This window comes from Crocuta crocuta, unplaced genomic scaffold (genome assembly GCF_008692635.1).
Source record: "Crocuta crocuta isolate KB4526 unplaced genomic scaffold, BGI_CrCroc_1.0 scaffold24, whole genome shotgun sequence".
Taxonomy (NCBI): Eukaryota; Metazoa; Chordata; class Mammalia; order Carnivora; family Hyaenidae; genus Crocuta; species Crocuta crocuta.
The window spans coordinates 1592163-1648875 of record NW_027530974.1 but is presented as its reverse complement, the minus strand read 5'-3'; the positions used below and the strand labels follow the sequence as shown (position 1 = coordinate 1648875).

Here is a 56713-nt window from a genome sequence, read left to right as displayed (position 1 = left end):
GCCCTGGTAGCAACTACTCTACTCTCTGTTTCTATGAGTTGAGCTTTTTTAGATTCCGAATACAAGCAATGTACAGTATTTGTCTATCTGACTTATTTCACTTAACCCAATGCCCTCAAGTTCAACCCATGTTGTCTTAAATGGCAGGATGTCCTTCTTTCTCATGGATGAGTAATATCTCATAGTATGTGTACACACACACACACACACACACACACACACACACACACACCACGTTTTCTTTATCCATTCATCTTTTGACTGACACTTAGGCTGTTTCCTTATCTTGGCTATTGGAAATAATGCTACAATAAACATTGGAGTGCAGATATCTCTTTGAGATCTTGTTTTCACTTCCTTTGGATATATACTCAGAAGTGGGATTGCTGGATCGTAGGGTAGTTCTATTTAAGGAAACTCCATACTGTTTTTCATAGTAGAACCAGTTTACATTCCCACTAACCATGCACAAGGATTTTTTTTCCCTCTCCACATCCTTCCCAACACTTGTTATCTTTTGTCTTTTTGATGACAGCCACTCTAACAGGTGTGAGGTGATTATCTCATTGTGGCTTTGATTTGCATTTCCCTGATGATTAAGTGATGTAGAATACCTTCTCATGTATCTATTGGCCTTTTATATGTCTTCTTTGGGAAAAATGTCTATTCAGTTCCTCTGCCCATTTTTAAATCAGATTGCTTGTTTTTTGCTATTGAAATGGATTTTTTCAATGTTTGTAATTTTTTTGTTTTAATGATCTTAAATGGGATCAGTTTCTCTTTATTTTTTTAAATACAATTTATTGTCAAATTGGCTATCATACAGTGTGTAAAGTGTGCTCTTGGTTTTTGGGGTAGATTTCCGTGGTTCATCGCTTATATACAACACCCAGTGCTCATCCCAGCAGTGCCCTCCTCAATGCCCATCACCCATATTCCCCTCTCCCCCATCAACTTTCAGATTGTTCTCTTTATTTAAGAGTTTCTTATGATTTGCTTCCCTCCCTCTGTTTGTAACTATTTTCCCCCTTCCTTTCTCCCATAGTCTTTTGTTAAGTTTCTCGAGATCCACATATGAGTGAAAACATATGATATCTGTCTTTCTCTGACTTACTTCACTTAGCATAACACCTTCCAGTTCCATCCACTTTGCTACAAATGGCATATTCTTTCTCATTGCAAGTAGTATTCCATTGTATATATAAACCACATCTTCTTTATCCATTCATCAGCTGATGGACATTTAGGCTCTTTACGTAACTGGGCTATTGTTGAAAGCACTGCTATAAACATCAGGGTAGATGTGTCTGTATGAATCAGCACTCCTGTATCCTTTGGGTAAATTCCTAGTAGTGTTACAACTGGGTTGTAAGGTATTTCTATTTTTAATTTTTTGAGGACCCTTCACAGTATTTTCCAGAGCGACTGCACCAGTTTGGGTTCCCACCAACAGAGCAAGAAGGTTCCCATTTCTCCACAGCCTTGCCAACATCTCTTGTTTGTTAATTTTAGTCAGTCTGACCAGTGTGAGGTGGTATCTCAGTGGTTTTGAGTTGTATTTCCCTGATGATGAGTGATGTTAAGCATCTTTTCATGTGTCTGTTGGCCATCTGGATGTCGTCTTTGGAAAAGTGTCTATTCATGTCTTCTGCCCATTTCTTCACTGGATTATTTGTTTTTGGGGTACACAGTTTGGTAAGGTCTTTATAGATTTTGGATACTAACCCTTTATCCGACATGTCATTTGCAAATATCTTTTCCCATTCCATCGGTTGCCTTTTAGTTTTGTTGATTGTTTCCTTTGTAGTGCAGAAACTTTTTGTCTTGATGAGGTCCCAACAGTTCATTTTTGGTTTTAATTCCCTAGACTTTGGAGATGTGTCAAGCAAGAAATTGCTGTGGCTGAGGTCAAAGTGGTTGTTGCCTGCTTTCTCCTCTAGGGTTTTGATGGTTTTCTGTCTCACATTTAGATTGTTCCTCCATTTTGAGTTTGTTTTTGTGTATGATGTAAGAAAGTGGTCTAGTGTCATTCAGCATGTTGCTGTCCAGTTCTCCCAGCACCATTTGATAAAGAGACTATCTTTTTTCTATTATATACTCTTTCTTGCTTTGTCAAAGATTAGTTGGCTATACATTTGTGGGTCCAATTCTGGGTTCCATTGGTCTATGTGTCTGTTTTTGTGCCAATACCATACTGTCTTGATGATTATAGTTTTGTAGTAGAGGCTAAAGTCTGGGATGATAATGCTTCCCACTTTGGTTTTCTTCTTCCATATTTCTTTGGCTATTCGGGATCTCTTATGGTTCCATACAAATGTCAGGATTGTTTGTTCTAGCTTTGAGAAGAATGCTGGTGCAATTTTGATTGGGATTGCATTGAATGTGTAGATGGCTCTGGGTGGTATTGACATTTTAACAATATTTGTTCTTCCAATCCATGAGCATGGAAGGTTTTTCCATTTCTTTGTGTCTTCTTCAATTTCCTTCATAAGTTTTCTATAGTTTTCAACATACAGATCTTTTATATCTTTGGTTAGTTTTATTCCTGGGTATTTTACGGTTCTTGGTGCAATTGTAAATGGGATCGATTCTTGATTTCTCTTTCTGTTGCTTCATTATTGGTGTAAAGAAATGCAACTAACTTCTGTACATTGATTTTGTATCTTGCAGTTTTGCTAAATTCATGTATCAGTTCTAGCAGCCTTTTGATAGTGTCTTTGGGTTTCCATGTAGAGTATCATGTCATCTACAAAAAGTGAAAGTTTGACTTCTTATTTGCCATTTTTGATGCTTTTTATTTCGTTTTATTTTCTGATTGCTGATACTAGGACTTCCAACACTATGTTAAACAACAGTGGTAAGAGTGGACATCCCTGTCGTGTTCCTGATCTCAGGGGTAAAGCTCTCAGTTTTTCCCCGTTGAGGATGATAGTAGCTGTGGGATTTTCATATATGGCATTTATGATATTTAAGTATGTTCCTTCTATCCCGAATTTCTTGAGTTTTTTTTAAATTAAGAAATGATGCTATATTTTATCAAATGCTTTTTCTGCATCTATTGACAGGATGATATGGTTTGTATCCTTTCTTTTATTAATGTGATGTATCACATTGATTTACTTGTGAATATTGAACCAACCCCATAGCCCAGGAATAAATCCCATTTGATCATGGTGAATAATTCTTCTCATATGCTGTTGAATTTGAGTTGCTAGTATCTTGTTGAAAATTTTTACATCCATGTTCATCAGGGATATTGGCTTGTCATTCTCCTTTTTCATGGGGTCTCTGGTTTGGGAATCAAGATAATGCTGGCTTCATAGAATGAGTCCAGAAGCTTTCCTCCCATTCCTATTTTGTGGAACAGCTTGAGAAGGATAGGTGTTAACTCTGCTTTAAATTTGTGGTAGAATTCTCTTGAGAAGCCATCTGGCCTATGACTCTTATTTGTTGGGAGATTTTGGATAACTGATTCAATTTTTTCACTAGTTATGGACCTATTCAAATTTTTTATTTCTTCCCCGTCGAGTTTTGGTACCATGTGGGTGTCTAGGAATTTGTCCATTTCTCCCAGGTTTTCCAAGGTTGTTGGCATATAATTTTTATAGTATTCTCTGATAATTGCTTGTATTTTGAGGGATCAGTTGTGATAAATCCATATTCATTCGTGATTTTATCTATTTGGGTCTTCTCCTTCTTTTTGAAGAGTCTGCTAGGGGTTTATCAATTTTATTTATTTTTTCAAAAAGTCACTCTTAGTTTCATTGATCTGCTCTACTGTTTTTTTGGGGGAGGAGTTTATACTGTTTATTTCTGCTCTGATCTTTATTATTTCTCTTCTTCTGCTGGCCTTGGGTTTTATTTATTGTTCTGCCTCTAGTTCCTTTAGATGTGCTGTTAGATTTTATATTTGGGATTTTTTTTGTGTGTCTTAAAATATGCCTGGATTGCAAAGTATTTTCCTCTTAGGACTGCCTTTGCTGCATCCCAAAGGGTTGGGACTGTTGTATTTTCGTTTTTATTTGTTTCCATATATTTTTAAATTTCGTCTTTAATTGCCTGATTGACCCATTCATTCTTTAAGAGGATGTTCTTTAACCTCCATGCATTTGGAAATTTTCCAAACTTTTTCCTGTGGTTGATTTCAAGTTTCATAGCATTGTGATCTGAAAGTGTGCATGTGTATGCTATTAATTCTTTTATGTTTATTGAGGGCTGTTTTATATTTATTGGGTATGTGATCTGTCCTGGAGAATGCTTCATATGCATTCAAGAAGAATGTGTATTCTGCTGCTTTAAGATGAAACGTTCTGAAAGTATTGGTCAAGTCCATCTGGTCTAGTGTATCATATCTAGGGCCATTGTTTCTTTATTGATTTTCTGTCTAGATGATCGTCCATCGATGTAAGCGGAGTATTAAAGTCCCCTGCAATCACCACATTATTACCAATAAGATTGCTTATGTTTGTGATTAATCGTTTTATATATTTTAGTGGTACAAATTGGGTTCATAAACATTTATAGTTGTTAGCTGTTCTTGATGGATAGATCCCATCATTATGATATAATGCCTTTCTTCATCTCTTATTACAATCTTTAGTTTAAATTCTAGTTTATCTGATAGAAGTATTGTTACTCCAGCTTTCTTTTAACTTCCAGTAGCATGATAGATGATTTTCCATTCCCTCACTTTCAGTCGGAAGGTGTCCTCAGGTCTAAAATGGGTCTCTTGTAGACAGCAAATAGATGAGTCTTGTTGTTGTTTTTTTAATCAATTCTGATACCCTATGTCTTTTTATTGGAGCATTAAGTCCATTTACATTCAATGTTATTATTGAAAGATATGGATTCAGTGTCATTGTGTTATCTGTAGTTTTCATGCTTGTAGTGATGTCTCTGATCCTTTGTGGTCTTTGCAACATTCCTCTCACAGAGTCCCCCTTAGGATCTCTTGTAGGGCTGGTTTAGTGGTGATGAACTCCTTCAGTTTTTGTTTGTCTGGGAAAAACTTTATCTCTCCCTCTATTCTGAATGACAGGCTTATTGGATAAAAAATTCCTGGCTGCATATTTTTCCTGTTCATCACATTGAAAATTTCCTGCCACTGCTTTCTGGCCTGCCAAGTTTCAGTAAATAGGTCTGCTACTACCCTTATGTGTCTACGCTTGTAGGTTAAGGCCTTTTTATTCCTAGCTGCTTTCAGAATTCTCTCTTTATCTTTGTTTTGCCAGCTTCACTATGACATGTCGTGCAGATTGATTCAAGGTATGTCTGAAGAGAGTCCTCTGTACCTCCTGGATTGCAATGTCTGTTTCCTTCCCAAAATTGGGGAACTTCTCAGCTATGATTTATTCATGTATATCTTCCACCCCTTTCTCTCTCTTCTTCTTCTGGAACTCCTATGATACAGATATTATTCTGTTTGGTTGAATCACTTAGTTCTCTAATTCTCCCCTCATGGTCCAGAATTTTTTTTATCTCTTTTTCTCAACTTCATCTTTTCCCATAATTTTATCTTCTATTTCACCTATTCTCCCCCTGCCTCTTCAGTTCTCACTGTCACTGTCTCTAGTTTATTTTGCACCTCATTACAGCATTTTAAAATTCATCATGACTTTTTTAGTTTCCTTGATCTTTGCAGCAATAGATTCTCTGCTGTCTTCTATGCTTTTTTCAAGCCCAGTGATTAATCTTATGACTATTATTGTAAATTCTTGTTCAGTTATATTGTTTATATCTGTTTTGAGCAATTCTTTGGCTGTCATTTCTTCCTAGAATTTCTTTTCAGAAGAATTCTTCCTTTTCATCATTTTGGCTAGTTTTCTGTCCCTTACGTGTTTTAAAACTTTGTTATGTGTCCTGCACCTGTGAGCACTACTATATCAAAGAGGGTCATACACTCTCCATCGCCTGGACCTTCAGGAGCTGTTTTTTGGAGTGTGTTACTTGTTCTTTGTTGTTGTGACTCTGGTTGCTTTATCTCCTTACTCATAGTGATGTTTTGGACCCTCCACCAGATTTGCTTTGATTTGTTCACTGAAGTAGTCCTGGAAAAGAAAACAAACAAACAAACAAGCAAAAAACAGAAGAAAAAAAAAAACACGAAAACACCAGCTACAGCAAAACAATGGGGTGTGGGCAGTGTTGATGGAAGAGGCCTTATCCTATACAAGGAGAGAGATGACAGGGGCAGGGAAAAAGAAAAGAAAAGAAAATCGACCAGACAGAGTAACTATATGGCTTTTTCAGAGAGAGAGGAAAATAAAGGAGACGTAGAACAGGTATAAAGAGAATAGATTAAGTATATCTGCTTAAACAAACCAACAACCAGAGTAACCAGACTAGAGGAGGGAAGAGATAAGAAGGAGAAAAAGAAGGAAGAATATATCTATATAATAAGAATTGTCCGAGAATTGAACCAGGCAATGCAATAGCGCTGGTCTGGAGGAGGGACTGTCTGGTTCATCAACGTCTATCCCTCTCCTATAGATTGGCAGTTACCAGGCGTGGGGTGTGTGGTTTGGTGTAGGAAGGTCCGGCTTCCACTGTGGGCGCTGTCCATTCCCTGAAGCCCCACCTTATTGGTGATGGGGAAAAAATGGCAACCCCCCAGTCTCTCCTCCACAGACCGTGTGTCCCAAAGCACTCTGTTCAGGCCTTCCTCATAGTGTCGCAGGTATGTACGAGGCAGTTTGTCCCACTCTGCCGACTCCCATGCCTCCCTGGCACTCATCTGGGATTTAAACCCTGATGTTTTGAAGGATCCCACTCCATGCTCCCAGTTCTGCCTAGTTCCGTTGAAGTGCCGCTCTGTACCTCCGATATATGGTCTCTGGCTGGCAGGCTCAGGCAGTCTTTGTTCTTTGAAAAGCTATATATTTTCTTCCTGTAGCACTCCGGGGAGGGGATTGCTTTCTCCCACCACAGAGCATCTCTGAACTAGTTACCGAATCTGGGGCTGTCTCCCCACTTCCCCAGTCCGGAGAAAGCCCCGCAGTTAGAGATTGGATCTTTCTCCATCCAGGTCTGTGGTTTTTCTCTTGTCCAGATACAGTCCTATGCTTCCCCAGACTCTCTTTCTTTTCCCTTTGTCTCTCCACAGAAGATGATCCCTCCCCTCCATGCCTACGGCAGCCCATTTTATCTTTCCCAGTTGGCGATCAATCATCTATGCCTGCCAGATTGTCTTCGTGGGTCCCTGGAGACATCTCTGCCATTCTTCAGCCCAGACTCTTGGAATTCAAAGTTCTATGGCCTCAACACTGCTGTGTTTGAGGGAACTTTGGGTCCCCTACTTCTCTGGCATGTTGGATCTCCTCTATATTTTTGGATATTAACTGCTTATCAGATATATGATTTTTCAAACATTTTCTTCCACTCTCTAGATTGCCTTTCATTTTGTTGTTTCTTTTGCTGGGCAGAAGTTTTCTACTTGAGTGTAGACCAAGGTCTTGCTGCCTGTTACTTAACTAACAGGTGGGCCACATTGATATACTCAACAACATGGATGAGTCTCAAAATGACTACATTGAATTAAAGTAGCCAGACCAAGATAAAAGTACATAGTGCATGATTCCATTTATTTAACATTCTAGTAATTGTAAACTGATCTAAAGTGACAGAAAGCAGACCAGTGGTTGTGTGGGGACAGGACTGGGGGTAGGGAGAGAGAGAGATTGCAAAAGAGAATGAGGAAATTTGGGGGGCTAATGGATATATTCACTATCTAGATGGTAATAGGGATTTCCTGGGTGTATATGTATGTCAAACTCAGCAAATTATATGCTTTAAACATGTGCAGTTTATTTTATGCCAATATAGCTCAAGAAAGCTGCTTAAAATCCCTCTCCCACAGCCATTCCTTCTTTTCCATCCCCACGAACACCATCTATGTTCAGGCCCTTATTATATTTTGTCTGCTCAACAGTTACCCCTTTAGAGTTCTCCCTGCTTAATAGTCCCCAATCAACACATTCTTTGATGCCAAAAGATTAAGAAGAATCCAGCTAAGAACACACCAATCCTGCTCCAAAATCTTCAACAATTCTTACAATCCGCTGGCTTAAGGAACAATAATAACTGTATGTGCCGAAGACTTTAGGTACATTATTTAATCTCTACAATAATTTTTTAAGCATTATTACCTTCATTCCTACTTTCAAACAAGTTGAAGTACATGACCCAGTTCAAACAGCAGCACAGGACAAAAACTGTGTATGTACATATGTGTGTGTCTACATGTGTATCTATATTCTATACCAGGGTTCTCAACTGAGGCGATTTTGCCTTCCAACCCCAAAGATGTGCGGCAATATCTGGACACATTCTTGGTTGTCGTTACTGGGGGGAGGTGCTACTGGCATCTAGACGGTGGAGGCCAGGGAGGCTGCTAAACATCCCATAATGCCCAGGACACTCCCCACAATGAAGAATTATCTGACCCCAAATGTCAGTAGCACTGTGGTTGAGAAATTTTTTTCTACACTGAAGTAGAATTGGGTGTGCCCTTTCCTCTTTATGGAATGTGGATTTCTACCCTCTGCACCTGTTGAAAAATGACTTAGTCATCAAGACCCCTGTCACCTCCACCTCTTCCACCTGAATCTCTTCCCTATGTCAGTGTTCTTGCTTGTATCCTTGACCCTCTGTTGCTTTTTGCACAGACCTCCTTTAACACTTACCAGATACTTCTTTGAATGATCACTGGTGTCTGTCTTAAAGTTGCTAATAGACTGTAAACTCCTTGAGAGCAAAGACCCACTTCTTACTTATTTTTTTACCTTCGTCATATCATAGTAATTTAACTAAAAGAGAAAACAGTGCTATTGTATCAAAGATGCTGTACCAGTCTTGTTTGACTGTAAAGAAGAGAAAGATGAATTCTGATTGAGAGGTTTTGAGGAAATGGCATCAAACCAAACATGCCTGTTACTAGCAAATTTACTGTCTGAAATGAAGTACCAACTCTTTTGCAATGATATGTGAAAGTAATTTAATTATGTGTGTATTTATTCTGCCATCTTTTTTTTAATGTTTATTCTTGAGAGAAAGAGAGGGAGACAGAGTGTGAGCAGGGAGAGAGAGGGGCAGAGAGTTATGGAGACAAAATCTAAAGCAGGCTCCAGGCTCTGAGCTGTCAGCACAGAGCCCAACGTGGGGCTTGAACTAACAAACCATGGGATTATAACCTGAGCTGAAGTCAGATGCTTAACCAACTGAGCCACCCAGGTACCCCTATTCTGCCATCTTAACTTGGAAGTTCTCTTGCTGATTTTTATATTCCCAACATGGAATCTTTGTTAAATGAGTGAGGGAGGAAATGAATGAATGAGTGAGTGAATGAATGAATGAATGCATACAATTAGGTAACCATGTCCAATGACCAGATAGGGATTTATATTGAGATAATAGGGGCTCCTGGGTGGCTCAGTAGGTTGAGAGTCCAACTCTTGATTTCAGCTTAGGTTGTGACCCCAGGGTCATGAGATCAAGTCCAGCATTTGACTTCATGCTGAGCACAGAGCCTGCTTGGAATTCTCTCTCTCTCTCTCTCTCTCTCCCTCTGTCCCTCTCCCCAGCTCACATGTGCATATTCTCTCTCCCTCAAGAAATGAAATAAAATAAATTGAGATGCTGCGCTGTCATGTCAGGTGGAGATTCTGAAATGGCATGCTGATCTCCTACTTCTTCCTTTTACATTCAATTTAAAGGAAACCTTTGTAGACCATTCTCCAGAATACCTGGAATATCCCGAGCCACTGAGGGAACTACATTAGGTCATGGGCATTTGTTTAAGTGCACAGAGCCAGTAGGGGAGTTAACTTTGCTTATTAATCACATATTCACTGAGAGAAATCAGATCTCAAGTAAAACTCTCCCAAGTAAAAGGTCTCTAGTAAAAGCCTACTCTTATTATTTTTTTAATGTGCTATATTTTGTTTGCAGGCACAACTGTTATCAAGATGATTAATGTGGAATGGTGTTTACTAGGTTTACTAATGGAAAAGTTATGACTGAACAAATGATCTGTCAAAATAACTGTGATTTTGATCTTTTCTTTTACTACCATAGTCAAGTGTCACATGGGCAGTGGGTGATACCGTAGGGTCTGGATCAAATGACTCAGAAGTTCCTTAACAGTCCTATGATGCTATATGAGACAGCATTGATTATCTATAAGGGATCTATTCTTAGGGTTGAAATAAAGACCGCTAGCCAGCTCTGTTTATTTGTTTTAACAACACAAGGGAAATGATCCCCAGAAGTAAATCACAGAAGGAATGTCTATCAACCTGGCTTCACAGGTTGAGGGGAAAATTGTATCTGGATGATCCCAGCACATGGAAACAGTATTGCCCACTATTGAAAATACCCAGGATCAGAAAACAAATCTTTACTTTCAGGAAGGGTTATTACATAGGAGTCTTTAAGGATTGATAAGAAAACACCTTCTATATGCCAGGCATCTTATAGTCATTATTTTGACTTCTCTCTGGCCCTGTAAGTATGTGTCATTAGCTCAATTACACCAGTGAAGAGACCGAGGCCCAAAGTGTAGCTCTAATGAGCCATGATTTGAACCATGCTTGACCCCACACCCCATGCTCTCCTCACCACCCTTCTGTACCTCTTGGTGAACAATTTTGGTATCAGGGCATGTGGTAGGGACAGACAGATAGTCCTGGAGGGAAGAGAGACAGGTGTAAGAGGGAGAGGGTAGCAACAGACACTCTGGCTGCTTTTGATCTAAAACAGTTATAGGGAAGAAAGATGTTTCTACCAGACTTTTGTAGTTCTTGGAGACAAAGACCTTCTCCATTGCCCCCATTTCAAAATAAAGTTGGAGCTTTTTCAATAGGAAATCTGCAATACCAGTAAAAATGGGTGTGAGATTTCGAGAGCCACCCTCGACCTGCGGGCTATCCACTGCTTTCTGACAGTGCCTGAGTCACAGTTGAGTAATGGTCTCCACTCCCTGCTACATTCTCCCCATCCCAGCTCTTGAGCTCATGCTGTTCATTAGTCAACAGGTTACAGAAGCCCAATATGATGAACTGGATTTAAAAAAAAGGGGGAGAGATTACTGGAAACTCAAAACTTCCACAGAAACTGCCAGGGGTGTGTCTGCCCTCGGAACGTATTCACTGAGGCCTCTAAGGCTCCCAGGCTTCTCTCTGCTCGTGTCTTTCCCTGTGTCAGTCTTATTTCCTCATACTGGCTTTCTTCACAAAGCAGGAAACTCATTTTCACATCTGAGTGTCATGACCAAGGAAGAACTGGGGTGTGCCTCTCAGGTTTCTGGAAGGAACTGGGGCCTGAAGATCAGGCACCCAACAAAGCCAAATTCATGGAGCTTGGCTCCCCAGGTTGGGGTTCGGGCTTGCTGGGCCTACAGAAGGCACAACTTCCCTTCAAATTACATGCTCAGAGTGGGAAAGCATAATGTCCCCAAAGAGAGGGATGGTTGGTCTGTGTCCACAAAATTTTAAGTGTCCACCATCACCTCCCAACAAAATCTCTGTAAGTGCATTCCTGGCCAATGCCAGGGAGTAGGACATGTGGAAATTCAGCCAGTGGCTATCTGTGTTGTGACATGTTATACTCAAGGATTAAAATCCAATAGAGGATTTTACATGAATTTTATGTTAAAAATATTATTTACTTATTCATTGTCTCACAAGTGTATCTTTAAATCTTAACATGTATTTTATTTAAAAGTATCATTTTGATGCTGAAGGAAGTTGACTATGGCCTTTAAACAAATCTGGATGCAGAGAAGGGAAGCATTTGAAGAAAGTGGGACTCATGAGCTTGCCATCACAGTGGAATCTGATATTAAAGTGGAAAATGGCTCCCTCTGCGTTTCCTCCCAGAATCGCTTAAAGCAATTTGGGGAAGGACTAGAAGACAACATCCAACCTTTGATGAATCCAGGTGAAGACTGAATCATGCACCATTCCTTCAGGTTGATGGCTTCTTTGTATAAATCTGAGTGAATCCATCCCTGATCCCTTGTGCTTCCATTGTCCCCTGCTTCCCATGCACGCTGGGGACTGAATACAGAGAGGTTGCTTGGGAGCACCCTCTGCCTCGGCCTGTGTGCTGCTTGGGGTGGGGAGGACAGAGTGCAAAGGATGGAAGGGAAGATTGGAGAACACATTCCATCTTGGACCTAACATAAGGTTCTGGGGACACGTTTTGGCTCACTCCGTCACTGAGGGCTACTCCCTCTCTCCCACCCTAACCAGCATAGGGAGCTTCAGGGGCTCTCTCACCTAGAATCTGAACTCATGGGTGGGGGGGCCAGGGTGAAACCAGGGTGAATTCTGCAGAGTTGCAGGAATGGGTTTAGCATTGGGCTTCTAGGCCTTAGAATCCCAGAGTCACACTTGGCTCGCTTCCTTTCACCTCCTTTATTTTCCTCTGAGGGCCTGTTTCTCAATTCACAAATACCACTAATGGCTCAGACTCAGCTCGTTCTGTGTGCTGGGTCCTATAGACACACCAGCTCCATGCCAGCACTGTGGGGCCCAGCATGCACTGCCAGGGCCCCCTAGTGTCTTTCCCCCCCCAATTAAGAAGGAATGGATTATTACAGTAAGTAATAGTGTGGGCTTTGGACATATCAATATCTGAGTAAGAGTCTTCACTATTGAGGAACATCCAGACTTGGTGTGGCCTAGACATTTCTTTCTAGGAAGAGATTTGGAATTGAGGAAAAGAAGGGATGAGACAGGAGTGGATATACCAGGTTTCTGGCTGGTGATTGGAGATGGGTGTCGGGTAGGGGATGGAGCCATCTGTTTTCTCCTCCTCCCTGCACTTCAGGACATCCAGAGCTTCCCTGCAAACTTTCTGGGACTGTGGGAAGATGAGCAAGATCTCTGGGTTCTAGGTAGATGGAAAGGGAAGTCCTAGTAAGGCTACTGAGAAGACAGAGAAGCATCTGGAGAACCTGATCAGCTATTTGATATTCTCTGACTGTTACTGAACTACAATCCATTTTCCTCGTATTATGGGACCAAGATGTCCAGGAAGAACTTAGAACATTGTTTCTTAAAATTTAGTGGGCACAGGGGTCCCTGGGTGGCTCAGTTGGTTAAGCATCCGACTTCGGCTCAAGTCATGATCTCATGGTCCCTGGGTTCGAGCCCCGCATTGGTCTCTGTGCTGACAGCTCAGAGCCTGACACCTGCTTCAGATTCTGTGTCTCCCTCTCTCTCTGCCCCTCTCCTGCTCACTCTCTTTGTCTCTCAAAATAAAATAAAGACCTAAAAAACTTTTTTAAAAAAATTCAGTGGGCACAGAAATCACTTGAGACTTTGTTAAAACAGCCTCCTGGACCTTAGCCCTTAGCTTCACCCTGCAGTCCTCACAAGTTCTGAGGCTGCTGCTGGGTAAACCCCAGTTTGGGTAATGGTGACTGAGAAGACAGAGCTGACTGTCCTGTAGAATCCCACAAAATTTATTGTCCACACTGGAGTCAGATGACACTCCCAGTTCAAGCATGACTTGGGAAAATGTTTGCAAAGATTTCCCAAGCCTCAGTGTTATAACACCTTCTCTGGTGCCTTCCCTGTTCTGTCTTCTGTGCTACTCTGACACCCATATGACAATAGAAACTAGAAAAGAGGTTCCTGATGTGAACTGGCCTGAGGTCTCCTCTCCTTTGATCTTTCATGATTTCCACACCATCAGTAGGTTCCTATTCTGGGAATGGGAAGGTGGAGGCAGATAGACAATGGAAGATTTGGCTAACGCCACCAAGGAGGGCAAACAGCAGAAATTCATTCCAGTCTTAGGCTGCTCCAGGGCCATTAGTGGAGGAAGTAGTTAGGACTGCAGGGTGATGCCAAGACAGGGAGATGGGAGTAGAGGCCATATGTATCAATGCTCTGGAGTGTCTTCCATTCCTGTATGACTTTTAAGGAAGCTGATGAGACAAATCTGACTTCCATGGCATTAGACCTCTGAAACTTGCTGATATTTCTTAACACTTTCACCTATAAATGACCAAAATAAAAAAAAAACCAGTCCCTTATTTTTAGATTATGCTGACAGTCGATGAAGTACCTGTTACCTGTGTTATCTTACTTGACTTTCATTAAGAAACTTCCAAAGTCAAAGTGAGCCCGGAAGCCACTGTTATCCTCGTTCTAAAGCTGAGAAGACTGAGGCCTGAGGAATTTCTGTGACTTGCCAGAGATTGGAAAATGGCTTTGTCTCAAAATCTTATTTTCCCAACACTGAAGAATGCTAGAAGGATCTATGATGTGCACTTTAATTGAATGACTCATCATCGAAAGAGGGACTTTCCTTTAAGTGGTTTTATGATGTGAATAATAAGCATGTATCTTCAAACTGCATGAGTTTTTAGGGATGATTATAATCTACCCTCTTTCAAGACATAAGGAGGCAGAGGTTTAGAGGATGCTAATTAATATTCTGTGATTCCAGAAGTTGTCCAAATCTCTTTTGTGACTTCTCACCTTAATCATGCTAACTATATATAGTTTTTATTGTACTGCATTAAAACAGCATGGAAAGGTAAAGAAACACTGACATTGCAATCAGGTTATTGTTTAAATATAGATATTGCAAAAGGGACATGGATCCTGTGATTTTTTAAAAACTCTTTAGTGCAGAAGTACAAAATTCATACCTTATCTTAAACTACACCATTATTCTCAGTCATTCTACAGGAGCCCAGCAAGCCAGACCAGAAACACCAGCTCAGGACGTGACTGACCCATTGACCTGAGCCAGGGAAAGCTCACACTTGCACCAACTGAGAAAAGGAAGACGTTTACTCTTGAATGTCACCACCTTCTCTATAAGTAATATCAACTAAACATATGCTTGCTGAAAACCTACTAAGAGCCAGACCTTGTGAAGTTAAAATGATTATTGCTATCACTCCCTCAGAAGGCTTGTCATCTGTATCCCAAAAGACAGAATTGTATGCAATGCTGGCTTCCCGGTGTGATGTAAGCAGAGAAAGGAGCAATTTATTCCAACTGGTTGGTTCAAGGAAGACTTCACATTTTTGTTTGATCTTGGTGCAAGATTTCAAAAAATTGATAATGGAAGAAATGCTTTCTGCTTCAGAAAATATGTGTGTCACAAGGCGGCTGGTTATATAACTTCCACTTACAATAAAGAAATACCAGACCTATAACTTTGCAGATTGCCCAAGCAGATGGCCGTATGGACTCTGGCTTCCTCAAAGCTGGTTTTAACTGGGGCACAGCTCCTCTTGAAAAACAAGGAACTTTCCTTGCATGCACACTTGTGACTCAAGCTTCCTATATCCACAGTCAGGTCTGACTTTCTCTACACTCTCCACCCACTGAGAGACTCTCTGTGATCATGATACCTGTTTCTTCTCATTGTAATAGTAAGGAGGTGGCCATCCAGGTGTAGAATTTGCTGGTTGTAAGAAAGATGAGGTCCATATATCTCATCTCTCAGTAAGGAGTCACGTCAGGGAAAAGCTGCCTTTTCAGTAGAAGCTAAAAGTTCACCGGGATAGGCAAGACACAAAGAAATCATCTTGCCGCCAAATCTATCTTCCCTTGGGACCCACCAGCCCATGTGGTGTCTCCATGAGAATCAGAAAGAGAGACCCTTCCCTCTGGGTTTCAGCTGACCTGCCCTTGGGTGCGCGTGGCTGACACATGCGCAGCAGCTCTGGTTTCCCTCTCATGTAGCCATTTCAAATACAGATGACTTAAACCAGCTGCACTCGGATAACACTAGCAGCAACTATTTGAAGGGGCTGAAGGAAAAGTGGAGAGAGAAGTGGAGGGAAAATTGGCATGGGGACTTTGGACAGTCCTCCTCACAGCTTCATAAGTCATTGACTGTAGCAATAAAGGAAAGATAAATGAGTATACAGGTTGGCAATTTTACCTTTGGTCTGAAAAGAGTCTGTTGGCCACTGAAAACCTTTTTCTAGAGCATTAATGGCAGGTAGCATAGTGTAGTGCAGTGATTCCCAAAGTGTGGTCCATATGGACCAGCAGCGACAGCATCATCTGGGAACTTATTAGAAACACAAATTCTAAGGGTCTATAGCAGACTGACAGAATTAGAAATTCTGGGGTTTATACAAGAACTTCAGGTGCTTCTGAAGCACAGGAGAGTCAAGAATCTCTGGGAAAATGGCCGAGCAGGGCAGACCACATGGGTTTCAAGCCTGGTTCTGTCATCATAGGACAATCACTTAACCTCCCTAAGAGCCAGAGTCCTTTTCTATATTTAAAATAGACATAATAACAATAGTAGCTCAGATAGTTATTTTGGAAATTGAGATCTTAGGTGTACAACACTTTGAATAGTGCCCAACATGTAGCAGTCAGTACACATATGTTTGCAACTATTGACACCAGCCAAAATTAAGTGTCAACTGTCCCTGGAAAACTGCAACCCTCCACCTCCCCAGGCTGGCCTCCCGTTTCAGTGTGGCCCCTCAGGGAAGGAAATGAAAGAGGATGTGGGCTGGCACTAGCACAGTCCAGAGGAACAGAGCAACATCCAGCCAACACGCTGCAGCCCTGGAAAATCGCAGGTGCCCACAGAGCTGCGAGCAAAAGCACAGGGGCTGTGGGAGCATGTGCTGGACTTAAGTTGGCCTGATGGGTCTGAGAAGGCTTTCCTAAGAAAGTGATATTACAGGTGAGGTCAGAATGAGTGACAGTCATACCTAACTCTTGATGAGTACTTACTATGTTCCAGGCATTACTCTCAGCAATATGTATTTTAAATCAGGTAATCCCCATCCTGATTAGATACTATTTTGATTGCTTATTCTACAGATGAAAGTGAAAAAGGTGATAACCAAGGTCACATAGTACATATGTGTCACAGATAGAATTTGAACTCAAGCAGACAGATCCCTGGGCCCACGCTCTTCACTCTCCATAAATTGGTGAAGGGCTGAAAGACCTAGGGGCAGAGGGTGCTGGAGGGCAGGAGTATGGAGTGAAGTGATCAGAATCTGATCATGGGCTTATTTTTTTACTGAGAGCAGAGAAACATCATGTAAGGATTTTAAGCAGCAGGTAGGAAGGGCTGATGGTTGGAGATCAGACAGCTCTCCTTTATGCCTGGCTGGACCGTGCAGGCTGGAGGGCAGGCAGAAGGAGTGTGGAAAGGTCCAGTTAAGGAAAGAGGGCTGTAAGTCCAGGGGGCTGGCAAAGGAGAAGAAGGAAGTGGTCCGAGACACAGAATATGCCTTCTCTGTTTCTCTGATGGTTATTGAATCCACTTCTTCAGTGTGCACCATGTCACACCCTGTGTGAATGGCCCAGCTGGTGTCGTGCAACACACAAAATGTGTGGCCCCCTGGTGGCTCTGTATGCAGCCATTAAATGTCATATTGCTAAGAGACTAATTTCAGGATGTGAAAAATCATGTGGTGAGGTGAGAAAAAGCAAGCTGTAAAGCAGATGACACCTGCTTCCAATTTTCACACACACACACACACACACACACACACTCATGCACGCACCCACACACGCACATTGGAAAAATACCCAAAGAACATATACTGAAATGTCAACAGTAGACATCATTGAGAAGAAATATCAAAGTTGATTTTTATTATTTTTCTGTGTGTGCATGTTTGTTTGCTTTTGCCGTACCCTCTCCTGTAAGTTTTTTGGCAATGATCACATGCTTTTGTAATCAAATAAGTTATTTTAAAATCTGTTTATTCGTGTATGAGGTTAATCTCAAATAGTGAACTTGGCTAAGTGTGGCCACCTGTGCCAGCTGGGAACTCTGACGAGATACTTAAGCATGGCCTCATCGGTTATGGCTGAAGCCTGACTCCTGGTGGACAGAAGTGTCAAGGACAGACCTCTATTTGGAGACCTCTACATAAATAGCTCGGTGAAGTTTATTTATTCACTCATTTTATCATTCAACAAGTATCTACTGATCACATTCTAAACGTGAAGCAAGATGGGAATATAAAAACAAGTTTAAGTAGTGTTTACAAGTTATGTTTATAATAAAATTATGTTAAGGAATATGACTTGCTTTTCCTTTTGTTGGAGTTTTCTTTATGTCACATTAGTATGGCAGTTTCTTCACCCTGGTCCTGTTCCTCAGAGACTATGGTCTATTTCCAGGCTGTTACTAAGAATGGGATATTTTTCTTGGTATATTTTCTGTTTATAATTAGTAGTCCTGAATCTATCAATTTTCATGTATTAACATCAGACCATTTTCCTGAATGATACTATTAGTTTTTCAGACTTTTCCCTCTGGTTCTCAAGGTATATAGTCATGCAGAATTTTCTAGAATATAGTAGTTGTACCTCTGCTTTGAAGACCTGTCCATTCTAGTATTCACCACTTGTTCCTTTAAATCCACTTCCCACCCTTCTCATGTTCCTTTTCAATCAGGGAAATTCCTGGTAGCCTCTGCCAATGGGAGGTACCAAGCAAGAGATTAGAGGGCAGGAGAGAAGTCAGGCTATTCATTTCCTTTCCCCAACTTTTGCTCTCCATTTCGTTTTTTAAAATATTTAAAAAAGAAATGTTTATTTTTGAAAGAGAGAGAGTGAGCACGCATGAGCATGGGGAGGGGCAGAGAGAGGGAAACACAGAATTCAAAGTAGATTCCAGGCTCTGAGCTGTCAGCACAGAGTCCAATGTGGGGCTCAAACCCACGAACTGTGAGATCATGACCTGAGCCCAAATTGGACATTTAACCAACTGAACCACCCAGGTGCCCTTTTAATGCTTATTTATTTTTGAGAGAGAGACAGACAGAGTTTGAGCGGGGGAGGGGCAGAGAGCGAGGGAGACAGAATTGAAAGCAGGCTCCAGGCTGAGCTGTCAGTACAGAGCCTGACGCTGGGCTCCAACGCCTAGACTGTGACATCATAATCTGAGGTGAAGTCAGATGCTCCACTGTGGTACCCAGATGCCCCTTTGCCCCCCTACTTCTGCCAAGATGTGCAGTAGTTCCTGAGCTCTCCCACTTCTTCTTTTTTTTTTAATGTTTTATTTATTTCTAGGAAAGAGAGAGAGAGAGAGAGAGACAGAGTGAGCAGGGGAGGGTCAGAGAGAGAGGGAGTCACAGACTGAAACAGGTTCCAGGCTCTGAGCTGGCAGTCAGCACAGAGCCCGACGCGGGGCTCGAACCCACGAACCGCGAGATCATGACCTAAGCGAAAGTCGGATGCTTAACCGACTAAGCCACCCAGGCGCCCCTGAGCTCTCCCACTTCTATTTATAGTCCCAGTCCTCGTCAGAAGGCAGTCCCAAGGTTTCCTCTCAGCTCCCTCCCCTTGCCTCCTCAGGTCTTGGGTTGGGATTGTTTCATGTGGCTGGGAGCTATAAATATTTTCATTAAATTAAATATCCTAAATATCCATAAAGATGATGGATTGAAACCACATCTAATTTTTTTCTCTTAAGCACCCCACCCCACAAAGAACCATAGAAAGGAATCTTTAAAAGCCATCAACCCTTGATATGGAGAGAACAAGTGATAATGGCGCCATAACGTTGGAGGATGGGAAGACGGCAGATATGTGATAACGGATTCAGCAGATCCCAGTGGGGAAAGCCAAGAACTCACCTGATCTATGTGGCAGTGTCTCAAAGGCTTGGACAGTGATGAGTATGCTCTCCTATTTCAGGCGACTGGAGAATCCCTAACTACGCCCTGGATAGAGTTGGGGCTACTGTTTCATACTCAGAGGTCAGGGGGACATAGGCATACGAATTGCTGTGCAATGACTACAAACACAGCACTGACAACATGTGGAGCCAGACCTTCACCTACTCAGCAAGAGGAAAGAAGAGTTTCTCAGGGGCCCTAACAGTCCAAGAAGAGCTTAAATACAGACTTCCAGGATTTCCAACAGATGGCTCAGCAGGGATCAGAGTCCACTCCTACCACAGGCTCAGAGCTTCCAGTCTGAAAGACCAAGACCAAAACAGAAGAAAAAAAAAAAGGAAGGAAAGAGACTATATAGCGAGAAAATTAAAACCAAATTTAATATCCTTTAGAGAGAAAGGAGTCATCAAACAAATGAGTCAGCAAGTAAACACAGGCTATCCAAACAAAAAGGGAACATTAAAAGTGAGCTCTTGGAAATTTAAAACATGATGATGGTAAAATGAAGGGATGAAAATAAAATTGAGGAATTTCCCAAAAGGTAGAGCAGAAAGACAAAAGGATGGGAAATAAGGAGGGAAGACAGAGACAGGAACCAGTTCAAGAGGGCAACCAACTTCCTAGGAGTTTCTGACACACCTGAGAAAACGGAGGGGAGAAAATGCAGACTCACCCTTCAAATATATTCCTAATGAAACCACTTCTTACCATGTCCACCACCAGCAATCATCTACCATCATCTCTACTAGAGTACTGCAAATTCTGATTTCCACTCTCCTCTCTTTGCCTTGCCTCCCACCAACAGTGCAGCAAAGGTGACCCTGAAGAAGTTTAAGTCCCATTGTGACACTTCTTTGCTAGAAACCTTTCCCCATGACCAGTTTCCACCTCTCCAAACCCCATCATCTCCTGTTCTCAACTTCTGCTTCCTTTCCTCCCCTCGAATCAGACTGACCTCCTCACTGGCACTGAGTCTGCTCAGGCATCTTTCTTCCAGGGCCTTTGTACTTGCTGTTCCCTTTGCCTGGAATGATCTCTCACATACATGAATGGCATAATCTTTTCCTCTCATTCCTTTTTAATTTTTAACTTTGAGTGAAGGACAGGCAGAGAGAGGGAGACACAGAATTCGAAGCAGGCGCCAGGCTGAGCTGTTGACACAGAGCCTGATGCAGGGCTCGAACTCCCGAGCCTGTGAGATCATGACTTGAGCTAAAGTCAGACACTTAACTAACTTACTGAGCCACCCAGTCACTCTTCACTTCCTCTCATTCCTGACTCAAATATTTCCTTCTTGATGAGGTCTACCTTGGCTACTCCAAATAAAATCATGAGTACATGTCCCCACCCTTTGTTCCCTATTTTCTCCATAGCACTTATCATTAACTGACATCTTAAAATATAAGAAATTTTCCCAGAACTGAACTCAAAATGAGTTTCCAGACTGAAAGGTCCACCAAACACCCAGTTAAAATCACTGTGAACTTTCCAAGCACTAGGAATAAAGATTCTTTCAACTTGCTGAGGTCACAAAGCAGAACGTTTTCAAATTTCTCAATAGTAACATGGTCAAGAGCAAGACAATGGACAAATAATTTCCAACCTAAAATTTATTCCCCAACTGACACACAAATCTGAAGGTGGAATAAAAGCATTTTCTGGTTCCTAAGATCTAAGGATAATTTGCCTCTCATGCATCCTTGCTCCATAAAGCTACTAAAGCATGTGGATCACTGAAGCAGAAAAAGGAAAGCATAGAATCCTGCAACCAGAACATGTGAGGCAGGTACAAAGGAGATGTCCAGGGTCACAAGAAAGGGAGATTCTGGGAGGACAGCTGTGCACTAAAGCACAATCAGCCCAGTCTAAGGGGTTTCGCATACCAGGCCTGCCCAGTGGAATCGCAGTCTCTGTAGCCAGGTAGAACTAGCAACGGACGTGTTGTGCAGAAATGATGGAATAAACTGAGAAGGCAGGGTATACTATAGAGGAAACAGGAATTCTCAATTAGAAGGCAGAGGAAGTGCCAGGACACGAGCCGTTCAGCCTTCCAGACAGAGAGCAGTGGCACTGCCCTGGAGGGATCACACCTAGGTGGAGCTGGGGGAGATGGGAACAGACTTACAGACTGGTTGATGGCTCATCCTTGTGGATGGCTAGTAAGTAGTTTGGAAAGAATGAGCAGTAGGTACAAAGGCAACTAAGCTGTGTGTGTGTGTGGTATTTAAGTTTAGGAAACACAAAAGTAAAACAGGAATGTATCTTTTATAAACATGGAGCTTTGAGAAGAAACTGGAGGCATGAACAGACTATTACATTCTTTTATAAGCATTTAAAGTTCTATGTATTCTTTTAAAAATTAAAATTGATTTTCAAAAAGATACACTGACTTCTCACTAAGCTTTCCAACCTTCTGACCTATGGGAATTTTCCTTTCACAGTATTTACCTCCCAAAATGTGATGGTAACAGATGTTGGTAGCTAGGATCCCAGGGGGCAAAGACACAAAAGAACTGAAGAGTACTTTGAAATAGTTTTATTGGCTCATAAGACCTTTGCATATAAAAAAAATACCCAAAACACTATGCAGTATTAAATCACAATTACGTTTTTTTACCAATTCAAACTACCCTGAATATACATCTTTTAAAGGAAAAAAATCCTACAGAACTGAATTCTGAAATGACATTATGACTTAAATACTATGACAAAATAGATAATTCCTTATAACATTAATTCATTGCACAAAGCTGCCAGATATTTTCATAAGCATAACCATTGCACAGAGTGCAAATGAACACAATTTCAATGTTACACATTTAGTTGAAGTACATGTGCCTCCACCTAAGAACTCTGACATTTCTGGCACAAAATGTTGGTCTCTTTGAACTTCACCAGGCAACCAACTTCACAATCCAGTTACTCTTTCTCTCCCTAAAAAACAGACCCATCCTTCTGCTGTCAAAACCTACAAGAGTCAGCATCGCCTTTGCTTAAAGAAATCGACTCCTCTCAATTCTTCCGGCAGGTACTCCTGATCCACAGGCTCGCTGTACATGGGGTTGTACTTGTAGCCCTTGCCGTAGCCCAAATCCTTCATCAGCCTGGTGGGCGCGTTCCTCAGGTGCAGCGGCACGGGGGGCAGAGGCCCCTGGTGGTTTCGCAGGCATGCTTTGACATTGTTGTAGGCGCTGTACACCTCGATGGACTTTGGGGCTCTGGCAAAATAGACTACACACTGGGCCAGAAGCACCTAGGACAAAAAGGAAACATTTTACTATGAAGGTGCCAGAAAGTTTCTGTCTTGTGGAATATTTGATGACATCTCTAGTTAATTCTGAAAAGATTCCCACCATGCTTTTATTACCCCCTTTTGTGCCTACAGCCTCCATAACCACTTGTGATGGGAAGAAGAAATTCCTACAGGAGGCAAGGGGGCGAACTAGACCAATGACTTACATTTTTTGTTAAACAGAACTTTCTACCAAGTGATTTTTTCCCCCTAAAATCCCAACATAGAAAACAGGTAAGTATGAAGCTGCTGTTTGTGGGTGAACTTATAGAAACTTCCTGTTCAGCAGTTTCGACATTTCTGGCCCCAGGAAAGCCTGAGCACTTCCTCCGAAACCAGGACTACTAAAAAGTTAAAACATGATCTTGCTGTTGACACCTAAGGTCTCCTCTCTCTAGAGTCTAAGATTCTAAAATGAGAGTTAAAAAGCCAAGCAGCTTCTTCGCTGGCCCCGCACATTAAAGCTGATGGTAGGATAGATGTTCAAATCCAAGAAGAACCAGCACAAGAAAAAGGAACTGATTAACAAAGAAGTGAGCTGATTACTTTACCTCACATTCGGGCATGCCTATAAAATGACAGCCTTGGTAAGCAGCAACTGCTTGTGTTAGCGCAGATGGGTCTGCCAGACCTGTCACACACACAGAAAGACACAGGAACGTTTTAGTCACAGTGCACACTCCCACCCAGGCCTGTCAACAAGCTGCTGCTACTAGAGACCATCACTGCCTGTGGACTTCAGTTGACCAAAAAAATCCCATTTAGCAAACTGGATAGACTTTTCTCTGATCTCATTAGCTTATTCAAGAAATATTTACCGAGTGGTAAATTGTTTCCTCATGGATAAAAACTACCTCTGGTAAGAAAAGTAAGAGAGTATAAACGACAAACATGAGAAACAAAGGCCATACAGTCACAAGGACAGACACATGAAAAACAAAACATCTATTAACACCAAAGAAAAGTTTTTCTAATCTTCTTTAGTGTCTAGAATCTTCCATTTCTATTTCAGGAGCTGTCCCACTGAAAACCTGAACCCATGACTGCAAAGCATTTAAAATATTTTATTTCAATACTCACGTTAGGAAAATCACTACTGAAGAGTAAACAGTGATGACTTTAGGAACACAGACACTCAAAAGTACACATTCAATGCCAAAAAATAAACCAGTGAGTCTACACTTGTCTTATCTTCTCCTTACCTGTCCACATGCCACCAAGAAATTCTTAGGCCAAAAAGCAGCAGCATTCCTGCCCCCAACACCACGCAACCCCATCCTCCGTGAACACCAAGGTTCGGTCCTTCCGAGAACACTCACCTATGTCTTCACTGGCAAACCTCACAAGCCTCCTTGCCACGTACAGCGGGTCCTCTCCTCCTTCAAGCATGCGTGCAAGCCAGTAGAGAGAGGCACTCTGGTCTGAGCCCCTCATTGACTTATGAAGTGCGGAGATGCAGTTGTAATGCTCTTCTCCTAGACACCACAAAAAGTACTTGCTCAACTGTGGGTCAGAAGTGGGAACACACAAAGCTCACAGGAGGGTCATCCGAGCCATAGGTTTGCTTCACTTGGTTGATTTTAAGGAGGCTTAGATAAGGGACCCAGGAAAGCCTGGGGAGAGTGGGGTCTAACAGCTGTCCTCAGCTGCTCAGCGGGAGGGCACAATGCCATGAGCGTGAAGCAGACCTATGCAGTTCCCCATGCGGCCCGTGGGGGTGTCTGGTAACCTGGTTCCCTTCAGAGAAGGAGGCTGCCGCAGAACCTGTGCTGCCCATGCGGCGAATGAGCACAGACCAGATGAGGAGAAGCAGTTCTCTGGGGCCCCGCTGGACTGCCATAGCCAAGTGAGGAAGGAGAGGGATTCTGATGTTCAGGTTCTACTGTATGCCCCCCTGAGGAAAACTGACCCTGGGTCTGGTTGTAGCCATTAGGATGGAGAGTCAAGTGGCAAGGACAGTTGTTATAGCCCCTCTGTTCCTCAGTGTCCTTTCCAGCTGCCTTTCTGGTATCTCAAGGCTGTGGTCACTTAAATCTGGTGTAGGACACCCACGTGGCCGGATCCGAGAAGGGCAGACACATGGACTGACAGCTCTCACAAGGAAAGCACTGTAGCCCCTCGCCCTCACCACTTGGTCTCCTCCCACTTTCCACCCAGGATTCACATGTAAAAAAATCAGTGAAATGTGCTTTTAAAAAACATATAAGAAGAGAAAATTATAACTAAACATTTGTATTTGCACACATTTCACGATTTTCTGACCATCCTATCTTCCTTACGTTCTAGGAGAGGGCAGCCTCTTCCTGAGCCAAGAGCAGGGGAGCTATTCATATTAGTATTAGTCCTTCCATGCAAGCACCAATGTGGACAGTGAGACCATGACCTGCTCTGCATACCATTTGGGCTCTGGGAACAAGTCCCAGCAGCTGACAATGCTGGTAAGACAATACTTGGCCTTCATGGGACAAGATGCTGGCCTGCCAAGGAGGAAAGACCCAGGAGGCTAACTGCAGGGACCTGAGCATCTCCTGCTCAGGAAGAAGGGAGATCAATGGCTTCAGCTCAGCCACCAGATTTCTGTGGACAAGTGGAGTTGTCCTCTAGTTCACGGCTTCCTAAGCTAAGTCACAAGGTCACGGAGGCTGGCTAGGAGAGTGTTCTGGGTGAACTCCACAAGGTTCTGGCACACCCCATATTCACAGGCCTGGCCATGAAAGAAGCCACCTCTGCCTCTCTTTCTGTCAAATATAAATGAGAAGATGGCAATGAATCTCCCTGACACAAGCATTACTCACTTTCTCATACCTTTACTGCAGGTCAACGTTGAAAGTAAATACGGTTAAGAACATGAGCTCTTAAGCCAGGCAGTCTGGGTTTGAGTGCCACACTTACTAGCCATGACCATGAGCAAGTTACTATCATCTCTATGCCTTGGGCTTCTCAGTTGTAATGTGGGGATTAGAAGACTACATGGCTCACTGGACTGAGTCTTAATGTGTGCCTGGTATGTGCTAAATTGGTGTTTACCCTAAAAATGTACTTAAGTTCATACACCTTGTTTGCAAATTTCTAAATGTTATCTGTAGTAATAGTAATCAATGGCATTTATGCCTAGAAATTCTGTGAAAAGATTGAGGTTTATTATTGATTTAATCCTAGCTCTTGATGTAGCTATATTTATATTTCTCAAACATTTATGGAGACATGGACTTTTCAAATGTTTACAAGGGTTATCTATGGCTATCTCCACTTTACAGGTAGAAAAACAGAGGCTCCTCTATGGATTTAATATGATTTGTGGGGCATCTGGGTGGCTTAGCTGGTTAAGCAGATCAGGTCTCATGGTTTGTGAGACTGAGCCCCATATTGAGCACCACCCTGATAGCACAGAGCCTGCTTGGGATTCTCTGTCTCTGTCTCTCTCTGCTCCTCTGCTCAAGGGTTCCCTCTCTCTCTCAAAATAATAAATAAACTTAAAAATAATAGGATCTGTAAACTCTGAAAAAAAAAATGTATGCCTGGTATGGAGTAAGCACTATAGAAACATATAAGCATTAGATATTACTCTATGCTAGCTTTCAGTTTTGCTTCATCATATACCACTTTTTAACCTAAAATTTCACATTATTTATGTAGAATCCTGACCTTAATGCAAGGCAGAGAATTTGTTCTCATTTAGAAATGTCTTTACTCTGATGCAGAAATATCTGAGCTAGTTACTGGAACCTACAAGTGAGTAGCTATACACTAGATAACATTAAAAGAAATAATTAAAATTGTGGGGGTGGGGATTTTTGTCTCACCAGAGTTATAAAAAGGCCTAAGAGTATAAGCTAGCAGGTTTCCAGGGCAATGCTTCGATCATCCCTATTTATGGAACACAGCTTGGAAGAGGACAATTCTCTAGGATCCGAACTATATTCATGAGCGTCTACAGATCGACGGTTGTGCTGCTACTCTACAGTGGGGTATGCTGGAGACGGCGGGGGTGGGGTGGGGGGGTCACATTAAGTGTAAGACTTGTAGAATGTGTGGTTTCTCGAGATCTGACCCCAGGCAGCCTCCTATTGTCCCCAGACCTTCCGGGGGCAACACAAGAGCCACAGAGAAAGTTGTCCCCATTGTGTATGGCTCCCCTGGATGGAATATGAGCCCTAAGAAGTAGAAACCCTATGACTAGACATGTCTGACATCCACTGTGTGTGTATGGGTGTGTGTGTGTGTGTACTCACGTGAGTGTGTGTTATTGTGTGTGAGTGAGCGTGCTCTAGTGGGAAACTGGGGACCTCAGGATGGGCTGGTATGGAGGCAGCACCAATAGTGGGGAAGGACACAGTCCTAGGAAACAGTCTGGCACCTTGAGTTGAGGATGCTTTACTACTTGTTTGCGAACTAGGGCAAGCTTTGTCAACTGCAAAATGGGAATATAATAACTACCTCCTATGGTAATTTTGAGAATTAAAAAAAACCAATGTGTATAAGATACTCAAATATCCAATGCTAGCTAATGTTATGTTAAATGGTAGCTTTTTGGTTTTTAAATCAGAGTCTGATAAAATGTGAAAAAACAGTTCCAATCCATCCAGTCAAAGTGAAGAACCTCCTTTAGGACACGTACAAGAAGAGAGAGGGACCCCGTTGTTGGAACCCCCAGAAACAATGGAGAGTCCAGTATGTGGGAATACTTTTTTTACCTCTTAAAATTTAAACTTTTATTCATATCTCCAATTCCTATATTTGGTCAAAAGTAAAGCAAAGTTCCAAGACCAGAATGCTTTACTTTTCAGATTTTCCAAGCATTCATATGACATTCAGGAGCACAGATAGCTGGCCACCTAGGATCTCTGGGCTCTGCTAGGAGAGGTCCTGCTGAGAGGCATGTCCGCATTAGAAAGTAGAAAGGGCTGTTTGTTAAATGTCTCTAAGAAGTCCTTACTAATGCATCCATAGTGCCTATTAGCAACCCCCATCTCTGACCCCACTCACTTGAGGCACACTAAGGCTGAAAGAGCTTCTGTCATTTCCCCAAAGTCACACAGTTTTCTGTTCAACTCATCAGGGGGCAGTGCCTGGAACCCAAAGTCATTCTTAAGCTCTTCCACCCTCCTTCTCTAACCAGTAAGAAGTATTCTCCATCATCAAAAAACATTTGGAAATACTCTAGGCAAGGTACTACTGCCTACATGATATCTGGAATATTCAATGATCAGCTTCCTCTTCTGGCATAGCTTTTAAAGGTAATTATTCCAGTTACTACAATGACTCTATCCAGAATCACACAAATATCCAAGCCCCTGAGTCCAGCCTAATCTACCGTATGCTATCTTTATCTTATAAAAAGATACGACTGTGCTGTGCTTATGACATTTAATATTGTTTCAAATCTGATATCTGTAAATGCAGTGCTACAAAAACAGATAAGTATACACAGCAAAATTAATATTTTAAAAAAGCTATTAAACTAAAAGCATCACATCATGATCCACGTAAACTTCATTTTTAGCTAGAAATTAAGCATTTTAATTCTCATTAAACTCATAGAAATAAGTCACTTATTGCAAAAGTCCTCGTTATTTACTGCCATTACAAATGATCACAAAAATTACTATCAATTGTAAACAGAGGGGCTTTCAAAAATACTTATATTCTAAAAAGCACTATATCAGAGAGTAACAGAAAAATACAAACCTATCTTACAAGGAAAGTTTAAAGCCTGCAATTTCAAACATGAAAGCTCTCAATTCTTATCAGGACATTTTCTGCTCTGTGCCTCTCAAAAGAAAGGTTAGGAAGCTAGGTCTTTGAAATCTGGCTCTGAGTTGGAGGTCTAATTCAATTACCAATATGGAGATCCAACTGAGAATCAAGTTCATGTTTTGAACTCAGTCAGAAGCTTGGGATGTGAGTATAAGGACACACCTTACTTCATTCAAGTTACCCTCTTTTCACATTTCGTTTACTTACCTGCTCGGTCATATAAAATATGAGATCGCTGGAGGCCTTCCTTCACATCATTTTCAGTGATCAGAACTCTACTAGGAGAATAGGTTTGCCCACTCTTCTTACAAAACATCTTCCTAGAGCTTAACCTGGCCAGCACTGCCAGCTGCAGTCCGTTCAATCCAGCTCGGGCGTCCCCGTCGCTAAGATAAGCCAGAGTGTCTACTGCTTTATCCTCTATGAACACGGACGGCCTGCAACACAAGCAAGGTTAGTTACTACCACTTTCATGTTCTGCACTTATTCTGTAGCACTTCTTACAGAACTGCTATGTCTTAGCAAGGTCACTAAAAGCTACCTTAGGTTCAAGGCTTCTGCCCTCTCTCCCTAATTCATGTTGTCAACATTGTTAAGCATTATCTAGATGGAGAACTGACTTTGAGTCACGAGATTATTTTACTGTGTAAGCACACATGCATAAGCCATGTATGATGGAGACATGAAAAGATATGTGGTTCTATCCTAGAGAAGAGTAAAAACCACAGGAACACCAAGACTTCACTATAGTGTACAGAAAACATACTTCAAACAGTCCCCATCCTGACGAGACAGGTGTGCTCAGACTACTTCCCAAACAGGGCAGGGTCAGAATCATATCATGCAGTTCAATTCCCTCAATTTTACAAACAAACCACATTCCCAGTTGCTTTGAACACAAGAACTAGAAGCAGGCCTCTGGGATTTTGGCCTGGGGCATGCTTCCAAGAGGGTAGGTATTAATTACCTAAAGCCTGCACAGAGTAGCAGAGAGGTCACTAGCCTGTGTATCTAACAAAAGACTGACAGAACTTGGCTGTAAGACCTTAGGTCAGGCACCTACCATCACATTTCTAAACGTGGACCTTCATACAGTTCTAATTAGGATTTGTTCTCAAGTCTAATTCAGTAAACTTTTCTATTTCTATTCTAGTGAGACAAAATATTTCACATATTTAGTTACTTAAAGGAGTCCTAACTAATTCTTGGCTAGCTGTTAGCTGCACATTTGCAAAGCAAAAATAATTTTTCAGTTACAGCTCATCCATGTCATTGCCAACTTTCAGCTGAAAATGTTTTTAGTAATTAATAAGCCAATTAGGACTGTCCAAATCAGCTACTTGGAAAACCATGCACAGGCATCAACTGAGCTGAGCCAACGAGGGATGGTGGGGAGGGGAGGTTCAGTCCATGAAAGGGGACCCAGCTTATCTATGAAGGTCCATGCGTAATTCCTTACCATACACCCCCTCACCTACTACTTCACTTTGGTGAATAGCCTAAAAAACAGCAATTTGCATTTCATTCACTAAAAGATGTTTCTAACATCTTAAAGACTGCCTCATCTCACCCTTTATTTATCAAAGCCAAGACTAACTTTCTCATCTCTCACCACCCATAAGGCACCTGTTTTGTCTTAGCTTGATAATGAATGACTCTCTCATCAGACTCCCTGACAGCTAGTTGCCTAGGTCCCAGAGAGATGGTTACTGTTAGAAGCCCAACTCCCTCCCTTCCTGACCAGACAGATACTCAAAACATACTCAAGGCCTACATCACTGGCACTTTGTAAAGCCAAGGAAACACTTCTCAGACAGACATTGTTTAGCAGACTCTAGATGATTTCGAAGAAGGCAACAGACAATACATACTAAAGAAAATGTGTTATGAGGGACTAACATTAAAGGGAGTGTGGTAGCATTCGAAGTGCCTTAAAGGGAAGGGCACCCTTGGGGCCTGGTTACAGCACACTGTTTTTGTGTGTGTGCACACATGTGTGCATGTGAGGGGGGAGGGGAGAGAGGTGGGAAGGGAAAACCAAAATTGCCTGAACATCTCATTTCAGCCTCAGAACTAATAAAAGCAAAGCCTTCCACCTCTGGAAAGTTTCCTAGCAACAAAGAGCCCACAGGATCATTTGTAGGAAGGAAAAAGAGTACAGCAGGAGCCCTAATCAATCCTGACTGAGCCATCACCAGGAGTCAGGCCATTTGTTGATCACATTTGTCATCTCTCCATATCCACTAAATGTTGAGGCCTCAAGGACAGGAATTATGTTTTATTCTTTTTTTACATTCCTAGTGCTTGGCAGAGAATAGGCATTCAATATCTGCACGATGAATGGACTAATTTCAATTTTTTCCCACAATCTCAAAGTGAAATGTTTATTTTTTAAAAATAATAACATATGAAAAAACATTAAAACATCAACAACAAAACCCTTTTCTGTGCCACCTAGAGATAATAGCTACTAGGTATTATGTTGTATTTCCTTTATGATCCATCCACCCATGCAACCATCAACTTTACAACTAAATTTTGAAACAAAATTGAGATCATACTATAGTTTACATCTTTATTAAATATTTTGAAAAACAAGCATTCAGAACTCTGAATATTATTTTATTTTTTTACAAAATGTATTGAAAAAGAGAGACAAAGAGTAAAAGTCACCTATTGCTGTACTACCTTAGTATTAGTATTTTGGTATATATCCTCTTTCTATGAATTTATCCACTATATATATTTAGCAGCACAAAGTGCTTTGGGGAACAGAAAAAAGATGGGTATCCTTATACACTCTAGTATTGACTATACTGCCCCATTTCCACTGATCCTCATACAGTCAGCAAGTAGGCCTTATTATTTACAAAAGAAGCCAACTAGCAGACTGCTCCATAGATTTATAAATAGCATGTGAACAGGCCTTTAAATGGGTATTTTATGTGTTTGGAAAACAGGATCCTTTCTTAAATTTTTAAACTCTTAACTAAAGTCTGAGTTATACTATTGCTATTTTTTAAAATCAGGCTTGGCATCACGGGGAGTGAGAGAGCTGCCACAATAAAACCAGAGCTAAGAGCTTTCACCCAGGCTCCTACTGCTCTATTCTTTCTCTCCCTTGTTACTTTCTACATTCCAAAGTTCACCCCTGTCCAAAACGATGAGTATTTTTAAACACAAATGAATCTGTCAGCAACTCTGTTCAAGTAATAAAAGGCAACTGCTAACAGCACTCACAATGGTCACAGAAGCAAATTACCTAATGGAAATTTGCTATTAAGAACACTACAGATGTTCAAAAAGTTCTATCTATCCTCCAATATATCCTGAACCCAAATTTACACCACCTTGGTTATGAAGAGTAATAAAATGTGTTAAAATATCTTGTGATCCTAGAAGAGGAAACACATGAGTACTCATGCCAAGAACAATGAACTAAGCAATATTTATATTGAGATTTGCAAAACTCTTCAGACAACAGTTAACTATTGCATAAATTATTATGAAAGAGTGCTCCTAGTCCAGAGACATTATTTTAAAACTTAAGCATAAACTTAAAATTTTGGAAGTAACTTTCCAAGTTAGAACAGAATTAATAAGGCAAAATCTTTGGGGATATCTACTTTGGGGATAGAGCATTTGAACTTGCATTGTATCCTCCTAAGAAATAGATAATAAATTATATTGTAAAAAACTGTTCCATAATTTAAAAAATGGTTAAAATAAGTGCACTGGAAAAGATCGTATCTCCAGTTTACAGATGTAGAAATAAAGACTTTGCCTCATTTCGCTAACTGAAGAAAAATGCTTCAGTCTTAGGAGGAACATGGGAAGCACACCACCAAGGACGACTTCCCCCTTTCATTTTTCCTTCCAAGGGCCTGAACCTTTCTGCACACTGTTTTTTTGGTGGTTGATACTGGGATTTGGAGAATTCTTTTTATTTTATTTTTTTTAAAGTTTTTTAATGTTTTATTATTTATTTTTGAGAGAGACAGAGCATGAGCAGGGGAGGGGCAGAGAGAGACACACACACACAGAATGTGAAGCAGCTTGAGGCTCTGAGCTGTCAGCACAGATTCCGACTCCGGGCTTGAACTCGCAAACTGTGAGATCATGACCCAAGTCGAAGTTGGACACTTAACGACTGAGCCATCCAGGTACCCCAGAGAATTCTTTTTAGATGGCAGGATGTTTAAATTGGAGGAGTGAAATAAGTGAAAATGTAGCTGTTATTTCATGGCAGAACAACAAAAAAAAAGTATTGCTCAGTTAAACTCTCTCCCTAAGTTACAAAACAATACTGTGTGAATCTCTTTCACTAAAGAAAAAGAACATTCCATGGTCAGGGTAACAATTACCTAACAGTGGTCCTCAACCAGGGATGTGCATCAGATTATACAGAACTATCCTAAAATAAGATGTAGTATATATAATCACAGATTTGCTGATTCTAAAATCTCCAGGGACAGACCCCCCCAACCCCCAGCACAGAAATAGCTGACCTTTCAACAATGTGGGGGTTAGGGGGCAATGACCCCCAAAACAAAAAAAAATTCACATAAGACTTTGGACTCTCCCAAAATATAACTACTGATAGCCTTCTGTTGACAAAAGCCTTACCAATAACAAAAACAATCAATTAACACATATTTTATGTTATGGGTATTATATACTGTATTCTTACAATAAGGTAAGTTAGAGGAAAGGTTATTCAGAAAATCCATTTACAGTACTGTACTTTAAGAAATCTGTGTATAAGTGGGTCCATGTAGTTCCAACTCATGTTGTTCACGGGTCAACTATATTTTCAAAATGTATTCTTGATAAATGTGGTATGTATATCTGGTTAAAAGGCACTACTGCTGGGGCGCCTGGGTGGCTCAGTCAGTTAAGCATCCAACTTTGGTTCAGGTCATGATCTCACGGCTCATGACTTCAAGCTCCATGTCAGGCTCTGTGCTGACAGCTCAGCTTGTGTTCTCTTTCTCTCAAAAATAAACAAACAATAAAAAAAAATTTTTAAAGGCACTACTGCTAAATTATAGATGAGAATCTTTTTTTTTTCCTAATCCTTTACAAATTAAAACTGTTGTTCTCATACAAAGGAACACAGAGAAAGATTAGAATGTTAATACTCACCAGAAGCATTAAAAATTCTTTTAATGTTTATTTATTCTTGAGAGAACGATAGAGAGAGTGAGAGTGAGCGAGGGAGGGATAGAGAGAGAGAGGGAGAGGGAGGGAGACACAGAATCAGAAGCAGGGTCCAGGCTGTGAGCTGTCAGCATAGAGATCGAGGCGGGGCTCGAACTCTTGAACCATGAGATCATACCTGAGCTGATGTTGAATGCTTAATTGACTGAGCCACCCAGGTGCCTCTCACCAGTAGCATTTTAACGTGGTACTAAGTAAAAGTAACTCACTTCACTTATTCCTAGATCCTTCTAAACTGAGTACAGGCACAGCTCCCTTACAGTGCTTCTGGCTGCACTTCAGACATTTTTTTTTTTTTAATTTTTACAAATTGAAGGTTTGTGGCCAGCCTGCATTAAGCACATCTATTAGTGTCATTTTTCCAACAGTAATTGATCACTTCATGTCTCTAGGTCAGATTCTGATAATCCTTGCAATATTACAACTTTTTCATTATTATTTGTTATGATGATATGTGATCAGTGATCTGTGATATTACTATTCTATAACTGTTTTGGGGTGCCACAAACCACACCCACATAAGACAGAGAATTTATTACTGATAAATATTTGAGTTCTGACTGCTCCATCAACCTGTCATTCCTGTATGTCTCCTCCTCAGGTTCACGATAATGAAATCAGGCCAGTTAATAACCCTATAGTGGCGTCTTAGTGTTCAAGTGAAAGGAAGAGTTGCACGTCTCTCACTTTAAAAACTAGAAACGATTGGTGCGCCTGGGTGGCTTAGTTGGTTAAGCGTCCGACTTTCGCTTAGGTCATGATCTCGCGGTTCGTGGGTTCGAGCCCCGCGTCGGGCTCTGTGCTGACTGCCAGCTCAGAGCCTGGAGCCTGTTTCAGAGTCTGTGACTCCCTCTCTCTCTGACCCTCCCCTGCTCACGCTGTCTCTCTCTCTCTCTTAGAAATAAACAAAACATTAAAAAAAAAAAAAACCACCACCAACTAGAAACGACTGAGGTTAGTGAGGAAGGCATGGTGAAAGCCAACACAGGCCAAAAGCTAGGCCTCTTGCCCCAAACAGCCAATTTATGAATGCAAAGGAGAAGTTCTTGAAGGAAATTAACAGAGCAAGGCCCTCTCTTCAATTCTGTGACAGCTAAGAGAGGTGAGGAAGTTCGCAGGAGAAAAGTCTGAAACTAGCAGAGGTCGATTCATGAGGTTTAAGGCAAGAAGCCATCTTCATAAGTTCAATGTGAAGCAGCAAGTGCTGATGTAGAAACTGCAGCAAGTTATCCAAAAGATCTAGCTAATGAAGGTGGTTGCACTAAATAACAGATTTTCATTGTAGACAAAACAGTCTTCTAATAAAAGAAGATGCCACCTAGGGACTTTCCTAGCTAGAAAGGAGAAGCCAAAGGCTGCCTTCAAAGCCTAAAAGGACAGTCTGACTCTCCTGGTAGGGGCTAATGCTGCTGGTGACTTGAAATTGAAGCCAATGCTCATTTATTATTCTGAAAATCCTAGGCCTTTAAGAATTATACTAAATCTACTCTGCTTGTGCTTTATATGTGGAACAACAAAGCTTAGATGACAGCACATCTGCTGACAACATGGCTTACCGAATATTTTAAGCCCACTGTGGAGACCTACTGCTCAGAAAATAAAGGTTCCTTTCAAAATATTACTACTGTTCATTGACAATGCACCTAGTCATCCTAAAGCTCTGATGGAGATGTTGTTTCCACGCCTACTAACACAACATCCATTCTGTGGCTAATGGATCAAGGAGTGATTTCAACTTTCAAGTCTTACTATTCAGGGAATATTCTGTAAGGCTAGAACTGTCATAGAGATTCATCTGATGGATCAAAGTCAATTGAAAACTTTCTGGAAAGGATTCACCATTCCAGATGTCCTTTAAGAACATTTGTGATTCATGGGAAGAGGTCAAAATATCAACATGAGCAGGAGTTTGGAAAAAGTTGATTCCAATCCTCATGGATGACTTTGATGGGTTCAGGACTTCAGAGAAGGAAGTAATTGTAGATGGGCTGGAAATAGCCAGAGAACTAGATCTAGAAGTGGAACCTGAAGATGTGACTGAGCTGCTGCCATCTGATGACAAAATTTGAGTGGATGAGGAACTGCTTCCTAGAGATGAGCAAAGAAAATAGTTTCCTGAGATGGCATCTACTCCTGGTGATGATGCTGTGAAGACTGTTGAAATGACAAGGATTTAGAATATTAGATAATTTAGTTGGTAAAGCAGTGGCCAATTTGAGAGGATGGACTCCCACTTTAGAAGAAGTTCTACTATGGGTAAAATGCTATCAAACAACATCACAAGCTACCAAGAAACTGTGAAAGGAACAGTCAACTGATGCAAATGAAACAAACTTCATTGTTGTCTTATTTTATCAAATTGCCACAGTCATCCCACCTTAAGCAACCATCACCCTGATCAGTTATGAGCCATCAACATCAAGGCAAAATCTTCTACCAGCAAAAAGATTAAGACATGCTGAAATTTCAAATGATGGACAGCATTTTTCAGCAGTAATTTTTATTTTATTTTATTTATTTTATTTTTTTTAATATTTTTATTTATTTCTGGGGGGGGAGAGAGAGAGAGAGAGAGACAGACAGACAGACAGCGTGAGCAGGGGAGGGTCAGAGAGAGAGCGAGACACAGACTCCGAAATAGGCTCCAGGCTCTGAGTTGGCAGTCAGCACAGAGCCCGATGCGGGGCTCGAACCCACAAACCGCGAGATCATGACCTAAGCAAAAGTCGGACGCTTAACCGACTAAGCCACCCAGATGCCCCTCAGCAGTAATTTCTAAATTAAGGTAGGTATGTTGCTTTTTTAGACATAATGCTGTTGCACATTTAGCACACTCTAGTGTAGTGTAAACATAGCTTTTGTATTCAATGGAGAGCCAAAAATTCATCTCACTAGCTTTACTGAAGTGGTCTGAAACCAAACTCTAGTTATGTCTGAGGCACATCTGTAGTTAGAAACATGCCTTCAGAAGCTGGCTCCATCGCATTCAAGCAATATGCCTCAGTTTCCTCCTCTAATAAAAGGAGATAAAATCTACATCAAATAGGATTAAATAAGACATTAAATCTTAGAGCGATACCTAACATATCACGAACACTCAATATGTTAGCTATTTTTACTTTAAGAATCATTTTAACTAGAATTTTAAGAATCACTTTAACCTGTTCAGTAGCATTCTCTCTAGAATTGCAAATCTTCAAGGCAGAGCCCTCAACTCTACTGCTTCCAGGAAAACAAGACTAAAAATAAAACAAAACAAAACAAAACTACTTTCTCCAAAAAGAGAGAACATAAACTTTACAGATATAAATCTCTTTTGTGTTTAAATCCATGGAGGCACACATCTTTCCTAATTACACTATACCTTATATCTGGTAGGGAATAGTGAGGTGAATAGTGACCTCCAAAGATGTGACTAAATCCAAATCCCTGAACCTGTGAATTTAACTATATTAAGGATCTCAAGATGAGATCATCCTGGATTTAGCATGGGCCCTAAGTCGCAAATGTCCTCAAAGGAGACAATAAAAGAGAAGGCAGAGGGACAAAGACTGCCATGTGAAGATGGAGACAGAACTGGAGTGATCCTGCCACAAGCCAAGGAATGCCAGAAGCCACCAGAAGCTAGAAGGAAAGACTATCCTAGAGCCTTCAGAGGGAATGTGGCCTACCAACAGCTGGATTTCAGACAGTCTTTATAACAGTGAGAGAATAAAACAATAAAAATATTGTTTTAGGCCACCCCACCCAGTTTGTGATATAGGTTTTCTCCACTATCCAAAAGAATAGTGTTCCCTTGAAACCTTTTGCAAGGCAAAATGGCACTGAAGAGGCAATTACCATTAATTTACAATTAAATTGCTTTTAGTGTTCTCAGACCTAAAAAGTGACCTTTCTTAGGCTTTTCTGATATCTTAGGACACATCTAGCTAACAGATGTACAAAACAGACTGAGATAAAGCAGATGCTCACAGACATAGTACAAAACTATGGTGGCAGGATGCCAAGATGCTAAGTGTAGTTGCCAAGGAAGAAGCCTGGTGTTGCCACTCATCCTGCTAGGTGGGTACTGCCTCTATGACTCCTTGCAAAACAAGTGCTGAATGCTGTTTTTGCCTTTTGCCTTTTTTTGAGATAAGAGTAAAAATCCTCTTCAAATTTCTTCCATTTAGTGGCAATAGGTATTAACGTAGGTCTTTTATGAGTGTGAAGTGGTATAATGTGAACTTCCAAAAAGTAAGGGATACCCATAATTTGTGATGGCAGGAACAGGAAAGAAGGTCAACGAGACTGGCTGATGTTCCTGGTTGCCATTATTTTTGTCAGAATTTTCATAACTTATGCTAATGTACCTTTCTTTCTTTATATAAAATCATTTTTAAGGAGAATTATTAAAATCCACTCTAACTAAACCTGTAACTCCTGATTGATACCTCCTATTCTAGTGATCCATTACTTTTCTTTTTCTCTCTAACTGAAGTGTTAGAAAAGGCTATTTCTGAAAGGCAGCCAATAATATTAATAGTATATTAATTAATAAAAACAAACCAAATGAACCTACAGCCATCTTTGTCATCAGAGAAAAGGCTCAGTCTCATGTCACAGCACCCTCATGTCAGAAGGACAGAGCTACATTAATTCTTCCAACCAACTGTTGGAACTTTGCCTACTTAGTGACAAGGCAATCAAGGCTCCTCACTTTACTCTCTTCATATCCACAAACGAATGTATGTTATCTGGCCTACAAACAATGGATTTTTTAGGGGTGTTTTTGAATATGCATGTGTCCTACTATGTGGAATCTATAATCCTTCAAAGCTGCAAGTTCTCGGAGTGACTAAACTATCGTTCACTTTCTCATCTTCAGCATCACAAGCTCAACAGATGATAGACCATGGATTTTTTTTTTCTCCTGGTCTCCAAAATTAACCCAGTAAACAGATAACATGCTTGACTGTATCACGTGACCAAAATGCTTAGCAAAATACATGAACACTACTGATTACCCATACAAACCAAAAGAGCTACAGTACAGATAATTCAACACAAATCACCAGCCTCTATCTTTCTCTTCACAATCAAATCACGACTGAATACAGAGTACCATTTTGCAGATGTCTCACAAAAGTTGTGAGGTGGTAAACATGGGGGAGTATAGGGAAGATGCTGTTCTTTGGCCCTTCTTCCACCTTGTTGCCTGGAATGCAGGTATGATGGCTAGAGCTCCTTGGCGCATAAGGTTGAAGTCATGTGCTGAAGGTGGTAGAGCAAAAAGATAAGGGCCCAGGTCCCTGAGGATACCATGACGCTGACTAGGAACTGCATTTTTTATACCTGTCTATCTTCAGACTCTTTTACATGAAAAGGAAAGTTCTATCTTCGTTATGCCAGTTAATGTGACCTTTTCCCTGTTATATGCAACCTAACCTAATCCTAAGTGGTTCAGTAATGTTGAGTACTTCCTCCTTGCTGAAGCATCCTTATGGTTTTCCTCTTTCTGGACTTTGTCTCCTCACAAAATAAATGCTGACAAGTCCTCAACTCACTATCCTTATTTCCTGGCCCTCTTCAGTTCTCCTATTCAAACACGTGGGATATATGATCCTTGAAGTGTTGGTGGCTCCCAAATCTCTGGGATCACACATCTCTCCTGCTCTCCTGATTTCTTTATCTAACTGCAAACCTCTCCATATGAATCATCCTGAGGCCCCACAAACTGAACAAGTCCTAAACTGAACTCCAACCTCATCTTCCTTTTATCTTTCTTTTCAAGCATGCAACTACTTTCCCAGTCACTGGGTATCAAAGTCATCCTGGACACTCCTTTTTCCTCCCTCCTCACACTGAAGCCTATACAGACCTCATTTTGCAATTTTACAGAGTAGACCCTGCCGTCATTGTTCAAGTCACCTGCATTTGTCATTTGTCTTCGGCATCACTGCAAGAGCTTCCTAACTGGTCTTCCTGGTGCCTGGTGAGGGGTGGGGAAGATGGGACTTGACTCCCTTCAACCCACCCTCTCTAATGCTATACTTATCTTCCTAAAATATAGAGCTAAGCATGTCACTTACTCTCTTGCTCAAAAACTTTCTATGGTTCCCACAGCTCTCCACATCGCTCGCCTGGCCTTAGAATACAGATCTTTCATAATCTGGCTCTGCCTCCCTCTCTGGCTTCACTGACCATCACTTCCTCACACCCACTCTTCCACTCAGCCATAACAAATGTATCATACAATTTACTACCACCTTGCCTTTCACATACTGTTATCCCTTGCCAAAATGAGTTTTCCATTTCATCTAGTTAAGTTCTGCTTATCCTCCAAACTTCAACTCAGCATTTCCCTCATCCAGCAAGTGAAATATTTGATTTCACATACTCTAGAGGCCTCTTCTCTATCCCCCACTGCTCTTTGGTCATATCGCAATCATAGTATGTCCCCGGGAAACCAATTTACTCATCTACCTCCTTATCACACACTACGCTTTCTAAAGGCACAGGAATATGCTTTTCAACACTCAGCCAATGCCTAGCATATGCAGGGCCTTCAATTTATGCTGCATAAATAAATACAGAGGGAAAAGCTTAAAAAGAACACTTATTTCACTCTAATGGGAATCTGTCATGTACAAAGGTATACTAGATGAGAATTCACAATTCCTCAAGAAAAATCAAGAATGGTGTTAAGCATCAGCACGATTCATTTTTCAGACTGGTACCTGCTCATCTCATCTCATGCACAACCTTAAACAGTCTAGATTTCGCTCTAAACTAGGACACCAAAATATAAGACTACAAATGCACTCATGGCTTCCCAGAGAAAGTAATTATTTGGGGTTAAAAGTCTTTCTAGCTAAATTAGTGTAATCAAATTTAATTTATGTCCAAGAGAATGTATATATATTTAAAGCCAGTCAACAGATATGAAAGTATAATTTCACTTAAAATTGAAAGAAAAAAAATCCATTTTTAATTCTCCATGGTAACTGAGGTGGTCAGGTGCTTCTGTTACAAAGTCACTTAAGAGAGTTTTCTATGGCCTATGACACCTTCTAACTTGTCAGAACTGCTAACAAGTAGACCCATCATTTAAATTTAATAATCTTTAACTTCACTGTTTGCTTAGACAATAGTATTAAAGAAAAAGGTTCTTGATACCTGGGCAACAGAGCAATCGTCCCTTATGCTACATTCTGCAAAAAAAAGTAAACAACCTACAGGACATAGTAGGTCTTCTCTGACTGAAATGCAATTTTAGCAGATTAAGAATCATTGGCTCACTTTTGTATCATTCTCCCAGTTTCAATAATAAGAGAAATTTTAATTCCTTCACTTGATCCTCTCAAATTTTAATGTGCATGCAAATGATTCAGAGATCCTGTTAAGATGCAAAAATCCTTTTTAAAATGAGCTGCATGGTTCTTCCACTGTCCTTCTCATCTCACCTAATTATGGCATGGCAATGATTGGAGAGAGAAAAAACCTGAGGGTATCTGAGTAACAATTCCATGAAATCATGACATGAATGAAATCAATAAAATTATCCTAGATTAATAAAAATGCAGGATAAAAAGTTGTAGATATATTACGATAACCAGTATACAGAAAGAAAAATACACAGAAATATGTAGGGATATCCCTCCCCCCGCTTTCTTTCCATGTTTATCACTTGGTTATATGTGTTTTATAGTAAAGATGGTTTTTTTTTTAATGTTTTATTTATTTTTGAGAGAGAGATAGAGACCGCGCAAGCAGGGGAGGGTCAGAGAGAGGGGGAGACACAGAATTAGAAGCGGGCTCCAGGCTCTGAGCTGTCAGCACAGAGCCCGACGTGGGGCTTAAACCCACGAACTGTTGAGATCATGACCTGAGCTGAAGTCAGACACCTAACGGACTGAGCCATCCAGGCAGCCCATGAAGATGTTGTTTTAAAGGAAAGCTATACTAGATGTGAGGAGTTGACTGTGTGTAGCCCCTTTTGACCCTGATAAGTGCCCAGCATACAAAGGGCTCCTAAGTATGAATACACTTAACTGATACCAGCAGATTCCATATGTCTTTTTAGCCACAATTTTGATGGCTATGCCATCACAATTCCACCCTAAAATGATGTGACTTTGTTGCGCCTGGGGGTCCTTGGCCATGTTTCAAGGCTTTCATGAGGCACGACATAATTCTTCATCCAAGAGACAGGGGCAAATGGGAGAGGCCAGACACACAGGGAGAGACTTTTGAAACCTAAACCCTGAACCTAAAACTATGTCTTGTACTTTAATCCTCACAGAAGGGTGGCTCCAGAACTTGGCCTCAGGGCAGGCACCAGCAGCTGTGGGGTCCAGAGCATGAAGAGGCAGGCATTAGTCTCTCATCAGACCAGATTATGTTCCACTGTGTTATTTCAGTTGACACATGAATAAATAACATCTGAAGAATATATTGGAATATAAAGAAAACCTCTGACCCAAGTAATCTAATTGATTATTCACCATATATACTCTGTGTATTAATGAACTTATGCAGTGCTCATGATACATGAATAGATTGCCAAAAGGGAAGAGAGAGCTTTTAATGCGTTATTTTCAGTTAAAATTTCTTTACTTTCATAGCATTGAGCTTGGCTTTTAAAGTGTGCAAAAAATTCTAAAAATATTTAAATTTTTTTGATAACACATTAAGTTTTATTTAGTATTTCTAAAAAAGAGGAGTGAACTGAAGAAAAAAAGAAACTGGAATCTGAATACAAATTTCAAAACATTTGTAAGTTATATCTATTTCATGAAACAAACTAATGAGTAAGCCTTCTCATAGTGTTCCAAGGCTTTTAAAAATAGTGTTAGGAAAACAACAAAATCCTTAAGCACAGAAGCAAATACCCAAAAACTAAAACAACAGGCAAAATGATGTTAAAGTTTGAAAAGTTAGATGCACCCCGTATAGGGTGCATCTTAAAAGAAAGGCTTGCAGAGATATACTTGTTGGTATAATTGACTACTTCCCCCTACTTTTGTTTTCACTACTAGATCACCATTTCTTCTCTGTTCCCACCTTCTCCTTACTGCTGTCAGGCCCTTTCTGGCCCTTTGCCAGGGGATTCTTTGAGAGGTGTGTGCCCCCAAGATACTGTCCACAGTCAACTTACTCTGAACTGCTGTTGCTGCCGTGGCTCAGAGGGTCAGTAGGACGACTGGAGTCTAGGACGTGGATTCCCAGTGAGTTGATTGCTCGCATTAGAATAGTCACCATTGCCTCTACGGGAAGCTTCTCAAGAACAATAACCCGACAGCGGCTTAGGAGAGCAGCATTGACCTGGAAGGAAGGGTTTTCCGTGGTTGCCCCAATCAGAGTGATCGTCCCACATTCCACGTGAGGAAGGAAAGTGTCCTAATCATGGGAGGAAAACAGAAGAAATTGATTCCAGTCAACAACTTGCAGAATCCTACGTAAGTTGGCTATTCTTTCCTTCTCCTAATTTTGAATTCTGGAACAGCTTTATACTCATTGGATATGGATGCACTGTTTGGAGAATGCAACTCAGGCTTTTTAAGCTGAAAACATATCTTTTGGAATGTGAATGACTAAGCCTGGCCATTTGCTGGTACACTAATAACTCAAGGTAGAATTCTATTGTAGTTTTCACATAAATCATTTTTTTTTTTTAACTTAGAAAAGTTATCTTCTATCCTAACTGACAGACAGCTTAAATATAGCAGCTATTTATTTGTAGAAGTCTAAGAAAACACAAAAAACATTCGGGTTTCTAAAACCTTATTCTTTTATGAGTTCTTAATCATAATAGTTACTCTTCCTAACAAACCTGGTAAATATATATTGGTGACTATGTAAACACTGGATGTTGCTTTACAGGGAAGAAATGCTAAGATGAGTCAATGGTCTAATGAAACCTAGGGCAATAACATCCTATCAGAACTCTGAAGGATCCACTTAAAAAGAGATTCAGATCAGGAACAAAAGCTTAGTAGGGTTTTGTAAAATATTTCTTTCTCTGATTAAAAGCTGTAATAAATCTATCAAAGAAAAAAGTATATTTGAAGAAAAAAGTTAATGCTTACTTAGGAAAAATACAAAAATGGCTTGGCTTTGTTTATTAAAAATAAATAAATTGTCTTTCTACTTTTTTCAGAAAGCCATTTAAATGATAGTAATGACTAGATTTTGTTAACATTCACCTTGATGAGAACCTGAGGTCACAGAAAACCACTCTTTAATTTTGAAAATGAAAGAGTAACACTGTATAGGAGACAAGTTTAAATATTTTAAAATAATGATCTTACAATCATGGTAAACTGCTTACTATGACTCCTAGTATTTAGATTCAAAGTCTGTAAAAATGAGAAACTTGATCCCAAGCTGCTTTTCTGATATGTATAGCTCAGGGCCATACTAATACTTTCATTTATCATATATAGAGAAAGCATTTTCTTGTCACCAAAAAAACACTAAGAAAAAGTGGGAAACAGGCTTAAAGGAGATGGACTGATAGTCTAAACCTATCTATAGACAGAAAACTTAATGATAGCAATAGTCCTTAGCATTTGCATTTTTATGCTTTTCAAAGTGATCTCACGTACTTTAAGTTCACTTTAATGTTCACAATGACCAAAGGTAGAAAAGAAGTTAATATACCTGCTGAGATTTATTGAACCGATGAATCTCATCAATAAAAAGGATGGTTTTCCTTTTGAAAAAGCTCTTTTCATTTTGAGCTTGTTTTATGACATCTCGCACATCATTTGTCTTGGCATTTGTTGCAGACAATGTCACAAATCTTATGCTATGTTTCTTGCTGTTGTTGGCTATGATGTGAGCCAGAGTGGTCTAGAAAATATGACACACAGAGTTTGGAAAGCTGATCAGACACCCATGGGTACTAACACAAGCAGCATCAGCACTATTTACCAAGCAACTTGAACTCTAAAGAATGCTCAGCAGCACAGATACAATCCAAAATACCATACCACATTTTCAAAAAAATTTTTTAAATGTTAAAAATAAAAGAGGGAAGTAGCTAAAACTTAGGCTAATCCTGACCTTTTCTCCTTTATACCTAACTCTGTTTGATTCTGTTTTGGGGGACTCTAAGATCTCTGGAAATCTCATAAAGAGTGGCTGTCTTGATTTAGCAGAGCCTGAGTGACAGCTGTGACCTCTTGCAGCCAAGAAAGCGTTACTGCTGAAGGACTAGGTATAGAAATGGAGTGCAGAACCACAGAATCAATCAATTCTACAACTGGAAGCTTATCAGTGCAGCCTAGAAAAGGAGTGAGGCTTTGCACTGAAAGACCAATGAAAACTCCCTAGCATTTAAGAGGACTGCATGCTGCCACCTCTGAATGTCTACTTTGGAAGTAGATGAAACAATAGCACTTTGATCATATTAGCAGTCATGAGAAAATGATGGTGAGATCAGTGACTGGCACTTAACCAGGTGCCCCATAAATGTGCATATGCTGCTATTAACATTATTATTATTGTTAAGAGTAAAGTGTAAGAGTTAAGAATGGGAATAAAGAAAAACTGTGTTTAATGAGAACAAATTTGGTCTTGAAGGAATGGAAAGGTGGCACTTTATTTTTTAAAACTTGTATAGTACCATTAGATACTGTGGCTCTTTCTTCATCAAACCCTAGCCTATGGGCTCACATCACATATGCCTAGGCTTGTGACTGATCACCAACCACTACACTGGGTAGCCCATTACATCTCTTGCCTGGCATCTTCTATTAGTTCACTCTACTCATTTTCCTAGGGAGTTTTTTCTTGCCATCTGGTCCACCAATGGCTGATTAGCCATTCTCATGATCTTATGTAGAGAGTTCATGAACAACTACTAATAATGCTCCTGCTCAATCTCCTAAATGGGGTAACAACTAAATATACCACCATGATAAAATGTTATCTGTGATAGACCTGATTTATTCCTGGACAAATGGAAAGTATTAGTGTGAAGAATACACAAAATGAGCAAGATGCATTCTAGGAACTGGGGCAAAGGAAGGTGTGATTGAGTTGGAGATGAAGCTGGAAAGAAAAACTGGGGAAAAACCATCCTCCTCTCTCTGTGGATAGAAAAAAAAAATACTTAAACATCTCTTAGACTTCTCTATCTTGCTTAACTCTGCCACTGTTCTTAAGTATTCTTCTAATGACATGTCTTCCAGACCCCAAATATCCTAACTGCCTTCCTCTGGACATGTGCTAATTCCTAACAAGGTGGACACAGAAATGTATTGATGTTTCTTCTCTAAGGTAGAAAGCATTGTGAAGACAGTTATGGAAATACTAGATGAAAACAATTTGCAAAAGGAAAAGAGTCTTCATATTAGTCTTGTTAAATAAATATATTCTCAAAGATAAAAAAAAAAAAGTTAAAATAAACCAACAGCTACAAAGAGGGGAAGGAAACACAACTGAAACAAACAAAAACAAATTTTGACTCCCTCCCCACCAAAGTTGAACCCACATACCTACAAACTGAATATACAACCTGCAATTTGTAACATGTCGTTTCCTTGAGAACTGGATCATTAATGGGAGGGTGGGTGTGTACGCTGAACACAAAGATCAAATCTAAGAGTCCAAATATTTTTGTAAAACTATGGATTCAGAAATCTTCATTTTGAAAATGACCAGAAAATGTGTCTCACAAATCTGGCGGGGTGTGTCTTTTTTTATACCGATCACTGACTCCACCTGTGGGCCAGGCACTGCCCGGGCTCAGATGGTACCTGAGGCCCTGCACTCAGGCCTCCATATGCAGGACGGACGGGCGGATTCTTCGGCGACGGCTTCCGCCAGGGCTCTCTGACCCTCAGATCCACGCCAGACCCCATACAGATCAATACTCGAAACCCTTCTGTTAAGGCGGCACTCACCTTGCCGCAGCCCGGCGGTCCCCACAGGATGAGAGAGGGGATTTCGTTGGTCTCCAGGAGGGACCGGAGCAGGGTCTCCTGCCCCACGGCTCTGCTCTGCCCGATGTAGTCCTGCAGCGTGTCGGGACGCATCTTGTCCGCCAGAGGCTTGCCCTCCAGCATCTGCCGAATCTCCTCCGCCGCCAGAGACCGGGCGTGCGGGCGGCCAGCACCGCTGGCCCCGAAGGCAGCGGCGTCGGCTGCGTCCGCATCCCAGTGGCCCGGGTCGTCCTCGCCATCTGCATCGGCGTCCCCGTCGCCATCGCCCACCGCCTCTTCCTCTTCTTGCGCCTCCGCCTCGTCCCAGCTCCGCGGAGATGCGCTGCCCGCCGCGGCAGCCGCTGCCGCCGGCCTCTTTCCCGAGCCCTTCCTCCCGGGACTGCTGGAGCGGGCCACCGGGAAGTCGGGAATGAGGCGGGCACCGCTGGGCGTGGGCGGCGCGTCGTAGCTCTCCCGACTCTCGGTCTCGCCTCCGTCGTCGCCCTCCTCGCCTTCGCCCTCGCTGCTCTCGGCCGCCGTCGGGGTGGCCGGCTGCTTCAGCGCGGAGCTCTCAGAGAGCCGCCGCCTCTTGGCGCTGGGCGGCGAGAGCCCCTTGGCCCGCTCCCCGGCGCGGTGCGGCCCGGCCGTGGGCTCCGCGTGCCCGGCGGGGTTGAGCAGCAGACAGCGGTCCAGGTGCGAGTTGATGTGCGCGGCGGGCATCATCTGCTGGCACACGGGGCACTGCACCTGGTGCAGNCGGCGCGTCGGGAAGTGTAGTCCGCGGCAGTTCAACCAAGCCGCCGCTGGCATCGTATTCCGCAGCCTTTCGGGAAATGTAGTACTCAGCGCCCCTCCCCGGGAGCTGAGCGTCCACTTCCGGCCGGCCGCGAGGGCCACCTTTGTGAGGGGCCGGGAGGCTGGAGGATTGCGCCTGCGCAGAAGTGTGCGGTGGCGAAAACGGCACCCCTCCGCGCCTTTCGAGGCGGGTGAAATCGGGGAGGAGTCGGTGAAAACGCGCAGAGATTGCACCTGGGAAAGTGGCTTTTCACACCCAGAAAACTGAGCGGGCGTGTGGGGCGGGCGCGGGTAGGAGAGGAGGCCCCTCAGGTTGTTGGTAATTAAAGGGAAATGGAGAAAATCCCAAACCGCTCTAGAAGAAAACTGGACAAAGGATCTGAACAAAAGAAAACAACGCAACAACTACACGTCTGAAAAAAAAAATGTTAACCTCAGAGAAATGCAAATAAGGTGAACATCCTCCACCCTTTTAGATTTTTGACCTTTTTACCCACTAGCCTTTTAGTTGAAGCACATACTTAGATGCTTGTCTCCAGTCTTCTATTTAATAGTTAAGAATTAGACTTAGTTCTAAATGAGGGTTAGTCAAGTTAGGCATATTTACCCCCACAGCAATAAAATGTTAGGCAACCGATTAAAGTTACGTTATAGGCAGTGACAGAAAATGCCCACCATAAATGAAAAAAAAGATTAAAACATCCAAGTGTGGTATTGTATATCTTTGAATGATAGGATTACCATTTTCTGTGATTTTTTTTCTACTTTCTGTAAAGCTCTCTTTCAAAAATGTATCATAAGCATCCTTTTTTTTTTTTGTATTTTGAAAGAGAATAAATTGAGGGAAAACGAAAAATCAATGAATTGTAGGAAAGGAACTTTTCCAAGAGTTGACAAATACGAGATTTTTATTTAATCTGCACAAGAACATCCCCATGAAACTTGTCTCAAAGCAAACACCTAAGGATTTTAAGTCTTTTATATAAGACGATTTTACAAAAAGAGGAATGACTCACAAAGAACCAGAATTCGGGGGCACCTGGGTGGCTCAGTGGGTTGAGCGTCCGACTTCAGCTCAGGTCATGATCTCGCGGTTCGTGGGTTCGAGCCCCGCGTTGGGCTCTGTGCTGACAGCTCAGAGCCTGGAGCTTGCTTCTGATTCTGGATTCTGTCTCCCTCTCTCTCTGACCCTCCTCTTTGTCTCCCTTTCTCTCTGACTCTCCCCTGCTCAGCACTCTCTCTCTCAGAAATAAATAAAACATTAAAAGAAATTAAAAAAAGAAAAGAACCAGAATTAGAGGATAGTAATCAAAAAAGAGAGTAAAGGAAGCATTGTTTCAGTTGATTCTGGATGTAAAGGGTGTAGTGGCCCAACCTCCTGGTAATTGTGAAAAGGTGTGAAATCTGATTTTTCATGGTTTTTCCAACTAGATTAGACTCAAAAGTAACATTAAAAGAAAAGGTATGCAAAAATGAGTTAAGAAGCTTTATTCTTTGGTGATCATAATCTGAAATTTACCTATCCCTCAGAGCAACCATAAGAAGAACATAACAAGCCAAGTACTTAGAGAAGAAGATTCTAGGGGAGAGAAAACATCTTTCCCCTTACCCATCTATGTTTATTGGCCCCTGTAAATTAAATTTACAAAAAGCAGATTAAAAAGAGAAAAACAGCACCAAGCTCGTGCTCCCGCTCTGACATGGCTGCTCTCCCAGAAGGGTGGCAGGACCTGGGAGTTGCAGCTGTGACTAAGGCTGAAGTAAATCCAAAGGCCTACCCCCTCACAGACGCCCACATCACCAAGAAACTACTGGACTTTGTTCAGCAGTCATGTAACTACAAGCAGCTTCCGAAAGGCGCTAATGAAGCCACCAGAACCCTCAGCAGAGGCATCTTGGTTCATCGTGCCGGCTGCAGACACTGAGCCACTGGAGATGATTCTGCACCTTCCGCTGCTTTGTGAGGATAAGAATGTGCCGTACGTGTTTGTGCGCTCTAATCGTGTCCTGGGGTGGGCCTGTGGGATCTCCAGGCCTGGCGTCTGTTCTGTCACCATCAAAGAAGGCTCACAGCTGAAGCAGCAGATCCAGTCCATTCAGCTATCCATTGAAAGGCTCTTAGTCTAAACCGGTGGCCTCTGCCCCCTCTACACTGAGTCTTCCCCCTGGGGTTGTGTGTCATATTGTCTGTGTTAGCATGTAGTACCTCTAGCTACCTTCTCTTGTGCATTATAGTACTAAATCTGGTTTTTGCATTTCTGTATTATTTTTGTTTTACAGGTTGTTATCCATGTATTAATCGCCCACCCCAGCCCAATCTCCCATTCCACTCCATCTGCCATCTTACCCTCCCTTTTGAAAAATGAACTAGTGCCAAGAACAGGTGGAAACATAGTGGTGACAACATTCAAAGGCAGGGAAGAGCCGGGATAGAGATCTGGTTCCAGCTTTCAGGCACTAATTTCCCATGTGTGTAGGACATGACGAATGTAAACACCATTCACTTGAACCCTTGTACCTGAATTATAAAATCATTCCATACACATTGGCTTTCTATGGGGATTATGTATCATTTGGGGGACAAAGCATGTATCCTGTGAGGTTGTTAGGGGTATGTCCAAGTGTCATTTGCTAATCTGCCCTGTTTGCTTTGGTAATGTGTTTTCTCTCCTAAACCTGCCTCTGAGGGCGCCAAGGCAGCAGCGTACCAAAGATGTGCTGCAGTATTCCAGAGGCTGTGCCTGGGGCAGTTAGACATGGAGCAGTTGACCTAGGTCTTGAAGAAGTCCAGGGTGGCAAGAATAAAGAGGCTCAGCTGATGCTGGACTGAAGTCTGGGCAAGTCATGGAGACCTGACTGGAAGCTACAGCAGAGGTGTTGGGAGTCAAGGAAACATCTTCTCTGGTGAATGGAGATGTCCTCAGTGGATAGTTGGCACCAGCTCTGAGAACCCTTACCCCTGTTCCCTGCCACAGTATGGGTCAGATGTATGTATTCTTTATCACATCAGAAGGACAGTGCTAGTGTGCCATTCTTGTGAGCATCCTAAATAAGAAACACGTTCATATTCCAGCTTAAAAAAGAGAGAAAAACAAATGTATTAACATGTACAGCGCTCATACACATGGAAGTACTTAGTGATGAACTTGGGCTTATGTAACATCTTAACAAAAGAATAATAAATTTGTAGAAGAGTGACAAGACAAAGCAAAAGGATTGAGTTTCGAGAGTGGCAAATTGTGGGGAGGTCAATATAAGGGAAACTAATGGAAGATAAGGACCAGTAAGTAAGGTTTGGTATGTAGATTCCTCTCATGCCATCTGCGGGCTGATAAGGGTCTAGAGTTATCTATGGTAACTGTATGTTACCATACATAAAGAGGGAAGGAGGGGCACCTTTACAAATTTATGTTCTGCTGTTAGGCAAATAGTGGGGAGAGTAGAGAGCTTTTCTTGTATCTGCTGCTTCTTAGTTGCCTTCACCTCAAAATATAGTTAGTTGACCCTCGAACAATTGCGGTGTTAGGGGCAGTGGAGCCCTCCACCCCCGCCTCAGTCTAAAATCCATGTTTATAACATTTGACTCCTGTTGTCCTACTGTTGACAGGAAGCCTTACCAATAACATAAACAGTGCATTTGCGTACATTTTATATGTTGTGTATATTACATACTGTATTCTTGCAATAAAGTTAGCTAGAGGAAAGAAAATGTTATTGAGAAAATCATAAGGAAGAGAAAATTCATTTATAGTATAGTAGTTTTTATTTTTTAGCCATTTCAAATATTTTAAAGTTTTTATTTAAATTTCAGTTAACATACAGTGGAATACGGGGCGCCTAGTTGGCTCAGTTGGTTAAGCATCCGACTTCAGCTCAGGTCATGATCTCACGGCTTTTGGGTTCCAGCCCCACGTCGGGCTTTGTGCTGACAGCTAACTCAGAGCCTGGAGCATGTTTCAGAATCTGTGTCTCCCTCTCTTTCTGACCCTCCCCTGCTCATACTGTCTCTCTCTGTCTCAGAAATAAATAAAACATTAAAATAAGTAAATTAATTAACATCTTTCTTAAAAAAACATACAGTGGAATGTTTCAAGTGTACAATATTGTGATTCAACACTTCCATACAACACCCTGTGCTTATCACAAGTGCCCTTATTAATCCCAATCACCTTATTTAACCCACCTCCACTCTGGTAACCATCAGTTTGTTCTCTAGAGTTAAGGGTCTGTTTCTTGGTTTGCTTCTCTCTCTCCTCCCCCCCCTTGTTTATTTGTTTTGCTTCTTAAATTCCACATGCCAGTACTGTTTTTTTTTTTTTAATAAAAATTCGTGTGTAAATGGACTTGCCCAGTTCAAACCTTGTTGTTCAAGGGTCAACTGTAAACCTTATGCTAAAGTGGTATATTTTAGTGTGGCAAATTCTGCTACTTTCAGGTTCAAGGGCTGCCCTCAAAACAGACTGTGAGAAAAGTATTACTAAATATGAAAATGCAATATGGTACATTAATTTTAAACAATCACAGAAAGATAGGGACATATGGTCACCCCTAACACAGGCAAATTATTCTTGATGACAATAAACGACAACTGTGAAGTTTCTTGAATCTCTTTCCTTTTGGTAACTGTAAGGCTTAAAATTTTTTTAAAGAAATAATACATGTTATTATAGAAAAATCTACTCATAGATCAGCATTATTAATATTTTAGCAGCTTCTACCAGCCTTTGAAATACATTTCAAGATTACACTTATATTTACATATAAATATAATTCTATATCTGTCTTTATTGTTACCTAATAATATGTATGTAAGAGTAAATCAAAAGTATTTATTGCAATGGGAAAATCTGTAGTATGGATTAAAAATTAGAAGATACAAAACTCTTCAGTATAATTTAATTTTCTTTAAATATATTTACATTTCTCATATATATAATATATTGATATATATATGTATATAAGAAATAAGAAAGAGGGAAAAATATAAAGAAAAGGCAAAATTCTCTATATGTGTATGTATATTTTACTTCCATGGTCCTAGCCATGAATAAAATCATGCTATATGGATGTACTGTGAGGTGACAATGGCACTTGACTTGGACTTCAGGAATGTGGATTTGAGCTGGCCACAGTGTGATATTGGGCAAGATGCTCAACTTCTCAGACTGAGTTTCCAAATCTAAAAGAGGATCAACAATGCCTACCTCCGTGAGGCTAACATGACCTGCTCTGAGAATTAGATGATCTTATAAATGTAAAGTGAGTAGTGTAGTGCCTGACACACAATGCCTCTATTGTTTTTTTACCTGAACCCTAGCTCATTCTGTCTGAAGTTCAAAGTTTTCTCCACTAGATGGTGATGGTAGAAAAATAAAATGAAATATACCATACCAACTTTTCTAACTGAATTTAAACTTTCTTTTAAAATCAGCATAGATACAAGTAGATTTGAACTGTATTATAAGGTTGCAGGAAATGAGAGCATTGTAAAGCAATAAAATCAAGGCTTAGATTTTTCTCTTTGAATAACCCACTGCTTAATTGTTTTCAACTGGTGCTGACAGTTTACTTTAAGCAGTGTAACCATCTTTCCCTGTCCCCCTTCCCCAGAGACAGTATGGGACTCAAATAAGCCCTCTATTCAGTAGCCACAAGTATTATTGAACCTCCAGATACCATCTTGCTTTCTCATATTCATACCCAAGGTACACCGGGCATTCTGAGTCTATTTAGTCCCACCATGAAACATCCCTGAGACCTTTAGTCATCATCATAGTAGTGATCCCTACGGTTATCTGTTCTCCTTCCTGCTTTGTGATTCCTCTCCCTTAACCTAACCTCATGCTCCTTTCTTTTCCTGACATTCCCCGTATCCTCTGGACCGTATGCCACATCTTTGTATCAAGTTTATTCTCATAAATTGTATACATTTTCTTGATATTATAATAAGGACTTTGGATTGTTCTATTTTCTGACTGGTCTTATCGGTATAAAAGAAATACATTGATTTTTATTAATTTATTTCATATTTGGCCTTTTTTGAACCCCTTTTATTAGTTTTAAGTGATTTTTCTATTGATATAATATAAAAAGAATCTATCTGAACTTTGTCCCTAGTTCCTGACACAGAGCAGGAAAAATGCTTGGCATGTCTTGAATGACAGGGGAGTCTTTATTTTGCCAATGAAGTTGCCTCAGATGGGTTCCTACATAGCTTCAGGAATGTGGCTGGTCACCAGAAAGACCAAACACATAATAAGACCTTTAGACCGAACTGTGGGGGAGGACATTGGAGATTGAGTTCAATCATGTGGCTAGGGATTCAGTCAATCATGCTTACATAATGAAACTCCAGTAAAAACTTTGGACACCAAGGCCCAGTTGAGCTTCTTGGCTGGTGAACATACTGATTGATGGGCAGGGAGAGTGATGAGCCCTGTCCCCATAGGAGAGGGCATGGAAGCTCAGCATCTGGTGCCCTCCAGACCTTGCATTATATGTATCCCTTACTAACAAACTGTAATCATATGTGGAGTGCTTTCACTGAGTTCTGTGATTTGTTCTAGTGACTTACCAGAACTGAGGGAGTCATGGGAACCCCTAGGTTTGTATTCAGTTGGTCAGGAGTGCAGCTCCTCAGACTTGAGGGTGGTGTCTGAAGTGAGGGCAGTCTTGTGGAGGACTTGCCCTTAGCCTGTGGTGTCTGATACTAACTTGGTTAGTTGGTCTCAGAATTGAATTGAATTACAGGACACCTGGGGTGCCTGGGTGGCTCAGTCGGTTAAGTGTCCAATGTCTCAGGTCATAATCTTGCATTCTGCCGGTTTGAGGCCTGCGTCAGGCTCTGTGTTGACAGCTCAGAGCCTGGAGCCTGCTTCTGATTCTCTCTCTCCTTCTCTCTCTTTTCCTTCCTGACTTGTGCTCTGTCTTTCTCAAAAGCAAATAAACATTTAAAATAAAAATTTAAAAAAAGAGCACTGGGTGTTATATGGAAACCACCTTGACAATAAGCTATTTAAAAAATTAAAAAATAAATTAAAACAAAGAATTACAGGATACCCAGTTGGTGTCAGAGAATTGGTGTCAGAATACTACTCTTGTCTCTTTTCAACACATTTATCTATTATTTTGTTTTCTTTTTGAATTGCATTAGCCAGTACTAGGTATTATTAAATTATTGGAGAAAGTAGGTCTCTTAATATTCTAAAATGAAATTTGAAGTAACATAGGCAAAATTCTAATTTAATACCTGATTTAAAAAAAAAAAGACTTCCAGTAATAGAGAAATATACCCCCCTTAGAAGTTTTTTTTTTTTTTTGCCACAAACTAGCAGCCATTTTTAAGTTCAATGGTAAAAATACTAAAGATATTCATCATATTTTCACACATACACATCTTACTTCCTCACCCTAGGGTTCCCTTCTAGCCTTTTGCTATATCTGTGTTACTATTTACTCTTCAGTTTAGATAAGTCCTATTAACCTGCCCTGACCCTCCAGATTGCTTTGATGCCCTTTGACACATTGTCTATCCATTATATACGCTATGCCTCATAGCATTATAATTGCCCATTTACATGTCTCTTTGCACCCTGTTTCTGCTTCCATTATAGGATAGAGTTTTTCGCCTTGCATGCTCAGGGCCAGACCTGTAGTGGACATGTAATAGACACTAGGAATGTACTGAATGGAATCCATTAATAAAACCAATCAGGCAGGCTTAAAATACAGACATAACTCTTTTCTCCTAAGGTTCACATTTGGAGCGTTCTATTTCTTCTGTAAAAATCACCTGACTAGGGGCACCTGGATGGCTCTGTTGGTTAAGCGTTCAACTCTTAATTTTGGCTTAAGTGATGATCTCATGGTTCATGGGATCAAGCCCTGCATCGAGTTCTGTGCTTATAGTGCAGAGCCTGCTTAGGATTCTCTCTCTCTGCCACTCCTCTGCTTGTGCTCTTTCTCTTAAAATAAATAAACATTTTAAAAAATCACCTGACTAGGTTTTTAGATATGGAAAGTTTTGGTGAAGACTTTCTGCTGATATGGAAGTATTTAGACAACTTTCCATAAAGAAAAAAGATGCTTCTTTTTCTCAGGTTGAACATAAGATGGTCCACCTAGAACAGTGAAGAATTGCCACTGGGGAGTAAGTAAGACTAAACTTGCTTTTGGGAGACATGGATTTTTAATGGAAAACAGAAGAGAACGTGGAGGATATACCATGACCTCAGTTTATTTCTTGCCAAGCAAAATGCATTTGAAACCTTATGGTGAGAAGGCTGAAGACCAGAAGATGGAGAAACTGTGAGAAACTGAATGTTCTAGGCATAAATGGTGCTGCTTTGGGAGCTAGAAGACCCGGCAGCACTGATTTGGAGAGGAGGCCATATTCCCCAGCTCTGTTCTGGCTCCTGTGGATCGGCAGCTCAAGGAGCACCTAAAGGAGAACTGTGGAAAGCACTCACAGCACAGATTTTGATGTTTGCACCATGGACATCATGAACAGTGCCAGCAGTCAGGCTTCTTTAAGGAGGCTCCTGAGCATTGGCCTTCACTATGCGGGGACAGTAGAGTCCCACAGGCACAACATGATGACTGCAGCTGACAGAACAGATTGTAGCACATTTAAGCAACTCTTTGAGGAATATTCAGACATAAGTAGAGGATACATTGGGAGCTGCTTTGTGAGTGACTGGTTGCTACGGTGAGGCATTGCAATGGAGAATCTCAGAGACCTTTTTAAAAAGGCATTAAAAATTAATGTGAAGGTCACAAATGATCCTGTCAAAACATGATTAAACAAAAGAGAAAAAATGAACCTTGGCTTCTACCTTACACCACAGGCAAAAATTAATTCAAGATGGATCACAGGCTTTGATATAAAAGCTAAAAGAATGAAACTTCAACAACAACAAAAAAGAAGAATATCATCATGACTTTGGGGCAAAGATTTTTTCAGAGAACACAAACAGCACTAGTTATTAAGAATATATGTATATATAAATTTGACTTCATCAAAATTTAAGAACATCTTCTCTTCAAAAGATACCTTTAGGAAAATAAAAACTTAAGCCATAGATGGAGAGAAAATATTTC

General features: G+C 41.1%; 1 protein-coding gene and 1 pseudogene across 1 annotated transcript; one reads left to right on the top strand and one right to left on the bottom strand.

Moving 5' to 3' along the window:
* Positions 1-22160: 22160 nt before the first annotated feature.
* Positions 22161-49316, bottom strand: WRNIP1 (WRN helicase interacting protein 1). Its single transcript, XM_077769971.1, has 8 exons — positions 49261-49316; positions 46802-47993; positions 44553-44744; positions 43048-43289; positions 28896-29125; positions 24251-24406; positions 23483-23562; positions 22161-22892 (listed from the first exon to the last, which is right to left on the bottom strand). Exons 1-8 carry the CDS (start codon positions 49314-49316, stop codon positions 22617-22619), a joined length of 2424 nt encoding a protein of 807 aa, XP_077626097.1. The 3' UTR covers positions 22161-22616.
* On the top strand, positions 49315-49825 carry LOC144236332 (NHP2-like protein 1 pseudogene; annotated as a pseudogene).
* The last annotated feature ends 6888 nt before the right edge of the window (positions 49826-56713 follow it).